The sequence below is a fragment of the Chenopodium quinoa genome, unplaced genomic scaffold, assembly GCF_001683475.1.
Source record: "Chenopodium quinoa cultivar QQ74 unplaced genomic scaffold, ASM168347v1, whole genome shotgun sequence".
Taxonomy (NCBI): domain Eukaryota; kingdom Viridiplantae; phylum Streptophyta; class Magnoliopsida; order Caryophyllales; family Amaranthaceae; genus Chenopodium; species Chenopodium quinoa.
This window is the reverse complement of record NW_018745684.1, coordinates 10,950,968-11,023,056: the sequence shown is the minus strand read 5'-3', so window position 1 is coordinate 11,023,056 and position 72,089 is coordinate 10,950,968. Positions and strand designations below refer to the sequence as shown.

Genomic DNA, 72,089 nt, shown 5'->3' with positions numbered 1-72,089 from the left:
AGAGGGAGAATGCAGACGGTACCTTGCTAAATCCGTACTCAGCCGGAAGGCAGATGTCAAGTACTTGAGAAAACCGGATGCTCGAAAGTCTTGAAAGAAGCAGCCGGTATCAGAGCTTCTCAGGAAATTTTTGAAAATAAAAAGTGCGGAGGAAAGAGGTAGCCACCCTACTTATAGAAAGAGGCAGAAGGCGAACAGTCACCTTCTGCACGAAAATTTGAAATTCAAAAAAAAAAAAAAAAAAAAAAAAAAAGAAGAAGAGGGGGGAAGCAGACGAACCGTCACTTACCCCATGCACCCTACGTCTGTCACAGATGACACGTGAGCTTGCCATATCTCACCTGTGAGGGGCAGATGTTTAGGGTGAAAATACCCTAAGACACGTGGCCCAATAAAGGCTTGACACGTGTCAATCTTCAAACGGTCTGCAAAGGCCCAATTCCTTTGCAGACACGTGTCCCTTATTACCTAATCGAGGTACAGTTCTCCCTTACTATAAATAGTAAGGGTAGACCTCATTTATGACACACATACATTAATTGCAACCACAAAAAAACCAAACAAAGCCCAAACCTACTGAAACGCTCTCGAACCGAGAAGCTTTTACTGTTCTTATTCCACTTCGAAAAGATACTAACTTAATCTTCGGAGGCGGAACTCCCACCCCCCATCCGGAGTCTCCGTTACTTGTGCAGGTACAGGCGTAAGAAGGAAGTCTGCTAGGTGCAGGTACAGGCGTAAGAAGGAAGTCTGCTAGGAAATTGTAACTCTCCCGAAGGACACATAGAAAACCCCCAAACAGAAAGTACAGCGTCCTATACTCCCAATAGAAATTATAGCCAAATATAAAGTCACATAACTCCCCCCATATGTTCATACTCAAGGTATATACGTTCCAAGAGTTTTTGGTGTGTAATCTCTTTCACTTTACGTTATTTTACATATTATTATTCTTGGTGATGACTCTCAAACCATTACACAATAAAAAATTACACTTCCTTCAAACAATCAAACATACTAATTTAAGTCTTGAATAATTAGTGACCACATAAATTTAATAGTTGAACCCTTTTTAATCTACCACAGTGTCAAAGACACCTTAAACGCATAATGCGCCGCAAATCCTATCCCTCGGTGTTAGAAACACCTTAAGTGCAAATAAGCATCGCAATATAATTTATTCCTATGTACTGAGACACTTAATAGCTCAATCCCCATGCTCAAAGCATCAATAAAAATTACATGAACCATCATAAAATTCCTTTTCAATATTTCAAACCAAATTAAACATTTAGTTTAATTAAACATGCTCTCTAACATGCCAATAATAAAAGTGTGGTTCATAACCAACATGCCAACATAATTAATTCCAATCACCAATTCACCATAAATAATTCACACATCATAAATCATTCACCAACATCAATCCAATCAACAAATTCCAACCAACATCTATCATGATACTACTTGGAATTAAATAAACAAGCCTAGCATGCCTCTACATATCCACATAATTACTAAGTACGCGAACGTGCCTTGAATATGATCTCAAAATCGCCACGACTAAATAAAAACACTCACTTGAAAGTCTCCTACAAACCAAAATTACAAAAAAGTATTAATACCTCTTCCACACAAATTTCCAGCAATATATATACTCTTTAAATCACTCATAAACCCTCTAAAATAATTTGAAATTTTATTTAAAACCCTTACTTTTATTCTCATTTATTGGGTAACTAAAAATCCTTTCAAGAAACATAATTATAGCTTATATATAAAAATTCCAGCATTATTAAAACTTATAAAATTGTTGTAATTTAATTTAAAAACATTAATTTTAATAGTTTTGATCAACCACAATCAAATTCCATCAATAAACATTAATTTAAAAACCTAGGGTTTTCCATTTGGGGCTTTTTAATTCAAAACCAAATCTGAAAATTTATATACAAGATACTTATTATTAAACATCATAAAATCACCACAAAACCCAAAAACAATAATTAGATTAAGGCTAGATTGAATTAAAAACAAAAACAACAATAATATATATATATATATATATATATATTTTTCTTTTGAACACCGCCGGCGCACACAACCACCATGGCTGGCTGCTGCCGCGCCGCCTGGTGGCTACTGCTGCCGGCGCGGGCTGGTGGTGGTAGTCACTGGCCAGTGGTGGCGTGTGGTGGTGGTCGGCCGGTGTGTGGTGTGTATGGGTGGTAGTGATTAAAAACATTGAAATTAAAATAAAGGAGAAGGGGAAAAATTAAAGGGAAAAGAAAATAAGAGGAGAGACAGAGTTTACCTTTGGGTGTACTCCACCTTAGGCATATGATGACTATTTATACCCCCTCTCAATATCCCTCCTACTTAGAATTCCTTTACTACCCTTAATGATCCCTTTCCTAATCAAACTAGTATTTGACTTTCCTTAAATACCATTGACTTTAAAAATTATCTTTTTATAGAATAATATGCCTCAATATTTCCAAATCATAAAATAAAATATTTCCAAGATTATTAAATAATTAAAACTAAACTTTTTAATTAAAAAAACTTTTTAAATTAACAAAAACCATAAATAATTCATTTCGAATTATTTAAATACTTTAAGAAATACTTATTTAAATTAAAATACGTATAAAAATACGGGATATTACAGTCTACCCCCCTTAAAAGAAGTTTCGTCCCAAAACTTGGGTAACGAAATTCAAACTTTTTCCTCACTTTGTATAATATTGTTGTACTCTTTTGTCATATTTTTGTCTTTAACATCTCTTTGAGATCAAAATTACTCGAAATAACCGTAAAAAATGTGCAAAAAGCACAAAAATAACTGAAAATATAGGGAAAAAGCGCGAAATTCTACCGCATTCTACCCCCTTAGAGGAAACGAGTTACGTCCCCGTAACTCAACATACCTCAAACAACTCGGGATACTTCTTTTTCATCTCATCCTCGGCTTCCCAAGTTTCTTCTTCATACTCTTGGTTAGACCATAACACTTTAACAATCTTAACTTCCTTATTGCGTGTACTACGCACTTTACTGTCAAGAATCTTGACTGGTCTTTCCTAATAAGTTAAGCTTTGATCTAACTCAATAGTTTCAGGTTGTAGCACATGTAACTTATCAGGGATATACCTTCTTAACTGAGATTTTACTTAGCTCCATAGGTAAGGCCAACCTATAAGCCACTTTGCCTATCCTTCGCAATACTTCATATGGACCAATATACTTTGGGCTAAGCTTCCCTTTCTTTCCAAATCTCATTACCCTTTCATTGATGACACCTTTAACAATACTTTGTCACCAACCTCAAATTCCTCCTATCTACGCTTCAAATTCGCGTAGCTCTTTTGGCGATCTTGCACCGCTTGAATCTTAGCTTGAATCTCCCTCACCTTTTTAACTGTATTTTCGATCATTTGAGGCACTAATATCATTGTTTCACTTATGTCGTTCCAACAGATTGGACTGCGACACTTCCTTCCATATAATGCCTCAAATGGAGCCATACCAATGCTTGCATGGTAGCTATTATTATAGGAAAATTCAATTAAATCCAAGCTATCTTCCCATCCTCCTTGGAAATCTATAACACAAGCCCTCAACATGTCTTCCAAGGTTTGAATGGTTCTCTCAGTTTGCTCATCTGTGGCAGGGTGAAAAGCTGTACTCATCTGAAGTGTTGTACCAAAGTTTTCCTGCACACTTTTCAAAAACCTTGAAAGAAACCTAGAATCTCTATCAGACACAATATCTTTTGGAACTCCATATAACCTCACCACATTTTTTATGTAAGCTTTTGCAAGTTGTTCCATCTTCCAGGTCTCCTTCATTGGTATAAACACCGCAGATTTTGTAAGTCTATCCACCACTACCCAAATGGTGTCGTTTCTACTCTTTGACTTTGGGAGGCAAGTCACAGAGTCCATTGAAATACAATCCCATTTCCATCCAGGAATTTCCAATGATTGTACAGTTCCTTACGGTCTTTTGTGTTCTATCTTCACTTTTTGACAAGTTAGACACTTTGCAACAAATTCTGCAACTTCATTCTTCATTATGGGCCACCAATATATCTTTTTCAAATCTTTATATAGCTTGTTCCCTCCTGGGTGTACTGAATATGGTGTATTGTGACCCTCTTCCATCAACTTTCTCTTTACCTCCTCACATTTTTGTGGTACACACGAACGACCTTTGTACCTTAAACTCCCATCCTCATGAATCTTGAAATCCGTAGCTTTTCCTTGCTTTATTTTCTCACGAATCCTGTTCAACTTTACATCTCCTACTTGATTTTCCCTTATCTCATCAAATATTGTTGGTTGAATACTTAGATTTGCAAGTATGCCTGCTGGCACTCCCCATTCTACCACTTCTAGATTCATTTTCCTCATTTCTCTGCATAACTCATCAACCACTATCAAAGTATTCAGCCCATGACTGGTCTTACGACTTAGAGCGTCTGCAACTACATTTGCTTTCCCCTCATGATATTGTATGTCTAAATCATAATCCGTCGTATATTCTAACCATCTCCTTTGGCGTGAGTTTAAATCCCTTTGAGTGAAGATGTATTTCAAACTCTTATGGTCTGTGTAAATCCTACATTTCACTCCATACAAGTAGTGCCTCCAAATCTTTAGCGCAAAAATGATTGCATCTAGTTTTAGGTCATGAGTAGGGTAATTTACTTCATGAGTCTTTAACTTTCTTGATGCATACGCAATCACCTTCCCATTTTGCATAAATACACATCCTAAACCATTCTTGGATGCGTCACTATATACATCATAAACTCTACTATAGTCTGGCAGTGTAAGCACTGGAGCTGTGATTAGCTTTTGTTTCAAGAGTTGGAATGCCTCCTCACACTTTTCATCCCACACAAACTTCTTGTCCTTCTTCATTAGAGAGGTCATAGGTTTTAGCAATCTTCGAAAAATCTTTCACAAAACGCCTATAATACCCTGCTAAACCTAAGAAACTCCTAACGTCATACACTGTTTTCGGCGTAGGCTAACCTTTCACTGCCTCGATCTTTTCGGGATCTACTTCTACTCCATCTTTGGACACAAAATGGCCCAGAAATGCTACTTTCTCTAACCAAAGCTCACACTTAGAGAACTTTGCGTAAAGCTTGTTTTCCCTTAGTGTTTGCAGAATTGCCCTTACATGTTCTACGTGTTCTTCTTTATCTTCGAATACACCAGTAAATCATCTATGAACACTACCACAAACTTGTCCATTATCGGATGAAACACCCTATTCATCAAGTCCATAAAAATTGCTGGAGCATTCATCAATCCAAATGGCGTTACTGTAAACTCATAATGTCCATATCTTGTTCTAAATGTAGTCTTGGGAATATCTTCATCTGCAATCCTAAGTTGATGGTATCCAGACCTTAAATCAATCTTACAAAACATAGTTGTGCCTCTCAACTGGTCAAATAGGTCATCAATCCTTGGTAATGGGTAATTGTTCTTTATGGTGACCTTATTTAACTCCCTATAATCAATACACAACCTCATACTTCCATCCTTCTCCTTCACAAATAACACTGGCGCTCACCAAGGTGATACACTTGGTCTTATAACCCTTTTCTAATAAATCCTGCAGTTGCTCCTTTAACTCACTCATCTCTGCAGGTGCCATTCGATATTGGAAATTAGTACTGTTCCTAGAACTAGCTCTATTGTGAAATCAATTGCCCATTTAGGTGGCATTTCAGGAATTTCTTCTGGAAACACATCCAGAAACTCATTCACAACTTCTATATCCTCAGGCTTAGTTGTCTCCTCATGCTCCATATTCCTCACACTACAAAAATACACTGGATGCCCCTTCTTAATATACTTTACCAATTTTAACACAGATTTGATCCTTGGGCACTTATTTTCACCATGCATCCAATATGTCACCAACTCATTATCAGTTGTAGTCATTTTACTTTCTGCGATCTACAACTAATCTCCGCACTGTACTTGCTAAACCAATCCATTCCCAAAATGACATCGAAGTCACTCAATCCAAACTCAATGAGATCCAACAAAAACACTTTTCCTTCGATTTCTAAAGGTACATCACTAAAGGTCTTGTTACACTTTACTACCCCACCCGTAGGAATAACTATAGGCAAATCTACCTCATTTACGGTTTTCAAACGGTTTGGTAATTTTGAAACAATGACCTTTGAAATGAAAGAAAAATTTGCACCATAATCAAACAAGACTTTAACAAGAATAGAGTTAATAGAAAAAGTACCAGTGATGACATCTTTCGTGGAATCAGCCTCATGTCTACTCATAACATTAAACTTTCCTGCAGCTCCACCTTTCTGTTGGTTGTTCCCATTATTATTGTTGGTTTTCGCCGCATTATGTTGTGCCCCCTTGTTCTTAGAATAATTGTTACTTCCCTGAAAGTTCCTTTGAGCCCCACCTTGATTATTTCCCTGCCTGTTTCTATTAGGGTCCTTGGAGAAACATTCATACTCCCTGTGTCCTAGCTTGTTGCACGCACGACAGGTAACCAAATTCCCATCACAATCCTTTCATGGGTGGTCGTTCTTACACCTCTTGCAATAGAAATGCCTTGCTCCCCTGTTATTTTCCTGGGTATAGTTCCTAGCTCCACCATTAAAGTTTCGTCCACCTTGGCGATTGTTGCTTTGGAAATTATTGTTGTTGTGGAAGTTGTTATTATTATGATGGTACTTTTGCTTCTTAAAGTTGTTCTGGTTACCTTGCGGGTTTCCAGAATTCTGTCCCACCTCTTTTCTCTTTTCTCTCCTTTCTATCTCAGCTATCTCTTTCTTTTTCTTTAATTCTAAGGCATATAGGTGTGCAGCTCTCCCATACACTTCATCCAAGGTTTCAAATACTTGACCACACAGCTTTAACTGCAAATCAGTAGTCAGACCACTATCAAACTTTCTAGCCTTAGACTTTTCTGTAGAAACAGACTCCTTAGCAAATGTGACAGCTCAATAAACTTGGTGTAGTATTCAGTAACTGACATATTTCCCATAGCAAGATTTGAAAATTCCTTAGATTTTTATTTATGTAAGAAGCTAAGGTAAAACTTGTCCCTAATCTTCTCCTGAAACATATTCCAATTAAATCCAGGTAATCCTTAATGGTAACTTCATTTTGCTGCCACCAAAGGTCAGCTTCACCCCTAAGGTAATAGGTAGCACAACCTACTTTTGAGTTCTTTGGACACCCTACTACCCCAAACAATTTCTCAAACTCCCTCAACTAGTTTTCCAGTATAGTTGGATCAGGCTCTCCTCAATAGGTTGGTGGCTTACTCTGCGCCACCTTCTTAAACAGTTCTCCCTGAGCATCTCCATTATTGGTTGAGTTCCTTGCCAACTGTTGAGCAACAGCTTCCAATTGCCTTACAACTTCACTCAACTCTCCACCATCATTGTTGTTACCACTCCCTCTTGCCATTCTTCTTCGCCTGAATTAATACACAGGGGTCTTTATTAAATACGGTCTTGACTAGCTCTCAAGTTAGACACTCATCTAACTAATTAACACCCTTGAAACTTACACTTTAAATTTTAAGCTAACAAATTGGAATTTAAATCTCCCAAAATTTGTAGCTTTTCAACCAAATATTGATTGCTAACCAACCACACATTTAATAAAGCATCATATTAATAAATGAAAATGATCCCTATGGATTCTCAGAGTATTGAAATAAATCATTGAAATATTTTTGAGTAAGAAATGGCTTTTTGGAGTAGTGTTACGAAATAAATTATTTGGGCGCTAAATAAATGGTTTGAGTACGAAATGAATGATATGTCAATAAAATGAATTAATTGACAAGGAATTAAATGGAATTTTATTGCTGAGTAAGAAAATGAATGGAATACTAAAATAAAATGGGCTTAAGTAACTTATGCAACTACATAAGTTTACTGGCTCACTGTGGACATGCCACTTATTACTTTACTGAAACTGGAATAAATAAAATGCGGAAATGAATCTAAGAATCCTAAAAGAAATGAAACTACAAAAATCTAGTCCTTTCGAACTTTATCCCTCCTGTAGGGAGATTGTTTGTAGCTTCCAGGATCGAATTCAGAGTCATCCTCTTCTTCCACTGGTTCAGGTGATTCTGGTTCTTGCTCTACTTGGACAAACTCTTCATCTTCCTCATCATCAGATGAAATGTCAATTATAATTAGAGTTGGAGGTGGATTTGGATTTGGAATTTCCATAATGGAACTATCAACAATCTGGTTACTCTCATCTATCATCTCTCCATCTTCCTGGCCTCCACCTGTCCCTGTTTGATTACCTTTACTAGGAGAAGAACTTCCTGACTGATGATTAGTGGAAGGGGAATTATTCCCTGCCGGAATATTATAGTAGTAGTTGGGATATGGAATGTTTAAGTGTTGACAATAATTTTTCTCAACTTTAACAAGGTAAGAAATCAAGTATCTGTAATCAAGGTACCATTGTCCATAGAAGTTTTTATATTTAGAGTAGTTTGAATGTCTCCTGGTAAATAAAAATAAGAGAACTTTGATTTAACAGCAAGATATGGAGGTTCATGTGAAAGGCAATGTATAATCATAGCAGAAACACGATCAGGAAGATCATAATGCTCGTCTCCTAGGACACTGCTCATGTGGGAACAATATAATTGAATTTTATTGACATAGTCAAACGGATGTTCATAGTTTTTCTTGATTAGAGTACCAATTTGGGAAAGTTTGCTAGGAAGAATTGGCATCCTGAAAAGGAAAAGGTTTAGAAAAGAATTCCCTTCCTAAAAAAAATAAAAACAAAATACAGTTCTTGCATGAATTAGGTTCAATGTTCAATCAAACAATTTCACTCATTCTAATCATATAATCACATGCTTTCAATCAATTCACATGATCAAACATCACAACCTAAAATTTAATGCATACAAGAACATGATTAATTCTAACTTATATGCCCAAATTCTTTCCTACCCAAGCTCACCAACATGCTTTTAAAAGCTTTTAACACATAATACTTACCTCAATCCTTGCTTTCCTGCAAAATGAACAAACTAAAAATATTTTTGACTCCTCTTTCAAAATAAATTTTCAAAAATAAACCCGAAAAAGATCAAAATATTCGGCCACTAAGAAAAATTCACACACCCTAAATAAAAAAAATTTCGAATGTCCTAATAAAAAAAAATTCGGATTTTCCAAAAATATTAAAATAAGTTAAAACAACCCTCTTTTAAAAATACTTAATTAAATAAACACTTGGCCAAGTTTAAAACAAAATACTTTAAAACACGTTTTTAGCTTTAGTGGTATTAAAAATCTCAACCTAAGCTCCCTGGTGGCTGCTGCTGCCGGCGAGGGCTGGTGGTGGTAGCCGCCGGCCGGTGGTGGCGTGTGGTGGTGGCCGGCCGGTGTGTGGTGTGTGTGGGTGGTGGTGATTAAAAACATTAAAATTAAAATAAAGGGGAAGAGGAAAAATTAAGGGGAAAAGAGAATAAGAGGACAGATAGAGTTTACCTTTGGGTGCACTCCACCTTAGGCATATGATGGGTATTTATACCCCCTCTCAATATCCCTCCTACTTAAAATTCCTTTACTACCCTTAATGATCCCTTTCCTAATCAAACTAGTATTTTGACTTTCCTTAAATACCATTGACTTTAAAAATTATCTTTTTATAAAATAATATGCCCCAATATTTCCAAATCATAAAATAAAATATTTCCAAGATTATTAAATAATTAAAAATAAATTTTTTAATTAAAATAACTTTTTAAATTAATAAAACCATAAATAATTCATTTTGAATTATTTAAATACTTTAAGAAATACTTATTTAAATTAAATACGTTTAAAAATACTGGATATTACATACTAGGCGAAGATCGCTCAACTGGGCGCTCGACCAAGGTTGTAAAAGCACTCAGATTTCGCCCGACCGGGCGCGAGAGTAGGGCTGGAGAAAGAAAATCAAATCGCTTGACCGGGCGCGAGAGGTGGCTAAACCACGGAGGACAGGATCGCCCGACCGGGCGCGTCAATTTTCTCATCGTGCTCCTCCTTCTTTTTTCTTTCTTTCTTCCTTATTTTCTCTTTCCTCTATTCTTTCTCTCTCTAAAACCTTTATTTTCTCTAACTTCTCTCTAAGATCTCTCCTTCATTTCTCACCCAAACTCAAAACTTTTTACATATTCTTCTTCCTCTCTTCACCCTCTTTACATCTACACTAATTTTGTTTGATTTTGAAACAAAAAAATTTTTTGTAGACCTAATATCATGGCAAGCAAGAGGGCACGAACACAAAGAGGTGGGCGTGGTTCAAGCTCAAGGACGCCAATCGACGAAGCTCTACAATTAGATGTGTGGCCGACAATCGAGATCGTGTCCCAACAACAGCGGAGCCGTCTCATAAATCTCTACGACCGGGAGGTAAATTCTTCTCGGTGGTTACACCGAGACACTCTAATTGCTTTAGGTGTCTATGATCATATTAGGAGGTTTATGAATAATATTGGAATGAGAAAATTTGTTGACATGTATTATCCTACGTATAGAGAATCAACTTGTGAATTCTTATCTTCTTTACATGTCGATCCGTCTAGGAATGGTCCTAACTTGGATTTTCGTTTGTATGATAGAAATGTTGAATTAACATATGTCGAATTTTCAAGATTGTTTGAGCTTTATCCCCATCCCCCCACCCAAATGCATGCGGACTATAAAGTTGACGATGTGTATTTAGCTTTGACAGGATAACCTTGCCCTAATATTCAGCATTGTAGTTCGCTCCCTTTTCACCACCCCGTCCTAAAAATCTTTCAAAGATTTTCCGGGACTTGCTTTTTAGCCCGCCACGAGCTTCATAACCCCAATCCTTGGAGCTAACTATCTTAGGGCACTACATGTTTGGTTATGGTAGATTGAACATTGCTAAATTTATTATTAACCATTTAAGTAGGCATGTCAACATCTGCAATACCAATGTCAAAACCCATATTCATTTTGGTGGCCTAATCACTAGGATAGCAATTAAAAAGGCGGGGTTTAGTGAGACTAGCCACCAGGGGTTGACTAACTGTGGGGGGGCCACTTTTCAAAACTTGCCTTACTACCAACACTTGAACTGGGTTAAGCCTAACCACCGCCAGGTTCTATAGTGGCAAGTAAAGGTAGGGAGGGATTATGTGCCTGTTTTTCCTCTCCCTAACTCAGACTTGACCGTCTTCCCTGCTGTGCAGGGGTCCTACACCTATGACCTTCTACTTGCCCAGGCCCAACCACAGGCCGAGCCATATCCTCAGGTGCATGAGCCATAGCTACATGTGCCTCAGCCACCCCCTCGCCAGCCTAAACCCGGCCCCGAGACTGTTTGGGACCTCCAGAGTTTAGGTCAGGCCTTAGGCAGGATAGAGGAGAACCAGGGGGAGCTTAGGACCGAGGTTGGGGATATTAGGAGGCTAGTTGGTCCCCTTGACCAGAGGGTGGGTTATGTAGAGAGGAACACGGGTAGTGGTCTTTTCCCGATTTACGACAACTATGCTCGTCGTGGTGCTATCCCAGTAGACACCCTTTACTCTGACTGGTTTCAGCCACCACCCCAGGGATATGTGGATCCCGCCTCCCGTGGTATTTACACAGACTACTCCTCTTTCTCTGGCTACGGCCAAGACTTTCCTTTTGGGGGGATGGGGGGTAATGTTAACCCTAAATACTTTGGTGGGAGTTCTTCTGGTGCAGGTTATAGTGGTGGAGGATTTGGAACGATGGATGAGGATGAAGATGGTGGTGATTAGCCATGCTGTGGCAGCTTCCCGAGCCAATGAGGACATCGTCTGATTTTGGCTTAGGGGAGATTTTTGATTGAGGTATCTCTTTTTTTTTCTCTCTCTTTTTGATTTTTGGTGTGTTTTTCTTACTTACTAGTATAGATTTTATTGCTTTAAAAAAATGAAAAAATACAAAAATTTAAAAAATTAAAAAAAAAATACAAAAATACGATCGAATGAACGATAAATCATGCTTCCCTATGCCCCATACATGAAAATTGTTTTGATTCTTGGTATATGATGATGAGAATTGTGGATAGGTTAGCCATGATTTGATGTTTGATTGCTTTGATGCCTTGACATGAGTCAACTTTGTCCAACTATTTGTGGATTTGGTGCTTGACTAGTTGATTTAGTTAGGATTGTGTGATAGTTCCTGGTATGTCAATGAAGTTGAGTATTGGTTTTTAACTTTGAGTAATGTTTGTATGGCTCATATTATGCACATTGAGGAGGACAAAGGCATATGTTCTTTTAGGTAGCCTTCAGATGATTTTAGATACGTTTGTTCCCTTCTTGCTACACATGTTGTTGCTTGTGCTCTTTTCATTGTTTATTTAGCCACATTACTAGCCTATTTTTGCCCCATTAGTTACTAGTCTCAAGCTTGGATAGGGGGGGGGGGGCTATTAGTGAGTGAGGTGAGAAAGTTTGTAGTGTGCTTAATTATTGCACAATGTGGGTGGGTTTTGAGAGGTTGTTTTGTTCTTGATTGTGGTTTATGTTTGATGAGTTTGAAAGTTGAAATTCCTAAAAAAAAAAAGAAGGGAAATTATCAATGATACCCCCCTTAGGGCTTTTCTCAATGATACACTTCATTAAACTTTCATTATCACCGGTACACCTTAACTTTTCCCTAAATACCAACCGTACCCTTTCCGTTAAAAAAACGTTAGTTTTGCCTTTTTTCAACTTTTTTTAACTTAAAAAAAATTAATTCACTATTTTTAACTTATTTCTAAAAAAAAAAAAAAAAAAAAAAAAAAAACCCTTCTTTCTCCCTCATCTCCCTTCCAAGGCCTTCCTCCAACCCCTTCCACCACCTAGGCCAACAACACTGTGGCGCCACCCCCACCACCACCACCACCATCACCACCACCACAAACCACAAAACCCCCACAACTTGACAACCAACATATAACTCGACCCCCCAACCACGACCCTACCTCGAATCCACTTCAGCCACCGCCGCTGAAAAACCACCACCGCCACACCAATTCAGCCACCACCATCCCACCACCACCCAAACCCAAACCCTAGAACCACCATCCCGCCAGACCCGAAACCACCAGCCAACCCAACCCCAAAACCCCATTAACCCAAACCCAGCCAACCTCAAAACCATTCGAAAACCCACCAAACAAAACCCGACATTGGGTTCGACATGAAATCGGGGCAGGGAGTTCGACGCGACTTGAATCAGAGGATGGGGGAGGTCAGCGATGCCGGAATTGGGGGATGGGGTTAGTCAGCAAGGTCGAAATTTTTGAGGGGGGGTGGGTTTGGCTTAATGGGGGAGTTTAGTGATTATTTCTCTCCGGAATAATCATCCAAATCTTCCATGATTTTTCTCACTTTCTCTCTCTAATTGATGTTGACTGTGGTTGGAGATGGTGGTAGTGGTTGTAGGTGGGAATTGCGAAGCTAGAGGCGCTGCTTTGGGTAGTGACGGTACTGTAATTAATTGAGGTTGATGCAGGGGATGCATGGTTGTTGCTGTTGTAGTTGTTGCGGTGGTGATTGGAGGTGGTCTGGGTGTGGGAATGCGTGGGAGTTGGAGTTGGTGATGCGGTGAGGTGGCGAGCTGCTTGTTGTGTTTGGTGGATGGTGGTTGAAATGGTGGTGGCGTTGTGGGGGCGTGAAGTGGTGCTGCATGGGTAATTGAGAGGAGCAGGGGAGGTATATTGGTGTGAATGGTGGAACAGGGTATTAGCAGGGAAGGTGAGTTTCGTTGGTTTCGACCATAATTAACGTTTTTTTAACGGAAAGGGTACGATAGGTATTTAGGGAAAAGTTTAGGTGTACCGGTGAAAATGAAAGTTTAATGAAGTGTATCATTGAGAAAAGCCCGAAAAAAGGAGAAGTTCAAGAAAAGAAAAAGAAAAAAAAGAGCAAAAAGACAAATAAAATGTTTAATGTTCAAATGCTCTAAGTGAGGGTTGATCAAAAGAAGAAAAAAATGAGTTCCAAAGGGGGAAAAAAAATTCAAGTTGAAAAAATTTTCAAGGTTTGTTGATTCACTCAAATTCTACATTATTATATTTTTATGAGTGAAATTGTAAGTGTTGGGAAATTTTAATATGATTGAAATTGTTGTCTCATGAAATTTTGGTGGAGTTGAGTTGTGTTGGGGATGATTGGTCATTATTTATTTTTGACCTTGGTTTTATTCGTTAAGTTTTAGCTCCCTAAAGCATAGCTTTACCCTCACATTTTCCCAAATTTATCCTACCTTTACCTTAGCCTTACATTACAAGCTTTAAAGACCTTCCAACCTTTGTGCATAGAGTTGTATGAATGTGAAATTAGTTGTTTATCAATGCGAAGAATGATTTGACATATTTCGAGTCGACTACTAGGTTGAGTGCTTGTCTTTTTAAACGCACGAGTGTTATGAGTTTGGGAAGGCATTGTTCACAATAAAGGGGTTGCATGGATGGAGAGCGATCAGATACATTTTATATCCGCCACATAAAAGAGTGAAGAGTGTGTGAGCACTAGTCATGAATTCCATATATACTTGTGGTTCGCTTTGTTTGACAATTGTTAGGGAGGATTAGTAGTTGGATGGAATTGTTGGTTGACTTTGATGCATATTTGTTGGAGTTGCCTTGAATTGATTATGCTTAGTTTTAGTTAATTTTCGGGTGAAGTATGTTTTATTTGTTCATTGATGAGATCCTTGCTTTGGAACAAGCAAAGGTTTGGCTTGGGGAAGTTTGATGTGTCCATTTTATATAGTGATTTCCCCCTGTCCCGTGGTCATATTTAGGAGTATTTTTGGCTTTATAGAGCTATTTTTATTATTAATATGAGTTTCCTAGTGTTTTCACAGCTTTGGTATTGTTTTATAGGAAATTGCTGATTTTGAACATTTTCCTAGGCTTATTTGAGACACTACGAGCATTGGATTAGGATCGCGTACATATAACCACATTCCATAGCCCAAGACCGCGTTGGAGTAATCAAACCAATGATTAAGGGCTCGGCGAAGAAGAAGAGACCGAGGCAATGGATCAAGTGTTAAAGACCCAAAGAGGAAACCCAGATTCGGCGAAGAAGAAGCCCAATCGAAGACTCCATATTGCCCGGATACTCGCCCGACCGGGGATGCCCTCGCCCGAATGTGTGCCTGACCGGGTGCGAGGAGAGGAGTTCCCCACTGAAGGCGGGCCCGACTGGGCGAGATGGTGCCCGACCGAGCACGTGTCATTGAGGAGCGATTAGCGACGATTTTTACTTTGTTTTTTTTTTTTTTTTTTTTTTAGAAGAATTTAGGATTTCTTAGCTTAGTATAAATACGCTTTTGTTAAGCGAGACAATTACGTCATTCATTAGTTAATTTCCAAATTTTAATTTTAATCTTTTGATTAATACTCTTGTTCTCTCAATTCTTTTGGTTTATGTAATTCAATATTTCTGTTTATTTTAGTAACGATTTCTTTCCCTTTTATTTTTCAGTAATTTAGTTGCTTGTTTAATCATGTCTAGTTTTATTGCTTTGGTTAGTTTAAATTTCAATATGTGTGAGTAGTTTATTTCTAAGGGTTTGTGGGGATCCATAAATAATATGAAGGGGTAATTTATTATTGTTGATTGTCAATGCTTTGATTGATTTCCTATTGATTGATTTACTGCTATGCAATTAGATTAGGCCTGATTTAATTGTATAAGTTATGCAATATTGATTCGAGATTCGACAGATGAGAATTGATGTTTAGGCTTAGTTTTAATAGGCAGGTTAATTTATAAATGGTTAAGTCAAGATTCGAGAGATGCGATTTAATACCGTTAAATTAATTTTGTTATTGTAATACGTAGAGAAGGCCCTTTATGATCTGCTTGATTGATGCATTGATGATTGATTATTGTGTTTTACCCTAGAATATTATTTATTAGTGAACCTATACCCTAGGCTTTGATTTATTGATTTCTCCTTAGTTTAATTTGCTTTAGTTTATTTTTTGTCTTTAGTTTAATTCTCACAATAATAACTTGGTTACTTGATAGTTTAGATTATATTAATTATTTAGGAATAGAAAGACATTGTTTCTATGTGGATTCGACCCTACTTCCCTATCTGCTTTAGTTAGTGGACTTAGGTAATTCTTTTGATTAGGCGATACGACTAGAACCTGTCAGACCACCGCTTGTGGCAACCGCCATGGCTGCGCCACCCAGCCGCGGTTGTCACAAAAACATTTTTTTTTTGTTTTTATTTTAATTATATAAATTTGTAAAATTAAAATAAATGTGGTCCATGATAAAATAAAACATAAATTTTTATGCTAATTTATCACATTAAAACCAAATTCATAATCCAATTTTAATTCTAGGGTTCTTCATGAAAACTAATCCCCAATTTAACTCTTAATTAAATCATTGATCATGCAAAATTCACAATTTATACATGAAATCAACTAGATTAAATACATGAAGCATAAAACAATCGAAATTATTCAAAAACCAAAACACAAAATCATAATTTTAGTGTTTAGGGTTTCGAATTTTTTTTTCTCGGATCTAAGGTTAGGGTTTTCAAAAATTTCAAAAACTCTACGGTATTTTCGGTCCAAATCTACATAATTCATATCTTTGACGTGTGATTTCCACGTTGCGATTGACTGTCAATTAGGGAGATAATAGAGCCCCAAGCGTTGCTCCTCTACTTAATCCACGGGATAGGATTGAACCTCCACTACTGCTAGATAGTCAAGTACGAACACTTCGAACCACCTTCTACGGAGAGGGAAGGAGAAAACCGAGCCACGAACAACCACGACCACCACCGTGCATTACACGCGCCACTAGCGTGTGCGAACGTGAGGGGAGAGGAGAGAGTGAGTGCGTGAGGCTTTAGTGTTTGGTTGCTAGCTTGTCTATTCTCAATTGACTGCTAATTATGTTCTATATCAAACCCTAGGCAAGGTCTCTATTTATACATCACATGTATAATTAGAGTCCAAACCAAGCCCACACAATTCCCTCTTTAATCTCATATGGCTGGCCACTCCATAAGGCCCAATAATGGGCTTTTTTCTTTTTGTTCAATGCATCACCCTTTTGTGTGACCTTATAGGATCCATTCTATTGGGTTTTGGATATTTGATTAGCCCAAAGATCATTGATCACGTCTACCAACAGATAATGACGACCCAAAGGAACGAACTTAATTATTTCCATAATTTGATCCATTATATATCTAGTAATTGCACTTGACAAAGACATAAATCATTCAGGGGTTACTTGGTTAGGAGTTATTCGGTTAATCAGGAGTTATTCACTCGGTCAAGGGTTCCTTGGTCGAGGGTTACTCGATCGGTCAAAGATTACCCGATTGCTCAAAGGTTACTCGATCACTCAAGGATTATTTGGTCACTCAGGATTTACTCGGTCGGTTAGGGGTTTAGTTAGGGGTTACTCGATTGATCTGGGATTACCTGGTTAGGGATTACTCGTGTGTCAGCCGACCACACGGTGTGGCCAGCCACACAGAAAACGAGCCGATGAAATTAAGATGGATCAATTGAATAGCATTAGATAATATGTGTGGAGCATAAAGAAAAAATTACAGAGTACTTTGTAAAATCAATGGAGTAAAAGTATGCAAATAAATACTCCATACTTCGCAATAGATATACACAATATAGTCAACATTAGATTATGACGTGATAGAGTTTAACCTACATGTAACATGGATAAAAGAAGTAAGTACAAGACCACATGTTTTGTAATCCTCGAATAATTCTATTAATCCTCGAATAATTCTATCAATCTTCGGCTGTACAAGTCAAAATTCAAACTCCGTAAAACAGAACTCGTCAGTGTTTCCAGATACTTCTTCCTTCATCCCATCAATAAACTCATCTCATCATAAAACAGCACACAAAACAGCTAAACACAAACAAAACCCAGAAATCAGAAGAGAGAGAAAGATGTCGTGCTTGTTTTCCTGCTGCGCATCTCTTGCGTGCGGGTGTTGCACATCAGTAGCATCTGGGATCACAAAGAAGTCTGCTCGTATTGCTTATTGTGGTCTCTTTGGTGCTTCTCTTGTTATTTCCTGGGTTCTTCGAGAAGTCGCTTCTCCTTTGCTGCAAAAAATTCCCTTGTATGTGTTTTTCCCATTTTTACTCTTCAATTTCATCTGGGCATCTCTCATTTTCCTTCAATTATTCTTAAATTACAATTTTTTATTAATTCGTTGGTTTTTTTGGGTTTAATTTGTTGTTAATTTTATGGGTTTTATGCTGAAATTTGGTGTTGATTGCTCAATTGGTTGAATTGTCTTTTTTTCGCTGTTGATTTTGCAATTTGTTGTTGAAATTTGTAATCTTTTTAATGGTCATTGATTGGGTAAAAGTGGGTAAGAAGTAGTTTATGGGTATGGAAGATTTAGTCTTGTGAGATGGAAACTTTTGTAGAAGAATTAGCACAATTTTGGTGGGATTTTAGTTGATGATAATAGTCTTCTTATGTTGCAAATGGTATAAATATAGCTGCTAACTTAGGCATAAAGAAAGCAACATGCTAAAAAAGCGGGGTTATACCCTTAGGTAGGCTATCACTATCGGAAGAATTTGAGTTATGCTTGAGCTAATGCAGTTTGGAACAATAGTTTCTGCATTGTGACAGAAGAATGGTTTCGCGGCATGGATTTGCATATTTGATCAAATGATCCGTTATATTGTAGGCGATAATTCTAACTAAAGCCATCTTATAAGATCAGGTTACTTTCTGTAGGAAGTTCAAAATTTGAAATTTTCATATTATACCTGATAATACAATTCCCCACTTATGGGATTAAGGCTTTGATTGATTGATATTCAGAACTTGAAGCAAAGATTAATCTTTGGCATGATTGGGAAGTTAACTTCAAATAGGGAAGGTTAGTTATGATAATCTATTCAATATCTTATAAATGAATTTTTATCAAATACGAAGTATTTATTAGGAATATATGGATGATCTTTTATATATCTTGGCTGTGGCCGGTGGGTTGCAGATATAGAGCTGTTTTCAGAAGTGCAGGCATAGTGAAGCAGGAATTGTAAAACTTAAGAGGTGAACCCGTAATTTAAACTTAATTATGATCTTCTCCAATAGTTGACCAACTGGTGGTGGGTTTTGTTTGGCATTAGTAGTTTTTTTGTTTCCTGGCCACCAATAATTGGGTTGAGTAAACCCTTTCCCCCTTTTGCACCCTTGAGTGGGGCACTTTTCTCAAAATGCAGGCTTTGCAAACAAGACTTTTCAGAATTCAGCACACGGGTTGGTGGATTTATGGTGAACCCAAGAACGGGGTTGGTTGAAGTAGAACATTTTTAGGGTAAAGAATATGCCAACAGTTTTTTTGGTTGCACCTATACAAATGCACACTCTATTATGACTGTCTTTGGTGATGGGATCTTGTTAGATGCACCTCAACATATACTTTCTGTTTATCAACTCTGTAAAAATTTTACTTTTTAACAACTATATATATTAATGGTTGAATTATGCATTAACAAGTGTGAAAATAAAATGTTGCAACTATCAAAAACGGGGAAAGTATATGGTGACACTGGAAGTCTGGAAGAAAGTAGGAACAACAAGATATACGTGACAGGTGTAAGCAACCACAAAATTTTTCATATTATACTTGATGAATTTACTGACTGAGAACTTGAAGCAAAGGATTAATCTTTGGCATGATTAAGAAGTGAAACTTCAAATTGTGAAGGTTAGTTATGATATTTCTATTGAATATCTTTTAAGCAAATCTTTATCAAATAAAGCAGGAGTATTTAAGGATGTATGAAGTATCAAGAGCTCATATCAGGGTTGTAGGCATAATGATGCGGGAATTAAAAATCGTAAGAGTTGAACCTGTAATTCTAACTCTATTAGGATCCTTTCTCATAATTAAGCAGCTGGCGGCGGGGTTCCTTTGGCACTAGTAGTCTTTTGTTTCCTGGCCACCAGTAGTTGGGATGAGGAAACCCCCTCCCCTACTATGACTATGTTTGATGACTTAAAGAAAAACATAGTCATATGAGATCTTGTTAGATTCATCTCAACATATACTTTCAAACTTTCAAACTGTCAACTTTGTTAAGTTTTTTTAATTTTTTTAATTTTTTTATTTATCAATAACTAAAGATTAATGGTTGAAGTTGTGCATTGACAAGTGTGAGAATAAATATGTTGCAACTATATAAAAAAAATTAAAAATAAACGGAGGAAATATTTGATGATACTGTAATACTGGAAAAAAATAGGAACAACAAGAAACATGTGGAAGGTGAAAACAACCACAAAATTTCATGTAGGTCTAGGAAATGTGAAGAGTTATATCTGTATCCAGCAAATTGTTGGCATGTATGATGTGCATGTTGAGGACTTAATTTTTTGCTTGAGATAGCAGATGTGAGCTAGATATAATGTCTGGATGCCTGCTGAATGAACTTTGTGTGTTAGATCTGTATCTGACATATCAAATTGATTTGGCCTTGAAGGGATTAACAATGCTGATCACACAAAAGAGTGGTACCAGACTAGTACAGTTCTTCGGGTCAGCTTGGGAAATTTCCTGTTTTTCGTGGTGCTTGCCATAATAATGATTGGTGTGAAGGACCAGAACGATCGACGTGATTCTTGGCATCATGGAGGATGGATTGGGAAGATGATTATTTGGTTTCTACTTATCGTGCTCATGTTTTTTATGCCAAACGTCATCGTAGATATATATGGTAAGCTCTTTATGTTGCACAAAATTTTATAATATCTTTTGTCTTCTGATATATACTTGGCTGGATTTTCATATCATTTTACTTTCATTATTTCAGCAAACTTATTGTTGCCTTTCAAGTCTTTTCATAACTCTTCTAAAATATCAAGTCATTTAATTCCCTAATCTTAATTAAAATTATAGTAACGGAAGATCTGTCAGAAAAAGTTTTAAAACCCTGTCAACTATAAACCGGAAAAAGGATGAATTTACACATGAAAGTAGTACATTTTAGCCTAATTTACAAAACTGGGGAGTAAAATTTTTATACTCAATCTTGTATTTGCAAATTACTCCCTCCGTATTTTATTACTTGCTCCATTTCTCCGGACACGGAGTTTTAGGAGAATTAGTAGAAAGTATTATTTTATGATGTGGTTGAATGAAGAATAACAAAATCTGAACAAGCAAAAGTGAGTATAAGTGGGGAGAAGAAAGAATATAAAACATATTAAAATATGATATGAGGGGACCACTAGTGGAGAGTAAAATAGTATAATATTGTTAAAAGTTTCCAAAAAAAGGAAATGGAGCAAGTAATAAAATACGGCTGCAAAAGGAAAGCGGAGCAAGTAATAAAATACGAAGGGAGTAAGAAATAGTGGAATCTGGAATGTCTACTGTGAGACTTGATCAAGTTTTTACGTTTTAAATTTGTGTAACTTCTCGAATGCTGATTAAAAGGGTATTTAAGTAAATTGTGTATTCTTTTGTGGAGAAATGCGCATGTTTGTCAGGATAAGCCAAAACAAAATGGTCTGTCTAGGGGCACATCCAGTGATAACAGGGTGTAGAGTTGGCATGCATTGTGCTGTCTGTTTCACAATTTTATCTTAGCATTCCTCTGTACTTTGTAGGTATTCTGTCAAAATTTGGCGCAGGACTATTTTTATTGGTTCAGGTTATTTTACTATTGGATTTCACTTACACATGGAATGATGCTTGGGTTGAGAAAGATGAGCATAAATGGTATACTATTCTGAATTAGCAGTAAAGCTGTTACTTTTCTGTGATATTCTTGTCTGAAGAAAATTTTATTGATTTTTCAGGTACATGGCTTTGCTTGCAGTATCAGTAGGTTGCTATATTGCTGCTTTTACTTTATCCGGAATTTTGTTCATTTGGTTCAACCCTTCTGGCCAAGACTGTGGCCTCAATGTGTTCTTCATTGTGATGACCATGATACTTGCTTTTGCATTTGCTGTCATTGCTTTGCATCCAAAGGTGAGGGTCATGCTATCTCTTTCTGTTTAATCATAAGGCAGTTAATTTTGGCCTCTTTGGCCCTTCCTTACATTGTACATTTAATTCACTTTGTTATATGTTGTTTGGTTAATTCTGGCATCAAAGCTTCATGTGCTAACTCAAAGGACACAATGCTGACAATTATAGGATTGAGACTGGCTAACTGGAGATGGCAGAGATAATATGTCAAACTAATTTTCTTTTCTGTAAGCTTAGTAAATATTAAGGCAACTATGATCTTATTTTGGGTGTCATATGCACATTGTTAGCAACAATAAGTTCTTCTAAGCGATTCCATAGTTAGGAAAGTTTTATGGAAGAAAAACCTAGCACAATATGGACTTATGAGAGTGTAATTACAATAAATCGATTTTGGATAACTTGTTATGCGGTGGAAAGGAGGAAGCTCTGCCTTAGTCAGAATTGGCCTTGCTATGGAGGCGACTAACTTTAAGGGTGAAGTAGAAGCTCTCTCCCAAATGTATCACTTTCACAAATATTGCACCACGGCGGAGCTGGACAAGAAATTTGGTAGGAGGGGAGAGAGGCAAATTGACAAAAGTGTTCTCGTTCTTGTAAGGAATTACTTTTATTAATAAGTATAAGCAAGTGGGGTGGGGGACACTTCACATGGTTTTTTGTAAGGGTAGATTGGTAAATACACAAGGTAAAAGTTTCCTATAAGGGAATTGATGAAATAAATATGAAACTTCCTAATAAGGTAAACAATGCAATATTTACGGGATGGAGGAAGTATAAGAATTTTGAGACTTTAAGAGACGGTGAATATGAATATGATTACAAGTATTTGCGTCATTTGATGTCAAAATTACATTCCTATCATGGGAAATGCCTCTTGTTGCGGGAACCTATTAACCTAATTTTGTGGGGAGGTGGGGGGGCATTGGATATCATCTGTGTCATAACATGTCTGAATCCATTGAGTCAAGATGCAAATAATTTAATGACTCATTTCAATGTAATCCTTTTAAAACTAAAGGCTAAATCCAAAATAATAAGTAAAATTTTGTTAACACTTTAGTTTTAAGTGTTTTTTAAAGTTTGGATTAAGTGAAGATTGTTACCCCGTGAACTTATTTTAGTGAACTGATTTATGCTGATTTAGGAAGATTCTTATACGAATTGATATTTGTTGAACTGGTACTGACTTATCAAGTTTTATTACTTAGATTTGTCTTTTGCTAGTTTTCATTTTTGTAATCATAATATTTGTTTGGAATCTTTATACATTTATATGTAAATGAAATCTAGAATTTGCTCGACAGATATTATATACTTCCTCCGTTTTTCTAATTTCAATGTTTGAAATTTTACTCTATTCATACACACTACTTTAATTGTCTTTTGTTATTTATATGTTTTAAGAAAATATAGTCTTGGGATCTTGTTAGATTCGTCCCGAAATATACTTTCATAATATCTACGTTTTATTATTTTTTTTTCTACAACACAACTTAAGGTATTTAAGTTATAAATGTGCATTAGCAAGCGTGAAATCCTCAACGTTGTGATTTAAAAACTGAAGGAATTATAAAAAAAATAAAATACCAATATTAATGTGGAATTTGGTCTAATTCTTATTGAGGTGTAAATTCAAATAATCAATAATTTTAAGGAAATTTTGTGAGAAAGCATTTTATATAACACACTTTTATAAGAAATACTTCCTCCGTTTTTTTTTTTGTCAGCTAGAGATGAGATTGCGTGGAGTTTTAGAATGTTTAATAAAATAAGATGTTAGTGAGATAGATAAGATTATTATTTTATTGAAAAGTAAAGTGGTGTGAGAGGGAGTGGGGACCATTGGAGGAGTGAGAATTGATAAAATAAGAAAGAGTGGGGATATTAGTGGGTAAAGATATAATTAAATTGTAAGAGATTTCCAAAAATAGAACTCTAGGTTATAAAAAAAAAAAGGACAAAAATAGTAACTCTAGCTTATAAAAAAAAACGGAGGGAGTAACAGTCTTATAAAATGCGCACCTTGATGGGATTTTGACTGCTAAATACCCCCCTCTTCTTCCTAATCATGTAGGTAAATCCATCAAGTCCGTACAACTCACATCACCTAAACCTAGGATATCGACTTAAAGGATAGTGACCCAAGTCAAGGGGAAATTTTTTTTCCAAATGACTTATTACAAACAATCTTAATTTGAAGGATTATGTAAACACAATGCTAATTCTTACACGGTTTTTACATGTATGGGCTTAAGACATTGTTTTAGTAGATTTGAAACTTCTGTTTGTTCTTTGGTAACATGCACTAATTTGTCAACGGATTCAATGTATTTAAAAAAAAAAAAAAAAAAAAGGCATTTTTGCTATTACAATGCCTCTTAACTTCAACATTATGATTTATAAATGCTTTGGAAGGTCTATCTAGAAGCTCCAATAGGAGGCAATGAGGCCAATGAACGCCCCCCAAACCCCCCCCCCCCCCACCTCCCTTTCTCCCAGCCTCCATTTATATACTTCTCTATATGTCCATTGCCTCATTATAAGGCTATGGAACCATGTATAGTCACAATCCTAAGTTGTTAACTATTGAGTGAAAAGGGTCGTAGAACATCTCATAGTTAATTTGAAATTTCTTTGACCTATTGATAATTGGGTTTATGCTTTATGAAAATCCAACCCATTTCACTTTACAACAGGACTGGGTGTCTTGTTTTGCACTAATTCCAGCTCCACATTTGTTCGAAGCCCTTTGGATTGAAGACCTGTAGGACTTGTATCAAAATTTGAATCTAAGATCTGTAGGACTTGTATCCAAATTCTCAGTCTAAATTTCTGATTAGATTTATTTTATCTTCATGCTCAGGCTATATGTTCACGTGCATCCTATGTCTCACCATTGAAACTAACCCATCTGCAAATCAGAATGAAAAGGATATAGAATCTTTGTCTTGCTCATGAAAACTGAAAAGCTGACTGCTTACATTATACCTCTTAGTAACTCCTAATCCTTGTAGATTTATTTTTCCAGATTTCAAAGCTTACTTGTACCCTTGTGGAACCAATTTCTATTTTAAACATCCTTGTGAATCAGTTTGAATTGTGATTTTATTCCCATAGGAGATTCCCATGGTAAGATGTGCAAAAGTATTGCAAAATTTGAGTTCATCTAAGAATAATTGGCCTTTAGTTAGGTTTTTATGCTCTCTGTATCTCTTTCTCTCCGAACAGTGGATGTCAATTTGGCTATGATCTCTGCACAATTGCCCTTAATAGCTTGATGCCAAGATCAGCATTTATGCATAATGAGTGAAAGTTGCTTTATCTATATAGAATAATTTTTGAGTGGAAAGACATTGCTGATCTAGTTATTGATGTGCTGTTAAATTGTGAACAGGTGAATGGAAGCCTCCTTCCAGCCTCAGTAATTTCTGTCTACTGTGCTTATGTGTGTTATACTGGTCTTTCTAGTGAACCTCGTGATTACATTTGCAATGGTCTACATAACAAATCCAAAGCTGTTTCCACAAGCACCCTTATCCTGGGATTGATCACAACCGTGCTCTCGGTCTTGTACTCAGCTGTTCGCGCTGGCTCATCAAAGGCATTTCTATCACCCCCCTCATCTCCAAGAGCAGGTATAAATACCCAAATGTATTCACAGAAATTCAATGCTTATGTACGCATGATTAGTTCTTGCGGGCTTATAAGTGTTTCTCAATCCTACAGTCACCTGGTCTTCTATGTTCTCTCATTGCTGTCTTACCTTCTGCTGACTAGAGTAAAATTTAACTGAATTCTGACACGTTCCTTGACTTTTCACCAATTCTTGAATTTGGTGCCATTGCAGGTGCTACTAGCCCTCTTCTGAGCCCAGACGACCCAGAAGCTGGTGAAAAAAAAGATTCGGAATTCCGTCCTGTCAGTTATTCATACACTTTCTTTCATCTGATATTTGCCCTTGCTAGCATGTACTCAGCCATGCTTCTCTCGGGATGGACCAGCTCATCGGACAGCGCAGATCTAATTGATGTTGGTTGGGCTTCTGTCTGGGTGAAAATCTGCACAGAATGGGTGACTGCAGGACTTTACATTTGGTCTCTTTTGGCACCTATACTGATGCCAGATCGTGAATTTTTTAGTTAATTTGTGAGAATTATGTTCTCAATTCTTATATAGCTCACCATGCCTATCAATAGCTCGATTCTCAAACTTTCATACCAATGACTTTGGCTTTCGGAACTTGAGATAGGTAAGAAAGCATGTACAGTGTTTAGGTCAAGCTTGTGTAATTATGCTCTCTCTTAGACCTCAAATGTTAAAACTATCCAGTAGAGCAAATCTTAGACCTCTAATAACGATATGTGTATAAATCTAGTGTGTAAGGAATGTGGTTTGGTTCTTAAAATTTTGAATGAAAATATTTAGACAATTTATATATTGACAATGACAAGTATGGGTTGCCAGGTGACAGACGTATGGAATGAATGAAATTTGGTTCAATTTGTATAAGAGTTGTATTCGTGTATCAGGAATCAAAATGTTCATACCATATGAACTAACTGTGGCTTATTTATTTTTCTATGGTTTTCCTTCTGTCTTAAAAGATTCCTAACACAATCCACTAACATGGTCAAGAATCACACCATAATTGTTATTTATTTATTGTTGGATAACGAGACACATAAAAAAACATTGTAAGATGGAGAAGTTCAACATCAATAGAATCGCTCTATTTATATATTTTTTTCCACGATAGTGACAAGATGAAGATTCATAGTCATAATGTACTACAAAGTATGATTTTGGTAAAAATTTGATTCCAAACCACCAACCTGGCAATCCAAACTTGTCATTGTCAATATGAACGGTTGACTCACATCATCAAGGAGATAGAAGGGTTTAACAACGCGAGAAACTCCCCGGTTATGTCCTTGATTAACATTCAGGTGAATATAATAATACGCAGCAATCGTTGTTATAGAGAGTGATAATGTCAGGGTTCTCTTGGATGACAAAGAAGTCAGCTAGGATCGTCTATTGTGGCCTCTTTACTGGCTTTATTGTTCTCTCCTTGATTCTTTCACAAGTTTCTGCTCCCTTGATGCAGATTTTACCTTGTATGTTTTTTACTGTCTTATTTACTTTTATCTTAATTGTTCATAAGTTTGTGAATATTTTTGTGATATATGGGATTCATTCATTAATTTTTTGGGTTTAAATCCTCAGCTCTTTTTGTTTGTTCAACTGTCTTTCTTTGCTTCTTTGGTTATTATGATGCTTGTGAGTTGGGTATAGGAGGAAGTAGTTTATGGAAGATCAATCGAATCTGTTCATAATGATTGCAACTGTGCCTGAGTAAATGCAGTTGGAATTTTTACAACTCCCTCTGTCCCTTGTCGCATTAATCCACTATAAGGATAGTTCTGCAATGTGTTAGCTCTCTTCTCATTATATTCTTTTTGGGAGCTATTGCTTTGATCATCTAGTGAGTCCAAATGGGCGGCGACTTGGAATGTTTGTTACTTTGATGTTCCTAGGACTTCAACCTTTTCCTGGAGTACAAGGATTTAATGTTATCATGTAGTATGCATTCTGATGTTTTAGTCCATTTCGGCCATCCAACAACGTTTATCATATGAGTGATGTGTTCTTTCATCACCCCTCTCTGAACTCACAGCATCGGACAGCAAAAGTGAATAAAACAGCTAGCGAGATACTTGAGTTTCTTCTATGAGGACAAACGTTGTGAGACATATCATTATCTAACATTGTTAACTTGATTTGACCTTGAATCATCACACAAAGGAGTGTTACCAGATAAGTGCAATTCCTCGGTTCAGTTTGGGGAATTTTCTTTTTTTCACAGTGCTTGCCTTGATAGTGAGTGTTATGAATGTTCAAAATGACCAACCTGATTCATGGCATCATGAACGATGGACAATGAAGATAATTATCTGGCTTTTACTGATCATTTTTATGTTTTTGTTCCCAAACATTATTATAGATGTGTACGGTAAGCTCTCTGTGTTGCTCGATTTCTCATAATAAACATACATTAGCTACAATTTCAATTCATTGTGCTTCTATTATTATCGCAGTAAGTTTACTGCTCCATTTCCATTGAAGTAAACTTTCAGTTTGGGGAATTTTCTTTTTGCCCTTCCTATAGAACATTTTGTAAGAAATACTTAAGAAATTTAATGCGGAAATAAACCTTAAGTCTAGAATCAATTGATACATTACATACCATTAGATGAGCTTGAAGCCATGATTGTACCTTTGGTTGGATAAACCTTGATAGGGAAGAAAAACAATACCAAACCCTTCTCCTCTCTCTCTAACTTAATTACTGGATGTTTTTTTATTTGTGTCCTTAGTGATGGAATGAAAACAAAATTAAAGTTAGTTTCTAAAAGAAGACATAACCCTTATATATATATATATATATATATATATATATATATATATATATATATATAGTCCAGTTGTCCTTAATAGAGGAGAGCAGAGAGCCAAATAAATAATTATTCGGCTAAGTAATCCAATCCATCAAAGGACACTTATCTTTTATACAGTATTGATTTAATATGAGCATTTCTATAATTGGATATATGTATAAACTTAAATAGTGGGATTTAATTAATTAAAACAATAGATTAGTGGGTCACCACTTGACACGTAATGTGGAAATTACATTCTCCCACTTGGACCGCTAAATCGATTATGAAAAACTTACATTATATATAAATATAAATATATGTAATATATAAACACATATTTCAAAAAATATCTTTAACACATGATCACGATTACAATAATACATATCCAACATACTCAAAAATAATATAATTACACTAATATTGAAGTTAGCACAAACGATTAGCATAAGTCATGGCGGTTACGCAGCAACAAAAAAAAAACGCCACGTTTCCTTCCATGTACTACATACTAATAATCCATACTAATTCAACCTTTTAATACTATAATGGCCCCTGTAATATGTCTTGTCATGACAATTCTTGTTTTTTACAGAACATAATGTATACATTAACAAGAATAAGCAAAAACAAAATTCAATTGCGCAAAATGTCAATTAGTACCACTATCAATATACATTTATGGATTTCCCAAAAGGCCCATCCTTATAACATGTTCTAAGTATGCCTTTGGTGATAATCCTTTAGTGAGTGGATTGGCTATCATAAATGTGGTACTTATATTTTGAATTGACACTTGTTGTTTTTGGACTCTTTCTCTAACGACCAAGTACTTTAAATCCATGGCCTTCGACCCACTCGAAAATTTACCATTCTTCGAGAAGAATACAGCTGCGGTGTTATCACAAAATATTTTCAGCGGCTTGGCAATAGAATCGACAACACCAAGCCCTGAAATAAAATTCCGCAACCATAATGCATGATTTGAGGCTTCAAAACAAGCAATAAATTCGGCTTCCATCGTAGAAGAAGCAATAATGGACTGCTTCTTACTTTGCCATGAGTTGCCCCATTTGCTAGCATAAAAACAAACCCAGATGTTGATTTCTTGCTATCGGAACAACCACGATAATCGGAATCCGAATAACCAACAACCTCTAATGTTTGTGACCTTTTATATGTGAGCATGTAATCCTTAGTTCCTTGAAGATACCTCATAATTTTCTTTGCAGCTTTCTAGTGTTCAAATCCTGGATCACTTTGGTATATTCCTAACATCCTAACAGCAAAACTAATGTCAGGTCTGGTGCATGTTTGAGCATACATCAAACTCCCAACTGCCGATGCGTAAGGAATTTTCCTCATTTGTTCCCTTTACATTTCATTCTTTGGGCACATCAATTTACTTAATTTGTCACCTTTAACAATAGGTGCAATACCTTTTGAACAAGACTGCATGTCATATCTTTCTAAAACTCGATCAATATATCCTTTTTGAGACAAACCTAGCAATCCTCGAGATCGATCCCTAAATATCTCGATGCCAATAACATACTTTGCCTCACCCATATCAACCATCGAAAAGTTTTTAGAAAGATATTCCTTGGTTTCACGTAACAAACCAAGATCACTACTAGCTAGCAAAATATCATCCACATATAGTATCAAAAATATAAACTTGCTCCCACTAATCTTAAGGTATATACATTGGTCAACAATGTTTTCCTTAAATCCAAAAGATGTAATGGTATCGTTAAACTTAATATACCATTGTCGGGAAGCTTGTTTAAGACCATAAATGGATTTCTTTAATTTGCAAACTAGATGTGCACTGTCCTTACTTGTGAACCCTTCAGGTTGTATCATATAGATATCCTCATCCAAATTCCCATTTAAAAAAGCAGTTTTCACATCCATTTGATGTAGCTCCAAATCAAAATGAGCAACAAGTGCCATGATGATTCTAAGTGAATCCTTCTTGGAAACAGGGGAAAAAGTATCGCTGTAATCGATACCTTCCTTTTGAGTGAAACCTTTGGCCACAAGTCTAGCCTTAAATAATTCGATATTTCCTTTAGCGTCGCGTTTGGTCTTGAAGACCCACTTACAACCGACGGGTTTACATTTACAAGGCAATTCAACGAGATCCCAAACATCATTATGGGCCATAGATTTCAACTCATCTTTCATAGCTTCCAACCATTTATCAGAATCAATACTTTCCATGGCTTGTGAAAACGAAACCGGATCCTTTCTTATCCCAATATCAAAGTCAGATTCTTGTAGATACACCACATAATCATCTGAAATGGCAGATTTTCTTTCCCTTTGAGATCTCCTCAAAGCTGCCGGTTGTGGTGGTTCTACATCATTTTCAATGGAAATATTTTCCGGTGGTAATGAACTATCTCCATCATGTTGCTCATGATCCTCAAAAAAAACATAAGGTTGAGGAGCAACAATTTCCATAGGTAGAAAGGGTGGTGGGGTATCCACTCTTATCTCCTCAATTTCAACTTTTCTTAGTTCATTACTCCCACTATTCTCGCCATTCTCTAAGAATCTAGCATTTTCGGTTTCAACAATTCTCGCACTATGGTTAGGACAATAAAATCTGTAACCTTTCGATTTATCTGGATAACCAATGAAATATCCAGATACCGTTCTCGAATCAAGTTTCTTTTCATGAGGGTTATATATTCTAGCCTCCGCTGGACAACCCCATATATGCATATGTCTTAAACTCGGTTTCCTACCAGTCCATAACTCAAAAGGAGTCTTTGGAACAGCTTTACTAGGAACTCGATTTAAAATATACATTGCGGTCTTTAAGGCTTCACCCCATAAAGAAACAGGTACAGTAGAGTAACTCATCATACTCCTAACCATTTCCATTAATGTACGATTACGCCTTTCAGCAACACCATTCTGCTGAGGCGTTCCTGGCATTGTATACTGTGCACAAATGCCATGCTTTTCAAGGAATTTGGCAAAAGGTCCAGGATTTTGTTCTGACTCATCATATCTACCATAGTATTCACCACCTCGATCTGATCTCACAATTTTAATCTTTTTATCTAATTGTCTTTCGACTTCCGTCATGAACATCTCAAAGATGTCAATGGCCTGAGACTTTTCATGTATTAGATAAACATAACCATAACGAGATAGATCATCTATAAAGGTGATAAAATACTTTTCTCCTGTAAAACATGATACAGAGAGCGGTCCACAAATATTAGTGTGAATTATCTCAAGAAGCTCAGTACTTCTTGTGGCACCCTTCTTTGTATGTTTAGTTTGCTTTCCTTTTATGCAATCTACACATACAAGAAAGTCGCTAAATTTGAGATTTTGTAAAATTCCATTCTTTACTAATCTCTCAATTCTTTCTCTAGAGATATGCCCTAGTCTTTTATGCCACAAAAAAGAAGAATTTTTATCAATCATACTACGCTTAGAACCAACAATAGAATGCAGGGAATTTAAAGCTTGTGCAAATTCTTGGTCCAAAATCATTTTATACAAACCATCATATAAAATTGCAGAACCAACCATAACAGAATTTAACAACAAGTCCATATATACGTCCAGAACCGATTACAATATTATAACCAGCATAATCTAATCTAGACAATGAAACTAAATTCCTGGAAATCGAAGGTACATAAAAAGTGTTTAAAAGATCCATCACATGACCAGTCTCTAGCAATAAACGACAAGTGCCAACAGCATGCACTTCAACTTTGAGACAGTTCGCCATAAAGAGGAACTTTTCACTTTCCTTCGGTTTCCGAGTGGAAAGGAATCCCTGCATCAAGTTAGTTACATGAGTAGTAGCTCCAGAATCAATCCACCAAGTATTTGAAGGTACATCAGCAAGATTTGATTCATGACATACAAAAGAAAGATTTATACCTTTCTTTTCGAACCAAGCCTTACGCTTGCTACATTCCTTCTTCACATGTCCCTTATTTCCACAAAAGTAGAATTTGACAATGAATTTTCTCTCATGACTCTGGTTACTTTCCCCAGGTCTATCTTTCTTTGGTGAGATTTTCTTATCATTCCGAAACTTTCTTTTCCTTTTTCATGCTTACTTGAGATACATTAAGCGAAGGCATTTTCCTTCTTGTCTTAACCTCACTTCCTCCTGAACATATTTACTTGACAACGCATTCAAATTCCACTTTTCACTGTTAGCATTATAGTGAATTTTGAATGGTTCAAATTGCGATGGAAGTAAGTTAAGAATAAACTGTACTAAGAAGGACTCATCCATGCCTATGCCCAATGCTTTAAGTTTTGCAGCCTTTTCAGACATGTTCAAAATATGTTGCTGAACACCTTTCTGACCATCATATTTCATGGTGGTCAATTCAGCCATTAATGTGCCTGCAAGGGACTTATCAACGCTTTTAAAACGCCCCTCGACATTCTTCAGAAATTATGAGGCAGACTCAGTAGCCGGAAGAGAGGTCTTAATATTGCTGGCAATAGTCATTCTCATAAACATCATACTGAGTTTATTACACCTTGTCCATGCTTTATAATTTTCAACCTGTGCCGGAGTACTTTCATCCGTTATTTCTGCAGGTTTTTCTGTAATTAAAGCCATGTCAAGATCTAATACTCCCAGTGAGAATTGAAGCCTTTCTTGCCATTTCGCAAAATTAGACCCGTCAAACACAATCATTCCAGATGCCATGTTATGCAATGAAGTGGGAACTGTTCAAATAAAACATAATGCTCACAATTAAACCTCATATCAAAATATTAGGATGAACCATTGATATCACAAAAAATTTCCTTTGGGCAAATTTAAGCATATATATTGTTCACTCCACGGAAGCTTAAATATTCAATTGCTTGTGCTATTTACGTGTAACCTTTGGGTTTCCATTATACCTACATAAATAACACAAATAATTAACTTTCATATTGTGGTTAGAAAATCAATACTCTCCTTTGGGCTAGTATTAATCCCTAATCACAAACACACTTTATCCTTAATAAGTCTTCCTTAAAATTTTATTTAAATTAATAAGTGCATACTTCACTTCTTTGGCCACTTTGGTGACAATCTAAATTAGTGATTCATACACCCATTAATTTTACATACGACATACTCTTAGAAGAGTTAGTTCATAATTTACCATAATATGAATTTTTAAGCTTAAATTCAAATTAGTGGACAATCCAACATTTAAGCATTCCATAATGTCCAAATAAAATTGTTATAAATTCATAATAATAATTTAATACACAAATATGATAAAAGCCCCAATTTTATTTCATTTTATTATGGTTATATATTTAATTAACCATTACCGAAAATAAGAACTAAATTAGCCCAGAAAATCTACTTCATGAAAAAATGATTTGAAGGTACATGTAGATACATAATCATGTAACAATCAAAAGCCCCAAAAAAATTTGTAAAAACCACACACAAAATTCACCCAATTTGAGAGATCTTCAACCGAAAAAAAAAATTAGGGTTCTTCGTTCTTCATGCAAAATCAATTCATAATTCATCAAGGAAGCATGTTAAAATGCTATAAAAATCATTTATATTAACTATAATATGAGTCTATCATTTCCCCTCAATCAATTTTGCAATATATCATTAATTTCATGTCCGGAAAAATCCAACTTGGGCTACATACGAAAATGGTATTTTCGAACCCTAAATTGCGAAAATCTCTTTGTGCATGAAACCAAAAAGCAATTAAATTTTACCATATATCAATAACAACATGACAAACATAATCCATGCATCAATTTTGCCAAAAAAGCGATTACAAGAATGACCCAATTCATTATTTTGGGCGAAAAATGCGAAAAAGATGCATGCAAAAATACATATTATATAGTTGATGAAAAAACAATTAATTCATACCATACATTTACATCAACATGGTGAACAAAAGCCCTAAGTTAATTAAGCATAATATTAACTTTAAAGAATCTAAAATAATGGCATGCATGAACGATTTTCGGCAAGCTCATGAACAAGCTCAAATCAACAAATTCGTTAATGCATGTATCAAAACAGGCTCTGATACCAAATGTAAGAAATACTTAAGAAATTTAATGCGGAAATAAACCTTAAATCTAGAATCAATTGATACATTACATACCATTAGATGAGCTTGAAGCCATGATTGTACCTTTGGTTGGATAAACCTTAATAGGGAAGAAAAACAATACCAAACCCTTCTCCTCTTTCTCTAACTTAATTACTGGATGTTTTTTTATTTGTGTCCTTAGTGATGGAATGAAAACAAAATTAAAGTTAGTTTCTAAAAGAAGACATAACCTTTATATATATATATATATTATATGTAGTCCAGTTGTCCTTAATAGAGGAGAGCAGAGAGCCCGGTTTTAGTCGGATAACACCAACTATCTTTTATATCAATAACTGTTATCTTTTATTAATTATTTATAAATAAATAATTAATCGGCTAAGTAATCCAATCCATATTTGTGTATTACATTTCAACTCTTGTGTGATGGGAAGTAAAAAATAACACTGGGCTACAGCTTCACTTGTTGCCATGTAATACACAAATATTCTATTTTAACCTATTTCACTTTTTTTTTTATTTTTTTTTTATTTTTTTTATTTTTTTAAAAAAACTTTTGAATTTTTTTCAAAAATTCAGTGGGTTCAATGAACCCACTTGAACCCACGCTAGATCCGCCCATGGTCCAATCCCACATCAACAATGATTATACTAATAATTCATCCAAAAATACAACTTTCTTAGCTTATAATGGTGTAGCAACCTTGATTGACTATATTCCTGATGATCACCTAATAAACGAGTTTCGTTTCTATGACTTAGATTTTAGAGAAATTGTGGCTTCTTGCAATGGTTTCGTACAGTTTTTGGTTCGTAATTCTAGTCGTCCTTATTCGTGGTTAGATACGTTGCGGCTGGTGAATCCGATCACGAGGCGTTGTTTGGTCCTTCATGAAGAAATGTATACATTTCCGTGGCCAGACCTTGACTGTGGGTTGGGTTATGGTTCTAAGACTGGACTATTAAAAGTGGTTAGGTTAGGTTACAGACATGGTCTTAGTGCTAAAATTACAGCTGAAGTCATGACAGTTAGAGATGAAGGTGATTGTGCTTGGAAGGTTATGGATACGGAATTGTTTGGATTTACGTCGATACGAAGCAAGCCTGTTGTATTGAATGGTGCGTTACATTGGCTAGTAGATTGTGATAATTTGATTCTTAGGTTTGATATCGACAAAGAGAAGTTTGATTTTATCTCTTCGCCTTGCACTAGTAATACTCCTAGTGAAATAAACCGAAGGCGGAGATGATGACCGCGTCGCATCTCAGTGTATTGGATGGATTGCTTTGTGTGGGTGCTGCCTGCGGTTCAAGGATCGGTAATAAAGGTGTGGTGATGTGGGTTATGGAGATGTACGACGTCGTAAATTCATGGACTTGTTTTGCATTCATTGATGGACACGATATCAATGAGGACTTCGTTCTAACTCCGGAGATTAAAGATGGCAAGATGATATTATTGACGACATTGTCGCGTAAACTAAGTGTTAAGGATTTCTTCGTTGATGTTTATGATCCTAAACTAAGAAAGAGGGACAAAAGGGTGCCTTTGTTAGAGGGGGTAGATGAAAAAATAAGAGCAAGGATGACGGTAGATTATTTTGTGCCTAGTTTCTTGTGAAATATCTTTAGATTGGAGTTTAAATTTTTTTTTTTTTTTTTTTTTGAGGAATTAAATTGGAGTTACTTAATTGCAATTTTAGTAGGTTAATTCTATGTTGTATGCACAAATAAGGGATTAATACATTATAATCCAATTTCTTTCGTGTTTCTAAATCAAGAAATTAATAGTATTGCGTATGTATAATGTGCCCTTGATTGATTTTAAAGAGACACGATTTCTACATTTTAAAAAAAAAACTTATTTGGGGTAATTTTAAAACATATAAATATTTTTCCCTATTGAAATTTGATTTTTTACTTAAGAGCAACTTTATATAAATTTTTTTGAAATAACTTTTATCATATTGAATAACTTTTATTTATCTTGGGATAACTTTTTGTCATTTTAATGCAGGTATCTACACAATTGATGTACAATATTTATTGTCACTCGATTTAACAGGTATATTATAGCCAAATAATTATTAATAAAATAATAGAAATAGAAATTTTAGAATAAATGCAATATTGGAATAGAGGGAGTACGAATTGGTATTAAGTTACAAGGTGCCCTACATGTTCTGGTTACAAAAAATTGAAAACCTGAACCGAAACCAATTACAACAGGTTACCTATTTTACTACCTAAAACTGAAACCTGTTGCACAAGTTTCAGTTTCGATTCGGCACTTCAGGGTACCTTATTTTTTTTCGTTCTCACCCCTATCACTATCCATAAGGCAACTATTCAAGCGAGAAAATTATGATGAGAGAAAATCTTCAATTATCATGAACAATGAATTGCAACTATTAACAAAAAAAAGTGAAAAATATACTCACTTCGTTTGTAACCGGCCTAAACAAAAACCAACCCAACATTACAATAAAAGAAAGCCCAATTTACAAAATCAGCTAACTCTATTGAAGCTTCGTCGTATCATCTTGTATCTTTTTGGTGAAGAAAGTGGCTCATCTCATTCCTTATCTTGACTTCCTGCAATCGCAAGGAGAGAGAAAGCTAAAAGGCAGGCATGGCAGGTGTTGCAGGAGGAGTAGGTATCACATGGCCATCAAAGCTTTCCGCCATTAAACCATCTTCTTCCAAATCTAAGCACCCTCTTTCACCACATTTTAATGGCCGATTTTCAACAAGACTCACCCCTCTTTCCTGCCAAAGTATTTCCATGGAACCCAACAATACCACCCACTACGAGGTACTTTCTTTTCCTATTTAAGACACCCTTTTTTATTTAGTTTCCGGGCGCATCGTGCTCTCAAGTGTATGGTATGATTTCGTAATGTATTGTGCAATTGTGCATTGCTTAAGCTTGTGGCAATAGTATAGTTTCTATTTCACTGTGATTTTTCTGAAGACAAAGAATTTAGACTCAATTTAGTTTTCTACCCTGATATTACCTTTATTGTAACCATTACCATTTCATTTGTTTGGTTCAACTATAGAAAGGATCGGAATCCTTTTGTGTTTAAGGAGGGTAAGGGTATTTGTTACCAAATGGGTGGAATCCCTTACCCTTAGGTAAAGATAATTGTTACCAAATCTCTTAACCAAACATTTTTGATAATGGTAATGGCTTAACCAAATCCGTTTCTAATCTAAAAAATACACTAACCAAACATGGTCTTAATGTTATTGGGCATAATTACATGAAATAGTGTGTTAATGAAGGGCATTACTACATCCTTTCTACATTTTCTCGTTTCGTTGTTTGGATCAATGGGTCACTTGTCTTGGTTTGGGTTGGTGAATTATTGTATATATCTGCCTTACCAATTCTCTATTTGGTCCTTCACACTACCTTGTTTTTGGTGATAGGCTCATCCCCAAAAGGAATGCATTTGGTACTCTATTTTTCTTAGAAAGAAGTTATATAATGAAACTGTTACCGTATATTTGTTTATTTTCGGATTTAATGCATCTTCTGGAATCGGTTTCACCCCATTGTACTACCACTTATAAACTTTATAATAATTAATTTTACTAGTGCACTTGGATCATTGCTCCATACCTCTACCCTAGAAGCTAAACTAGTAGAAAAAACGGTGAAATTAGACAAAAAAGGATTTTATTCTGGAGATTTTAGTAGTCATCTCTCTGCACCTGGTGCACCTGGGACACAACCATAAGTGTGTTAAGTGTTAACAGTGACAACTGTAGATTTATTAATTATAATTATTTTCCCCTTTCTTGGGTGTTAGATTTTGATAGTTTAACATGAGGCTTACTATCTTATATTTTAATAGCCATTTTTTTTTGCCCCCAACTAAATGCTAACATGAAAACCTTTGGAAGTGAAACATAATGCAGTTTTCTGATGGATCTTCCGATTTGGAGCTAAGAGTGTTGCTAAAAGATACAGGGGTGCAAAGTTCTAAAGAAATACAAGTGGACGTTGATGAAAGTTCCTTAGCTGTAAGAATTAAGCAACCTGGATCCATCACAACACTGATGGAAACTAAACAGCTCTATGACAGGATTAAACCTGGGGAAACTATATGGTAAAAATATAATTTTTGCACGCTTATGTTCTTTGAACACTCCACTTCTGGACAACCCTTAAGCTCTAATATGTGTGACAGGTATCTTGATGAGGACCAATTGGTTATCAACTTGAGGAAACAAGACCAGGAGCTCAAGTGGCCTGATATCATGGAATCCTGGGAATCCCTTAGTACTGGTGTCTTTCAACTTCTCAAAGGGACATCAATCTATATAGTTGGTGATTCCACAGAGATCAATCAGAAGGTTGCTGAAGAGCTTGCAGTTGGTCTTCGGTATGATCCTCACATTCCAGGAAAATACTTTTTAATAAATATGTAGGATTGACTGATTGAACTAGCTTTGTTGTTTGACTGGTGTATATGTCCTGATTTTATAGGATAAATTTATTGGAAACGAACTGATCGTATACTGAAAGTTTAACCCAATATCTTTTGAGGTGCTTTATAATTGAGAGTATTACTAGAGTTTTGGTTCCAGTCATATGTGATTAGCTTCTTTTCCTGCTTTCTTTATCAGTCGATAGTTAGGATATGAAATTCATAATTCCCCAAAAATTTTCATACTAGGAAATTGAAAGGTCGAATGACTTAATCTTCTCATGATAAGGAAGGGATGATGCACAAAGAGAGGGGGGGGGGGAGGGTTAGTGAAGAGGGGTGAGGATTAAGAATGTCCTAATTATGTCATAATAAGGTTAGTTTGACAGAGATCTTTCCGCTTCTCAGAAGTGAGGGTAATTTTAAGATGTACCTCAAGAATTCTTACAATAATCCTTTTATTTTTGGGGTGTTAAATGTTAATTACCCTCATTCTACAAATGTTTTTGACATCCTTTCATGTTATACACCTTTTTTATGATCTTTTTGGGTGCTGCGTAAACTTTGAAATTTGAATATACTTTCGAATTATTTTCTTGGTATTAACCTGGTGAAAGAGAGGAGGACCACATCTGTTTGGTATCCATGAAGACAGGGAGAGCAAAGGCTTGCCTTTGCTGCACAACACATTCGTCTTAGTGGGGAATTTGTAGGTAGATTCTGTTGCAAGCTTCATTCCTTATCAAGAACAAAATGTATTCAAAATAAGCTAGGATGTTTTTGTTGTGTGATGGACCCAAGTCAACCACCGTTGGTGTACACGAGGCGCGAGAAAAGGCGGCAGCAACAAGCATAGGGAAGGCATTTCTTTGCAACAGGACAAAGGCAATTAAGAAAAGATGAAGGAAGAAGGGCAACCAACTTTAACTATGTTTATTGATGGTTTTTCTAAATTTGTAAATTAGTCACATGTATTCTCCCTAAGGTCAGCATTGACCACTAGTATAAGAATGGTAGTTTGAGTATGAAGGAGATTATCCAGAAAATTGTAAGGCAAACACTAGAGAGTTGCAACTCAAGTTGCTTGGAGAATTGTAGCCTCAAGCTACTACCCCTTGTATCCTTCCGATTAATATATGAACAATCAGTCCTTCTTCTTCTAGTTTGTGTGAGTTTCGTTGAATCAGTCCCGGTTTATAACAACTTGGTATCAGAGCGGTGGTCCTGTGACTGCCGTTGCGAGAAACCTCCCTGATATATTTAAAAAAATAAAAATGGTGTTAACTCTATCCCGGCGCGTAGACGTTGTGGGTGGTAAGGTGGAAGAGATTGAGTCTAGGCTAGCGGTGATCGAGGGCAAGCTTGACTCCCAAGAAGCCTCTGTCGGTCGAACTGTGGCGGAGGTTGTGAATTCAGCCATGGCAGATGCCCAGAAAGCCATGACCGAACACTTTACTATTGTGTTTGAAGCAGAGAGGAAGAAGCAAGATGAAGGCTTGGTGAGGCTAGAAGGCCGAATTGACCTTTTCCGCCATGACTAGGAAATGCAGGCGACCTTGAAGGTGAAGGAAAATGAGAAGTTTCGAGAGGAAATTCGGCAGCCGTGAACGGCCAGCCCGTTACCAGGCCATCGCCTCTCATCAACCTAGAGGCAAAAGCTAGTCACGAGGAGAATGTAGTCCGTACACCAATCGGAGGGGAGTACGGAATGCCGGAGTGGAGGAGAAGGGACCCGCGAGGGTGGCCGGAGGATGGAGGCGGAGACGGTGGCCGTTGGAAACATAAAAAGCTTGAGATGCCCACTTTTGAAGGTAAAAACCTTGATTATTGGGTGATGAGGGCTAGGATGTATTTTGATTTCTATAGATTAACAGAGGAAGATAAGGTGTCGGCGGCTGTGGTGGCAATGGACGGGGCGACGCTGTAGTGGTTCCATTGGGAAAGAAAAAGGAGGCCGTTTGGGGGTTGGGAGGATCTGAAGGACCGTTTTGCTTCGCGAATTTCGGTCGTCGAATGCCGGCAGCCTCCACGAACAGTGGCTCGTCGTGACTCAGTCAGCGACCGTGGAAGAATATTGTCGGAAGTTCATAGAACTTGCTTTTCAATTGGAGGATATTCCCGAAAGTTTGATGCTAGGTCAGTTCATGAATGGATTGAAACATGAAATAAAAGCAGAATTGAGGCTATTTAACCCTGCAAGTTTGGAGAGAGCCATGGATTTGGCTGGGCGTATAGAAGAAAGAAACAGGGTGAATGGAAGAAGCAAGGGGAGTATAGGTTCGTGGAAGGCTGGACCAAGCCACGTGGGCCCAGCCAGACTAATTCCGCGGGTCGAAGTGGTGGGGGCCTAATACAATCATATGGCTTACCCACCGCCCCCTAGTCTCTTGGCCTCGAGCCCCTGAGTCACAAGGGTCCATTAATTTGTGCCGGCTCAATACAGCCCAGCAATCTCATAGAACAGCAGTGGGTCCAAACCAGGAAAAACGGGCCAAAGGACTCTGTTTTCGTTGTGATGAATGTTAGGGAGTCAGACACCATTGTAAGAGGAAAGAGTTGAGTGTTTTGCTTGCCGGAGTTGGGGGTGAAGAGGAGAGATGAAGATGAGTTACTTTGAGGATAGAGAAGAACAGGAGGAGCCCGAACCCAATCTTGAGGTTTCTCTTTGCTCGGTGGTCGGAATCTCCAACCCGAAGCCAATGAAGTTGAGGGGGGTTTTCAAAGGAAGGCAAGTAGTAGTCATGATAGATTCGGGAGCGACGCATAATTTTATCTCCATAACGCTTGTTGAGGAGGCAAGTATTCCCTCGACGGAAGGCAGGGAATTCGGGGTGTCGCTAGGTAATGGTGATATCGTGCGTGGTAAGGGTGTATGTCTAAGGAGTAAGGGTCAAATTGAATGGTGGAGTGACGGTGGTGGAAGATTTTCTTCCGCTTAGATTAGGCAATACCGATCTCATCCTTGGGGTACAATGGTTGGAAAAACTCGGAGTAGTCACCACAAATTGGAAAACTCACAAGATGCAATTTACGATGGCCAGAGACCCGGAGTATCGGTGATACTCACCGGAGACCCTTCATTGGAGGCGGCTTTGGTTTCACTCAAAGCCCTATTTCGTACAGTTAGTAAGTAAGGAAATGGGCTATGGGTGGAAATCAATCAGGTTGAGCAAGCCCAAGAAGCTGATCAAGAAGAAAATGGGCTTCTTGGAGGTGTTGGGGTGAATGGTAGAGCTGTTGGAGGTGTTGGAAATGGGTTGAAATGTGAAGCTAGGCCGCCAGTCTTACAAGCTCTTTTGGAGCAATTTCAGAATGTATTCTACTTACCTAGTGGACTACCACCTTTTAGAGGCAGAAAACATGCAATCACTTTGAAGAAAGGTCGAGACCCGGTTAGCATAAGGCCATATCGGTACCCCCAAATTCAAAAAGACGAGATTGAGAAGATGATACGGGAAATGCTAGAAACCGGTATTATCAAGCGATCGACGAGCCCTTTTTCAAGCCCGGTCCTTCTAATTAAAAAGAAGGATGGATCGTGGCGGTTTTGTATCGATTATCGAGCTCTCAATCGAGAAACCGTGCTGGATAAATATCCAATTTCGGTCATCGACGAGTTGTTAGATGAGCTTCATGGAGCGATAATATTTTCAAAGTTGGATTTAAAATCCAAGGAATCATCAAATCCGAGTCAAAGCCGAAGACACCCACAAGACGGCTTTCCGGACTCACGAGGGGCATTATGAAATCCTCGTAATGCCATTCGGATTGACTAATGCCCCGACGACGTTCCAATCTCTTATGAACGACATCTTTAGGCCGTTCTTAAGGAAATTTGTTTTGGTCATCTTTGATGATATCCTTGTGTATAGCAAGAGCGAAAGCGAGCATCGAGATCATTTGCAACAAGTGCTCACAAAGTTGACTGATCATGAGTTGTATGCCAATTATAAGAAGTGTGAATATGGTAGCCAAAAGGTGGCATATTTGGGACACATAATCTCACGACAGGGAGTTAGCAATGGATGAGGAAAAAATCAAGGCCATCCTTGATTGGGCCAACCCACGAAATCTTAAAGAGTTAAGGGGATTCCTTAGCTTAATGGGCTAATACCGCAAATTCATAGCCCATTATGCTCAAGTGGCTGGACCTTTAACCGCACAACTCAAGAAAGACGCTTTTGGTTGGTCCGAGGAGGCGGCACGGGTTTCGTGAAACTTAAGGAGGCCATGACTACCGCCCCGATTCTTGCAATGCCCGACTTTCGAAAAGAGTTCATTCTAGAAACCGACGCTTCTATGGGCTTGGAGCGATTTTGATGCAAGAGGGCCGCCCCATTGCTTACTATAGCAAACTCTTGGGGATGAGGGCTCAAGCTAAGTCCATTTATGAGAAGGAGCTCATGGCGATTTGTTTGGCCATTGTGAAATGGAGACACTATTTATTAGGCCGGCATTTCGTGGTTCGAACCGATCAACAAAGTCTCTGTTTCATTACACAACAACATGAGGTGGGCAACAAGTATCAAAAGTGGATGAGAAAGTTGGTGGGATTTGATTTCGAAGTTCAATGTTAGCCCGGAGCTTCCAATCGAGTAGTCGACGCACTTTCAAGGAAGCACTGAGTTGAGTGCTTTGATATGTTCTTAGAATATTGGGAAGAGTTGACTAGAGAATTGGAAGGAGATGAGTGGATCGCTGAAATTAAAAGGAGAATTGTATTACCTAAATCAGCTAGCATCATCCCAAAATTGTTGTGTGAGTATCATGACTCACCTACCGGCGACCACGACGGCTAGGTGAAAACCTACCTCCGGGTGGCAGCCGAATGGTATTGGCCGTGTATGAGGAAAGCGGTAGGGGAGTATGTGGGGTCGTGCGACGTGTGCCAGCGGAATAAGGTGTCTCAGAAAAGTCCGACCGGTCTCCTCCAAACCTTGCCGGTACCGGTGGCCGTATGGGAAGACGTGTTTATGGATTTTATCGAAGGGCTTCCCTTATCTAAAGGGATTGATGTAATCTTGGTGGTCGTCGACCAGTTCTCAAAGTACGCGCACTTCGTGGGGTTGAAACACCCATTTTTGCCCTAAAGTTGGCAGAGCTGTTTGTCAAGGAGATTGTGAAGTTTCACGGTTTTCCTTCGACCATTATCTCGGATCGAGATCGGGTGCTTTTGGCGGAGTATGCGTACAATACTTCACCGCATACTTCCACCAAGACCACGCCTTTCAAGGTGGTTTACGGCCGCGAGCCGTCGAGGCTGTTGCGATCGGTCAACTGTGGTTTCATTAGAAGAGCAACTCCAGGAGCGCGATTATATGTTGGATGAGTTACGATTGAATTTAATTCGGGCTCAACAGATCATGAAAGATAATGCCGATAAACATCGAAGAGATGAGCAATTTGCGGTGGGGGAGGAGGTGTTCCTCAAAATCCGCCCTTATCGGCAGCGTTCCCCGGCCAAACGGTCGTTTGAAAAGCTGGCAGCTCATTTTTTCGGGCCTTTCAAGATTCTCCAACGGATCGGTGAGGTGGCTTACAAGCTGGACTTGCCCAGCTCTTGCAAAATCCACCCCACTTTCCACGTTTCGCAACTTAAGAAAGCGGTCGGCGATAGGTCCATCAATCAGACAATTCCGGCGCAACTCACTGCCGATTTGGAACTGGTGGTCGAACCAAAAAAGGTGCTAGATGTCTGCAAATGCAGAGGGGGTAATACGGTGATCCTAGAGGTTCTCATTCATTGGCCAGGGTTACCTGAGTTCGAAGCCACTTGGGAAGATTAATAGTCCATGTTCGATCGTTTTCCGTCCTTCCACCTTGAGGACAAGGTGAAACTTTTGGGGGGAAGTATTGTGATGGACCCAAGTCAACCACCATTAGTGTACACGAAGCGCGAGAAAAGGCGGCAGCAACAAGCATAGGGAAGGCATTTCTTTGCAACAGGACAAAGGCAATTAAGAAAAGATGAAGGAATGGTAGTCACATGTATTCTCCCTAAGGTCGCATTGACCACTAGTATAAGAATGGTAGTTTGAGTATGAAGGAGATTATCCAGAAAATTGTAAGGCAAACACTAGAGAGTTGCAACCTCAAGTTGCTTGGAGAATTGTAGCCTCAAGCTACTACCCCTTGTATCCTTCCGATTAATATATGAACAATCTGTCCTTCTTCTAGTTTGTGTGAGTTTCGTTGAATCAGTCCCGGTCTATAACATGTTGACTTGCTACTCAAGCCTTTAACCAGACTCAAGAAAATTAACCTGCAAATTTTTTTAAAAAATTCCTCGTGTATGCTATATTTGTAATGGGAATAGAATTGGGTTTTGAAGATTATGTTGGACAGGTTACAATCTTTGCAATTCTTAATTTTTGCCTTTATCTTCCCTGGTAGCTAAGGATCAATGGTTCTGTTAAGCCCACGTAACTAAATAATGTTTGATAAAAATTTTAAATGTTAGTTGAATATCAAGTCTTCCTCTATTATCAAGTAAAAGACACTAAATAATGTTTGAGATACTATAATGCCGAATGAGTCAAGACCACAGTTGTTAGGGTCACATTATTGTATGCACTGAGGTTTGAGTTCCAAGATGCAGAACAATATTGGAAAAATTATGGTTTAGCATCAGTATTGTTCTACATCCTGCCTCACTATTTCTGTATTTTCTCCCTTTTGTCACAGATTTTGCTATCTTCCTTTTACTTATCTAATTTATAAAGTATTATAAGTTTATATACATGGGTTCTAATCAGGTATACACCACTTGATACGAAAGGCTTGCTGGAAACATTTGGAAAGCAAAGCATAGAGTCCTGTAAGTTTACAGAACTCTGGTGTTGCTATATATTGGATTGGATTGCAAAAAGAGTTTTCCATAATTTTTGCACACTGCTGTTCACTCTGTTGTTATTTATTTGGAGTTCATTTTAATACAGAATTTTACATACAAATGTGCTGAGTGGTCTGGTGTATTATTCTTGGTATTTTATTTGTTTCTCGGAAATCTAGCAATGCAATTAAACTTACTTCAATGGTAGAACAATAAATGTAGGTTATTAAGGTATGTGTTCAAGGGTGGAAAATTTTAAAAATGTTCTCTGAGTGACACGTGGCAGAGTATTGTTGGAGCAGAGGGAGGTAGAGCATGCTTATCAGAAGTGGGCGAGTAAGTTGTTAGGCTACACCTTTGACATACATTACAAGCCAGGCCCTGCTAACAAGGTGGCCGATGCCCTGTCGCGACAACAGCCCCCGGAAGTGGAATACGCTGCTATGGTTACGGCTTGTGGAGTTAGTTGGGAATTTGTCAAGTCCTTTATTGATCAGGATGTGGGGTTACAGAAACTGATTTCTCAATTGCACAGTGGGGACTTAGTTCCTAAATGGTTTTTCTCTGGAAAATGGTGTGTTAAAGTACAAAGGATGGGTGGTCATTCCTAACAAATCTGAGCTCACTGCTCGCTTGCTTAAAGAGTATCACGATTCTCCGGTAGGTGGACATGCTGGAGATTTAAAGACATATCAGCGTCTGGCAGCGGAATGGTATTGGTTGGGCATGAGAAAAGATGTGGCAAGTTATGTCAAGCAATGCCATGTGTGTCAGCAAAATAAAGCTTCAATGCTCTCTCCTTTGGGTTTGCTACAACTGCTGCCCATTCCGGATAAGGTGTGGGAGGACATATCCATGGATTTCATTGAAGGCCTACCTAAGTCTTCGGGATGGGATTCGATTTTGGTAGTTGTTGATCGACTCACGAAGTATGGGCATTTCATTCCCTTAAAACATCCCTATACAGCTCAGGGGGTTGCCCAATGCTTCATGAAGGAGATAGTACGGCTCCATGGAATACCTTCCTCCATTGTTCAGACCGAGACAAAGTTTTCCGTAATGTGTTCTGGTCCGAATTGTTTAAGCTCCAGGGCACTCACTTGAAGAGAAGCACGGTTTATCATCCCAAGACAGATGGTCAAATGGAGGTACTCAACAAAGGAGTGGAATCATATCTTCGTTGCTTTGTGAGTGGGAAGCCTAAGAGTTGGGCCTCATGGTTGCCATGGGCTAAGTATTGGTACAATACGGCATTCCACACTGCCACTAATTGTACACCCTTCAAAGCTCTGTATGGAAGGGAACCTCCCCATCTAGTGCGGTTCACATCTGGAAGCACGGCTGTGTCTGCTTTAGAAGATTAATTATTGGAAAGAGATGCTATCTTGGTAGAGCTTCAATTCCACTTGACTCGGGCACAGTGTTATATGAAGCAATATGAGGATAAGAGTAGGAGAGATGGGCAATTTCAGGAAGGGGACATGGTGTACCTGAAACTTCAGCCATACAGACAACAGTCCCTGGCAAAGAGAAAGAATGAGAGGCTCTCTCCATGATTCTATGGCCCCTACACAGTGGTGCAAAGGGTTGGTAAGGTAGCATACAGGCTACAGCTGCCAAATTTTGCCAAAATACATCAGGTATTTCACATTTCCCAGCTTAAGAAGGCTGTGGGAACAGGACACCATCCCACCCATCTCCCTGCTCAGCTCACTTCAGACATTGTGCTGGAAGTTGAATCAGAATCAGTGCTTGGGGTTAGGACTTCTCAGCAGGCGACAGAGGTTCTCATCAAGTGGAAAGGGGTGCAAGATTTCGAGTCCACTTGGGAGCACTTTGATGAGATTGATTGCAGGTTTCCCTCCTTCCACCTTGAAGACAAGGTGAAAGTTTGGGAAGGGGGTATTGCAAGGAATCAGCCCAGGCCCATAATTACTTATGCTCGCAGGAAGGCCAATAAGAATTCTCCAGCAACTTGATGCTGAGGTGGAATTCTGTTATGAGGTTGTTAGTGGGTTTTGGGTTAATGTAGTAATTTTGGGAATTAGTTTGTTATTCCTTCTTAGCTGTAGAAGTTTGTTAGGGAAGAGATTATAAAGAGGAGGATGGTAGGAGGTGAGGATTATCCAGAAAGTTGTAGTAACAAGTTTTGGAGAGCTTCCTTCCTCTCGAAAGAAGGAGAGTTGTATTGTTGATTACACTAATTAGCAATACATCATATCACCAGCTGGCTATCTTCCCTCTACTGTGCTTGTGTATTTTATCTGTTTGATCCTAGGTCCTAGCATTCTGTTTCATATCTAGATAACAATGATCAATATAAGGGGATACTAGCAGGGAATTTTGTCTGAGATACAAGAATAAACTTTTGGAAATGGTGTCAATTATATCCAAATATTTGAGGAAAAGTTTTGTTTCCTAGTAGGCTAGTATCAATATCTTCTTCAATCTTCTGTAACTTGATGACTTCTGTAACTTGACACATTACTATCCAAGTTTCCAACTCTTCTGTACCGTTCCATGAATTCCATCGTAAAGGAACATAGATGCTTAGAAATTTTCATGTCCCTCTCTTTCCTTTTTGGCTTTTTGAATTTGCTTTTGTAGTTGAGGTATTAGTCGTTGATGGGATCATGCCTACCACCCCTAGGAAACATTGCATCAATGAATCATACTCACTTTTGAGGTACCCTATCACCCTTTTTCTTGTTTTTCGTCCACTTTCATTGTTTTTTTTTTTTTTTTTTTTTTTTTTTTTTTTTTTTTACTTTTCTTTCTTTCTTTGTTAAATTTCTTTGCGGACAGTTCTTGATGATGATTCATGTTAGCCAACCCCAAATCATTTTGGGACTTAAGGCTTTCCACAACAACCGTTAGAACTTCCACTGCTTTCCACAACACCTCCTTAGAACTTCCAGCCACCAACACCCTTGCATCACCATTCTATGAAAGACCCGGGGGGGGGGGGGTGTGGGGTTGGGAGGGGGGGAAGAGGGCTCTATAGCAAGGGTTTTTGTATTTTATTATCCCTCAAACCAAACAATCCATTCTCAATTACTTTCTCCTTGTTTTCTTTTCCTTTTCTTAGTGTGAACCAAACAACCCTTTAAAAGAATTTACACCATGAGCCATGAGCTTTAATATATAATTATATGTAGATGAGTGATGACCTAACAAATAAGTTCTTGAGCTTTAATGTTTCCATACGCCATCACCCACTTTGCAAAGCTTACCTCTTATAGTAAGCCAGTCCTAATTCTTCTAAATGTTTAGCATACATAATTAAGCTATTAAAAGATCTAGAAATCACAGAATCCTCTGGGACCTGTCCTCGTTGAGATATCCTAGGCTTTTCCGAAACCCCAGCTGTTTCCATGTTAATGAAGCCCAAAAATTGGCTGGGAATTGAGGTTTTCCTGTTTCTTAAATGAATCCGATCTCTAGCCCCAAGTCATTATATGCTACATAGTTCAAGATTGAGCTCTAGCTTCACATTGGATGCTCAGTCTATTGCTTAGCCTAGAATACGCTACAAGAGGTTTGAACACTGAGGGCTTCCAAAGTGAAGTCGCTATTCATTAAATCATTAATTTTAGAAATACTACTGTTTCCATTTGTCTACTTGCTGTGCATTTTATCTAGAGTCTCTAGCTGCTTATGTTCACCTCCAGTTGCATTGTTTGTCAGTTCTCATGCCGCCTTTAGTGCTGTGGTATACTTCTATCATACTGCATTCAATTTTATAGTTCTTCACTGATACTTTTATTTTTAATTACTTACCTTTTGGTGGTATGGGAGTAGGTAAAGGTGTGGTAAAAAATACTAATTGTAATAGCTTATGTATGAATTGTTACATTATCCTGATCTAGCAGTGAATCAATATCTGCTTTCAAATCCAGGGGTGAATACAGACGGATCTGATGCTGTGGCAGAAGCAGAGGCAGCAGTTTTAGAGAGTCTAAGTAGGTAAACTTCAAGCATAAGCAAGACCTCTTTGTTATGTTTTATATTTGTGAGAAGCTCCCCTTTATGATTTCATGGTTGCACAGCCATGTTCGAGCCGTTGTTGCAACATTAGGTGGCAAGCATGGAGCTGCTGGAAGAGCAGACAAATGGCGGCATCTTTATGCAGGACTTACAGTCTGGTTGTCACAATCTGCAGCAACAGGTACTTCAATCTGAAATTTGAATTCAAAAACATCAGAGCATTATTCCAAAATGGATGGGTCAGCAGCGTGACCCAAGTATATATCTCCTGTGGTCATCTGCACAGATCCTCTGCATTTATTTCACTTTTATCTGCATTCCTACTTGCTTTTACAATGCCACTTAACTCACATCAAATTGACTCCTTCCATCCAAGTCATTACATGCTTTTGACATGGAGGCTAGGGATTCTCTCGGTTATGTTTTAAACTTATGGACTCAACCTTTGGTGTAGCTTTCTTTTTTCTTTTTTTTTTTTTTTTTTATTGTGGTGTGAATTGTCAAACTTTGAGACAACCTAGAGATTATCTTGGCATTCTGCAGAGTGCAGACAGTCTGATGAGTGAATCAGCTCTCCAATTGCTCCCAAATTTTATAGAAATGAATGTGCTTTATTCATATTATTTTAATATGTAAGGTCTATGAGGAGGGTTCTTTATTAAATACAAATTAATGCTCTCATATAAAAAGTCATTCACTCAATCTGATGATATAGATTCATGTGTTTTTATTTTTAATAAATAATTTACTGTATTTACTTATTTTGTTTTGCTGGCATTGTTTTTTTTACTTGGCTTCACAACCTTGCATGATTGAATTTCAAGATAGCTAAGTCTTTGCTCAAAGTTTCACGTACTATTTGCACTGCAATTACCTCATTCAGACCTGACAGCTGACACTCCTTTTCAATTCAAACTTCTATAATCAGGCTTAAATTAAGGGTATGCCAATTTTAGTTCTGGTGTCTACCTCAAATGAATCTACTCAGTATCATATGGAAGCAGAAAAAAAGTGTCCTTGTGTTTTTATTTATTTTTTGACAAGTCAGCTGTTGTGACCAGTATAATTGGAGAGCAGATGTCTGACCACCCTCTTCTCTTGGCCTGCAACCTTTTTACCCTTCGTTTCTTCAACCCACAAATACATAATAAAAATGCTCCTAATACCAACATAAATAGCTTATAACAAATCCAACTTTCGTTGTATTACTCTATGTGTGTATAGGAGGCTGAGAATCAAGATTAGAAATTCGAAGAATAGCTTGTTACTGGGATTATAAACCAAGGTGCATGGGTTGGTGTCTGACATTACACTCTATCAACTCTATATCTAATTTTGTCTGACCATAAATGCAGATGAATATTCAGCCAAAGAAGAGGCAAAAAAGCAAGTCTATGAAGGCTCTGAATCTTATTCAAAAGCAGATGTAGTTGTCAAGTTTGACAGTTGGGATGCTTGTTATGCCAAAGCTGTGGCCCAGGCTTCCTTGAGTGCTTTAAAACAGCTAATTTTATCTGATAAAAAGCTCCCAGGTATGTGTCATCTTAACTATTGCATTTTGTTTCAGTTGATTTACAAGTGTATACTGTCATCAAGAGAGGATTGACCTTGTTGAGTTTTTCTATCCGATCAAACAAGAATGCTTGCGTGAGTTATATTACTCTTTCTGCCTTCAACAATTTCTCAGCTTTGAGACTTAGTAATTAACTTCAATTTGTCATTAGTATCTTTGCTTGGAACAACACTCAGGTTTTTCTTACAAAAAGAAATAAACAAGTAGTGAGCGTTTGTTTTGGGGACATAAAGGGGTGTTCATTTATTGTAACTTCTACAGAGCTGGGTTTCGAAATACTCATGACACTGCTTTGGTTAACCTTCAGATTCAAGTTCACATTCACAATAGATGATACCCCTACTAAATGTGAGCTTTGATTTGGCGTTGCCTCTGCCTTTCTCCCCATAATAACAACTTGGTGTAGGATGAGCAGTTCACCTTATTGTGCTCCCTCTTACCATTAGAGAGAGAATTTATGTTTCATCCCACTTCAAAATTTCACCATTGGAACTTCTATGGCTTTGTGTGACTAACAGAGTGGTGGTGTTTGCTCACAAAGGATTGAGGAAGTCATATTAGTGTATTAGCCAATATTGTATGATGAGGTTATAAACCTAGTTTAGAGTGTTATGTTTTGTTTTGAAGATTTGCTCCCTTTTTTTTTTTTTTTTTTTTTTGGTAGAAAGGGAACGATTAAATTAAGGGAGGTTCAAATAAGTTACATACTTACATCATAGTTTCTAGCGTTTTGGGTAGGTGGTATATGACCATCATTACCATCATTAGAGACAACAGAACGAGTTTTGAGTATCTCTTCCAAAATAATACTTCTACAAACCAGGGGTGGGGAGTTAAAAAACATTCAGCTTGTACAAAAGATCATTCCCTTTCCTTGCTTCCCTTGCTAAAGCGTCTGCAGCCCTGTTACCGTTCCTTTTGCTCAAACTGAAGGCTTGTACCTGACTGCTGGTCCAGGAGTTGCCTGCATGTTTTCAGTAGAGTAGTTAATCGATTATTTTCCTGAAAGGCTTTGTTATTGATTAACTCCACTACATGTTTACAGTCTGTAGACACAATGCAATGCTCCCATTGGTTACTTTCAATAGTTTTGAACGCCATTGTGATGGCTTGTAATTCTCCTTCTGCTGCTGAGCAACCAATTTTTTTTTTCCATTCCACATATCCAGTTCCCTGCATGATCCCTGCATATACAAGCAAAGCCTATTTCCTGTGTTTTGCTTAAGAATGAAGCATCAGTGTTTATTTTGATGGTTTGAGGTGGTGGTGGTTTCCAAGTTTCAACTGGTGTTGTGGGCTTGGGCTTTAGGGAGTCTGCTGGTTTTCCGTGGAGAAGAACCATTCAGATGCAGCCCAAATACATTGGTTTTTTGCTGACAGAGAGGGGGTGTTTTCTTTTTTGAACACCCATTTGTTTCTTCTTTTCCAAAGAAACCATATGGCAAAGATGAAGATGGTTTTGTGAGTACTTAGGTGTGAAGCAATTAACACTTGTAGACTTTCTCTCAATCGTTGTTTGACTTAATCTACCTTTGGGTCTTTCCTCTGATGTATAGGCTATATGGCTTGTGGATAATCATAACATACTTATATAGAAGGCCTTAATCTTGACATGTTTCTCTTATCTAATTGACATAATCATATAAGTATTGGGATTATATGTTATCTTAAAATTTATGGTTTTATAGTTTGTGGGTAGGCTTGACAGTTTTTTTGTTTCTAGGTGTGTGTATTTTCCTATAATTTTCTTATTGTTAGCAATACTCAAACTAAATAGGGTAAGAAATATGTTTTTCCAAAGTTGTGAAAATGTTAACATCATATGGTTTGGGAATACTAGATTGGGATGAAATGAAAAGAAAATTTGGCAACTTAATTAGGAGATGATGAATTTTGTTAACATTGATCTAGAATGGATATTGAAAAACATTCAATGAATTCAATGTCGTTCAAAATTGCAATGTTCTTTCTCTTCTACCCTGACTTGGTTGTTAAAGATAATTTCACCTTGGTTAATGACAGGAACATATGCTCTTTTTAGTGACACTGATCACTTCTTGAACTTAAAACTAGGACAATTGTGCCAATGCTATATACATTTCTTCTTTATGCTATAATAATGGGCAAAATTAGGTTAGTTTCTTGAGGCTAATTTGAAGCTACAAATTTAACCATGTCTTGTTTTATTTGAATTATCTTTTTTCTTAGGTAAAAAGAGTCTATATATAAGACTAGGATGTCGTGGAGATTGGCCAAACATCAAGCCTCCAGGTTGGGATCCTTCCTCGCCAACTAGTATGTCTACTAATGCATAGTAGATTGAGTAGATGAATTGCTCCTCCGGAAATAGATCTTAAATTTGAAAATGTTGTCTCCTTCATGGGGTGCTTGTTAGGGCTTGTAACAATCATTGTATCCTCATAGTTTTATGTTCAGCATATGTACTTTGGAACATTTATGATATAATAAAGTGCTTTAAGTTTCCTCATTCGCCGTGTTGATTTACAATCACATGTTATTAAGAATATTCAAAGGTTTAAATTGATGCAAAAATTGCAAAAAAGCAAATGACACTCTATTTTTTAGGGTCTAGAGTGCCTGTAGTCCAAGGTATACCCTTGAGGGTGGTTAATCTCTTTATAAGATCTCACTCACTAGCAGTGTGTCAGTGTCAATTTTGGTTAGGGTTGCAATGAGTAGGTTTAAAATGCGTTCATTTGGCTTACGGGTTGGGTTGGTTTCATTCTTATTATTAACATGCTGGTTTGATTTTCGTATTTATGTTTATACAGTTTTAATTCAAGTCGGGTGGTGACAGGTCGTTTATAAACAATTTTAGTCTTTCAAAATTTCTACTTTTTTATTAAAAATAATCTAAGATGATGACATATCATGTGTATAGTCAATCATGAAATACCACACGTTGCAATTAATAGAGAACATAGAAGAAATAGTTTAATTTAATCAACGCTATTTAATTTAATCAACGCTATGAGTAATTAAACTTAACCTTGGCTTCCTAGCCTAGAAACTAGGATAAAGTTTAACCTTGAGAAGTTGAAAGAGAATTGTGTTTGTTTACTGTCCCTTCTTATCTTTCAAAACTAAAAATCAATGCATCTGTAGTTCAGTACTTGCACCATGCATCTGTACATGTCTGAAGCTTAAGCACACATCAATGCACGCATTCAAGGCCGCAGCGAACATCATGCTTGATAGGCCTGCCAAGCACATGCACGCACATGGCTGAACTTCAAGAGCAAGTTATGGGCATATGAATATCATGCTTGATGCACCATGCCAAGCACATGCACGCACATGGCTGAACTTCAAGCAGCAAGTTATGGGCATATGAATGCAGAATGCGCAATATACACAGCAGGAAAAAAATTTCATATACATTAAAGATGAACTGCAACTTTCCGAATGAATGCAAATTGCGACATATACACAGCAGGGAAAAAAATTCGTATACATTTAAGATGAACTGCAACTTTCCACGCAGATTTCCAGCATGATTTAAGCAGAAGTTGTAATTTGAAAGTAATTGGTGTATATGGAACACAAAAAAACACTTGGACTAATAATGACTTATTATAACAATTTACAATTGATGGACATAGGGTGTAGATGTGTCTGAAACATACATTATAGCCCATCATTTAAGAGTTCTGTCCCTCAGCAACAACCCTATATGGCATATGCAGTAATTGAAGCTCGAGCAATATACGAATCTGAGATGTCAACTACATCCAATTAAGTGTAACTACTACTTTGCGCGGGGTTGGATAATCACGGTGTTCACACAACCATATTCCCTGGGTCACAAGCAGCAAATAATGAGTACAAGATGGCAGATAACGTCAGCGCTCCAACGTCAGAGCACGGGCGCTCCTAGCTGCAACAGTGAGAAGCAGAATCATTCTAGAAAGTTTGGAGTGGGACTCCTCTTAGACTGCGCGCCCGCTCCTTCACGCTGGACAAAACTACTCAGCTTCAAACGAACATAACTCCCTTGTTTTACATCGGAATTGAGCAAATGACCTTTCGTTGGAAAGCTCTTGAGATAAGCTTTCATCTCCAATTAGAATCACTCCGAAATGTTTTGTAGATCAAAAGATATAGGCGTTTGAAGTTTGATCCTTGCAAATCAAGTGCACATTTCTTCATTACTTGTTCTTTTATGTTTTATATTTCTTCAATCTTGAACAATGAACTTATCCAAGTGTTCCTAAACATAATAATAAACCAATAAAGTTTAATCTAATGCAAGAAGCAACCAAAAATATGCAAGAAAAGCCAAATTTGATCAACAATGACATTTCACATGCAAACACGACAAATGAAATAAAACCTTATTAAAACCAAGTACAAAGATATCAAAACAATGAAAAACTAACTAGAAACTCCTAAAAAATAGTGACATAAATTACACTTATCAAATTCCCCCAATCTTAACTTTTGCTTGTCCTCGAGCAAAAAAACAAACAAACACAAGGGAAAATGATGTATTTTATTTAAACAAATAAAACTAGAAGAGAAAGAATATACACTAACTCACTTTCGTAGGAATCACGAATACATTTACCGTATGCATCAAGCACTTTAAATCCCTTAGATCGCTCTAGAGGACGAGTATGCTCTCGTAAGGGTATCCTAAGAGTTTAACCCATAACTCCAGACAAAAATCAAGGCAAATAAATAAATAAATAAATAAAATAAATCGAAGTAAAAGAGAGGTTACAAGCGTTCTTGAGTGGACTTTTATGATGGAACAAGCACTAAAGAATGTCAATCTTTCTAAAAAATAATAAAGGTATGCACGTTCTAAGATGTCCAAGGTTGATTGAAACATAACACATGCTAAGCATAGAGAACTAACGGAAACACTTTCCACCTTTTGTTCCAACCAATCAAACCACGTCCTCTCTACAAGTTTCAAATCCACTTTCAAGTTAGCTTCTCATGATTCCACGAAGGAACCGGAAAATAAGTAAGAAATTCAAATCATGAGAAGGTTACCCAACATCTTGGCTATGCAAACTCGCTCTATAGGCTTGAATCCTATTTCCCGCCACCATTAAATGACTTAACCCTCTAGGATTAAAAGGACTTTCAAGGTTGTAATATACAGGCTAGGAGAGTAAAGGTGTGGAAAACTTTTGAAATTGGTGGTAAACCTACATGTGAAGCCCGAGTGGAACTTTTTCCAAAAGATCCAAAGGAATCCAAAACAAAAGTACCAACTATACTCATAAAATAAATTTTCCCCAAGCTATAAAACAATAAACAATAAAACAAGCTCGAAAACTAAATTGCTACACAAAACTAAAGGTAGAAAGTGAAACCAAGGCTTCAAGGCTTGTATTGTGGCTAGAGAAAAGAAGGTATATGGCTCAAAAGGGCTAGCAAGAGGGGCAAATGCAAACCAAATCCAAAAATAGAAAATCTATCCTATATAAAGAAATATAAGAACCCCGAAGAAATGCCTTTGTCATCCCCTAAAGTGGTCCATTCGCGATCTTGGGAGCTAAAAGTCAAGTTCTAGATATGAGAATGCAATAGCCAAAGATCCAAATATGTCGCTCAACAAAGTATGATGAAGGCTTGAATAATTATACCTCACTAGGGATAGAAATAACTCACTCTTGGCTTCATATCCACTATAGAGAGTAACTCCATCTTACCACAAGCAAGTGAAGTAGGGCTTCATGGTCCCAAAGTTCTTAACCAACTACCTTAGCATATCATATCCTAGAGTCAACCTAACACATTCTCAAACCGTTCACACCTCTAAAATTTAGGAATAAAGACATTCAAGAATACAAGTCCAAGCGTATTATGTCCAAAGTAAGAAAAAAAAAAACACATTGCAAATTTGCCTTGATAGAAACAAAACCTTTTTGGAATTTTCAAAATATAGAAAATGCAAATGCATATACAAATGTGCATGGAATATATATGAATCAAAAACATGATAGAATACCCTCCCCCAAGCTTGAATGAGGCAACATGCTCAAACTTTAAACCAAAGAATCCATGGGAGGAGAAAAGAAAGAAAGTCATCCAACCAACCAACATATGTCCAACAACCCACAAATCATTAGAGGAAGAAAAAGGAAGGATATTACCGGATATTAGATAGGTGTAAATACCTGTAAATGACCCAATTAAACCTTCTTGAAGTTGACTACCTCTAAAATTGAATCTTGTTTTCCATGTGCTAGCAAAAGTGGAGTCAAATATCCTGATTCTTGATCTAAACCAATGCATAAGAATATATCAAGTTATGTACCCAGCACAAAGCACAAAAAAAATTTCCATGAGTCAAAACCTATTCTAAAAAGAAAAGAGAATGAAAGCAATAAAACACGAATTACTTCCCGAGAAAGGCTTGCTTAAGGTCCAAGATTGACCGCTCTAGTAAATAATATTGCAACGATCGCAAGAGCTTGTCAAATGCACTACTACACATTTCATAAGAAAGAAGGTAGGTAAATGACGGGAAGATGACGTGCAACAAGGATAGTGCACGCAAATAAGGAGAGAGATACCAAGAAAAAGAAGAAGAATCAAAAGAAAATTCAACAAAATTTGAAGAAGAAGAAGAAGAAGAAAAAGAAAAGTAAGGCAAACTCTCCTTAAAATGTTTTTTGGTGGCAAAATCGCCCTTTTCCTTAATAAACGATGAGTGGGAAGATTAAATATCACAAATAGAAGGAGGGTCCCCAATAGGCTCTTTGAGTAAAGAAGGGAGTGACATGGGATAGGAGGGAATATGATCACATTTTCTTGAAAATGGAATATGATGAGGTGGGGGGATAGGAGAAATGGTCTCACAAATGATCTCTTTTTCACCACCTTGCCTCACATCACTAATAAGGGAATGAAAATTATTCATTGAATTCTCAAAAGAAGAACACTCATGATCTACATCTCCCTCAAACAACCAATCTCCAAGAGAAACAACCTCATCTTCCTTATCACGATGATAAACAACATTTCCCTTAGAAATCTCAAAGCCCAAGATCTCAAAACCATGCATGAATGGATGCAAATTCATCTCAAACTCATCTATTTCCCATGAAGCATTCTCATTAAAATCACTAAAAAAGCTATGGTTTTTCATTTGAACCTCACAAAATATATGGGACATAACCTCAAATGAGTCCAAATACTCATGAATAGAAGAATCACAAACATGCCCTTCATCAAAATAAGAAAGGGGTTTGGATTCACAAAATCATCATTCAATTCATTCTCAACTCTCTTTTCTTCACTCAAAAGCTCACTATTGTCTTCCTCACACTCTTTTGATTGCACAAAAACATCATCATCATCATCTTCAATACACACATGGGATTTGAAAGATTCAAGATCATGCAACAAAGATGACAATTGGCTTTCTAGCTCTTCCTTTCTCCTTATTACCTTCTCAATACGCTCTTCACTCCTATTCGTCATCTCCAATTGACTTCTCATAGAATTTAAAAACAACTCCTTACTTGGCCCAAAAGTAGAATCAAGCTCAACTCACCTAATAAGGGATTCAAAATAATCAATCGGAGACTCATAAGATGAAGAAATTTGAGGGTTAACAAGGGGAGAAGGATCACAACCAACATTGTAAGCATCAACATTAGAAGGATGAGTATAATCATCATTATGGGGAGAGAGGGCACAATCAAGCATATAAGATTCATTATTAGGAGAAAAAGGTACATCAAAAGAAGGCATGCTAACTAATGAAGAATATTGAAACACACCATGTTCATCAACATTGGAATGCACCTCATCATCATGAACAACAAGGGAAATAGAGTTGAAATCATATGTTCTAAGTTTACTAATGAGATCATGTGACAAATCATGGGAATTCATGCTAACAGTAGAAGAATCGACACATTTCACATCAATATTAGAAACATGATTACCCCTATTATAAACATCCCTAGCAAACCATACATAAAATTCCCAAGCATCATCAATTGATAATGCTCTAAATTCACCATTATACATGCTTTCAACAATATCCCTAGTTTGCTCATTCAAACCAAAATAACAAATCTCACAAGCCTCTCAAAGACTACAACAATTATGATATAAAAATCCCTCAAATATATTGAAATAGTCACCACAAAAAGGCTCATTATCATATTGAGGAAATGAGAAACATGCCCTTGTTTTTAACAAAAACAATCAAACAAACAAAAAATAAATTAAAAAAATAAAATAAAACAAAAGTATACACAAAGACCTAGACTCAAGAAATCAAAAACAATCAAGCATTGACACCGTTCCCCAGCAACGACGCCATTTTGAACGCGGGGAAATTAGGTCGTTGACTAACCTCCTAACGGTCAAATGAATTTATAAATCCTAAAACTAACCCCTAAACAAGTCTAGAGGTAAGTTCGGAGTCGAACCACAAGGAACAGTAATGCTACATTGTTCTTGATCTAATGTATAAGCTATACCAAAGTCGGTTTATGGATAGAGGACACTACAACAATACTAAAACACATATAAAGAACAAGGTATGACAAAGTCTACTAGGGGAAAAGATCCACTTTGAACAATTAATAAACAAATGAGAATTGAATCCATTTGATAATCAATCATGTAAAGAAAGAATTAAAATGGAATTAACTACACTCAAAAGTAATTTCTCAAATTCCTAGCCTAGATCCCTCATTGACTAGGTGCATAGAAGATATTTACCCAAAATGCAATCAAATATATCAATTCTAATTCACAATCCCTTGTCAAACTAGAACCAATATGCAATTAAGTTTGTTGTCATGCATGAGAGATCAATCCAATCTAAAACAAACAACATGCCATCATCAATTCAATCAATTTAATCACACAATTATCATCAAATTTATCTCAAATAACTCAATTAATCATTACAAAGCTTCACTCAACACCTAGTAGAAGGGAAACTACTCAAACATGATGAAAGCAATTAAATAAAGCATAAAAAGAAGAGAGAGTAAGAAATGCTCATTGATATAAAATGGAGATCTTCAAATCATCAAATTCCTCCTTGGATTATCCAAAATCTATGAAAACCATTGTGTTTCTCACTTTCTCTCTCCAAAATTTGAGAAATTCTCTCTCTAAAAACCTAAAACCAACCTAAAAAAACTACTGAAAAAATTGATTTCCTGCTCTAAAATGAGCAAAAAATCTATTTATACCCCTTACTAAATTGCCTAGGAAGCTCTGCAAAGAGTCGAGCAACACATATAGGAGCGGGTGCTCCCACGTCAGTGCACGGGTGCTCCAACGTCAGCGCACGAGCGCTCCTAGCTGCAACAGTGAGAAGTAGAATCGTTCCAGAAAGTTTGGAACGGGCGCTCCTTTTAGACAGCGCACCCGCTCCTTCGCGCTGGACAAAACTGCTCAGCTTCAAACGAACATAACTCCCTTGTTTTAGTCGGAATTGAGCATATGACCTGTCGTTGGAAAGCTCTTGAGATAAAGCTTTCATCTCCAATTGGAATCCCTCAGAAATGTTTTGTAGATAAAAAAAATATAGGCGTTTGAAGTTCGATCTTTGCAAATCAAGTGCACATTTCTTCATTACTTGTCCTTTTATGTTTTATATTTCTTCAATCTTGAGCAATGAACTATCCAAGTGTTCCTAAACATAAGAATAAACCAATAAAGTTTAATCTAATGCAAGAAGCAACCAAAATATGCAAGAAAAACCAAAATTGATCAACAATGACATTTCACATGCAAACACGACAAATGAAATAAAACCTTATTAAAACAAAGTACAAAGATATCAAAACAATGAAAAACTAACTAGAAACTCCTAAAGATAGTGACATAAATGACACTTATCACACAACTGACCAAGGTTAAGAATGTCTTGGTTGGAGCTTATGACGGCACCACCAACCCTGAAGACCACCCAATGGCCTACACGAACCTCATGTAACTACAGGGTTTGGATGACGCCGCATGGTGTAGATGCTTCCCAGCTACACTGAAGGGCATTGCCCAACAGTGGTTTGGCAATCTGCCCCTTGGGTGCATAAACAATTTCAGGACGCTTGCGTTCCTGTTCACCTCAAACTTTTCCATGAACAAACTTCCAAGAAGACAAGCATCGACTTGGGCACGGTTGCTCAGGGAGACAGGGAGGGACTCCGTTCTTATGTCAGGCGGTTCAATCTGGTGAGAATCCAGATCTAAGGGCTATCTGAAAAAGTTGCTTTCACAGACTTTTTCAAGGGTCTAAGGGATGGGTCAACTTTTAAGTTTGACCTCGTGCGGAAGAGAATCTTCACTCTGCAGGAAGCGCTGAGGGAGGAGGAAGCCTATGTACTGGAGACTGAGCTTTGCCCCTCCAGCAAGCAATCGGACTCAAAGAATTCTAACAAACAAAAAGGGAGTCGGCAAGATCAGCCGGCTCAAAAAGCTGAAGAGAGAAAGAAGAGAAAAGAAGAAGAAGAAAAAAGAATTTAACTGTACGTTCCCAAGTACAAATTTAACAAAGACTGCTGCACCATCCTCACGGAAATCAAAGATCGGGTGGTGCTTAAGAAGCCCTCGACGATGAAAGGTCCGGCCAAAAACCAGAACAAGGACAAGTACTGTCACTTTCATGAGGACATTGGTCATGATACCAACGACTGCTATAGCCTCAAGCGGTTGCTGGATAGATTGGCTGATAAGGGTGTACTGAAGTTTTACACTCTCAAGTCCAAGGTGACCCTGAAGACGAACCTCAAGCAACCGTCAAAAAAGTCAACAAAGGCTGATAGTTGTTTGGACACTGATTCAGACATGATCTGCACCATTACAGGCGGTTTTGCCTGTGGGGGCCCAACTGTCGGAGGCACCAAGGACCGTGTTAGACAGTTTGATGTTAGCTCGGTCGATGAAGGCCAGACGTCTGCCGACACCTTTCCTAAGGTCGTCATCTCTTAAAAGGACTAGGGCGAAATTCGCCGGTCGCATGACGACCCCATTGTCATTGAATGTAAGGCGGCCAACCAAAGGGTTGGTCGAATCCTTATTAATATAGGCGGTTCGTCTAACATTATCAACTGGCATTGTCTATCCAAGCTTAAGTACAAGCTAGGCAGCATGCACAAGGTCACTCACCCCTTGGTTGGTTTTAGGGGTTGAGTTGTGCATCTACTCGGCCAGATTAATCTACCCATCCGGCTGGGGGAGAGAGGGCAAGGGTGCAATATGGTCGTCCGGTTCTTAGTCGTGAAAGAGCTGACCGCCTATAACCTCATAATAGGCCGTATGACTCTAAACGAATCCAAGGCCGTCATTATCCCATCCCTCATGCTGCTAAAATTCGAGAAAGATGATGGTTTTGTTGGCTCCTTGAATGGAGATCAGAAGACGGCTCAAGAGTGCTATCTCTCAGACGTTAATCCCACGACAATTGGACGGGAGGCAGAGCCAATAGACCTTGGCGATCTCAAGGAACCTGAGTCTGCCCCACCAGCAGATGGCAAGAAGACAAAGTTCGACCAGCTGGTGACTGTCAAGAAAGAGAAGAAATAGCAATCACTAACCGAGGAACAGTCAGATGACCTCCATCCCCAGCCGGCTGGTGAACACATTAACATCGCTTTGGATGACACTCGTCTAGAGCGAACTATAAAGGTTGGGACGGTTGCTTTTGCGAATTTGGGGGTAGACTTGCACAATCTGCTGAAGGAATTTAAGGACATTTTTGCCTTTGAAGTGGAAGAGATGCCACGCACCAGCCCGGATCTTGCTGTCATAAACTCACAGTTGATCCAAAGAAGAAGCCTATTAGGCAAAAGAAAAGAAATCACGGAGAGGAAAGATCTCAGGTGGAAGCCACCGAGGTCAAGCAGCTGTTAATTAGACGCTGGGTTCATTCGGCAATGTCACTTCCCAGATTGGGTTGCGAATGTTGTTCTTGTGAAGAAGCCGAATGGGACCTGGCGCATGTATGTTGATTACACTGATTTGAACAAGGCATGTCCGGAGGATAGTTATCTGCTTCAAAAGATCGATAGTCTGGTGGACTCTACAGCTGGACATGCTTTGATGAGTTTTATGGATGTCTATTCAGGCTTTCATCAGATACCCCTGTGGAAGAAATATCAAGAGAAGACGACATTCATCACTGATTAGGGGTTATTCTGTTATACTGTGATGCCATTTGGCTTAAAAAATGCGCATGCTACTGTCCAATGAATGATTAATACGGTCTTCATTAATCAAATCGGAAGCAATGTAGAGGCGTACATTGATGATATGATAGTCAAATTCAAGCTACAGACGGATCATCTTACTGACCTCCGTGAAACCTTCACCACACTCAGGCGGCATAAGGTCATGCTCTATTCCAATAAGTTTGTCTTTGGTGTTGAGTCTGGGAAGTTTCTCGGATTTTTGATTGATCAAAGAGGGATAGAGGCAAATCCAGAGAAGATACAAGCGGTCATTGACATGAAGTCTCCCCGCACTGTTAAGGAGGTTTAGAAATTAATCGGTAGTCTGGTGGCATTAGGGAGATTCCTCTGCCGGTCAGGGGACAAGTTCCTCTATTTTTTCCAAGCAATCAGAAAAAAGACCATGTTTGAATTGGGAGATGATGTTGAGGCGACCAGAACATCTGCACTCCTTGTTAAGGCTTGTTAGCCCTTTGCCAAGGAGACACTTTACATGTACCTAGCTGTCTCAGATCATGCTCTTAGTGTTGTTCTCCTTGCTGAGAGAGATGAAAATCAGCTCTCGGTCTATTTCGTTAGCTATATGCTTCGAAATGCTAAACTCTAGTACTCTTTGGTTAGTCTTCTATTTTCATGGAAGTCAAAAAGTTGAAGCCATACTTCTTCGCACATCCGGTGGTAGTCTATACAGACCAACCCCTCAAGCGGCTAATGACCACCTTAGAGTCATCCGGGAGAATGCTCAAGTGGGCTATTGAAATGCAAAGTCTTGAAATCACTTTCGAAACAAGGAAGGCAGTGAAGGGTCAGGCATTCGCCGACTTCATTGTTGTAATGACACGGCCGGTTGAACAAAAAACTATTGATCCGATTTGGAAAGTGTATGTAGACGGGAGCTCTACTATGAACGGATGTGGTGCAGGGATTATCTGTTAGGGCTTCTGAAGGGGACAAGTATGAATATGCACCGCGGTTCAAGTTTCAAGCTTCAAACAATGAAGCTGAGTATGACCGGAGTTCAACTTAGATGGACGACATCCGGGCTTACCTGCTAGACGACACTCTACCAGATACATACCAAGAAATGGTCGCAATGAAAAAATGTGCGGCTAACTTTGATATTAGCAATGGAGAATTCTTCAAAAAGGGCTTTATGTTGCCTCTCTTAAAGTGTATCACCCCAGAGAAAGGGCATGAGATTCTGGAAGATTTACATTCGAGCTTTTGTGTCTCTCACATAGGTGGCAGAGCTCTAGCAGAAAGGGCCAGGCGGCAAGGGTAATTCTGGCCCACTCTTGAGGCAAACGCATGAAATTGGTGAAGAATTATGACAAGTGTCAAAGGTTCGACAAGCTCATCCACCGTCCAACAACTGATCTGAGGGCCATTCATAGCCCAGTACCATTCGCCAAATGGGGCATGGATATCTTGGGTCCGTATACACCTGCGCTAGGCGGACGAAGGTACATTCTAGTTGCTATTGACTACTTCACTAAGTGGGTAGAGGCCGAGGCTGTTAAAGGCATCAAGACAAATGATGTCATTTCTTTACTCTGGAAGAACATCATCACCCGGTTTGGGGTACCCATGTCTATGGTCTTTGAAAATGGCACTAAATTTAAGACGCCTACCCTTAAGAATTGGCTAGGAGACCAAGGGATCTCTCACTGCTTTGCATCAGTAGCAAACGGCCAGGTTGTAGCCTTCAACAAGCTAATCTCAAACGGCATAAAGAAGAAAATTTAAAGGGCTGGCGGCCTATTGGCTGAAGAGCTAACTCATGTTCTATGGGCCATCTATGCAAGGTCAAAAAGGGCAATCGACGAAACCCCATTCCTCATGGTATACAGTGCTGAAGCCGTCTTACCTATTGAGCTTTAAGAGTCGACTCTTCGAGTCATGTTATATGATGAAGAGGCTAACTAGGAGGCCATGCGGCTGACATTTGACTCACTTCCAGAACGTCGGGGCAATGCCGCCTTACGTCATGAGATATACCGTTTGAGAATGACAAGAGCCTACAACAAGAGAGTACACAAACGACCTTTAAAATTTGGGGAATTTGTGTTACAGAAATTGGAGGCAACCGATAGAGCTAACGAACAAGGCAAGTTGACATCCAATTGGGAAGGTCCCTACCAGATCTATGAAGAAGTAAGAGGCAAAACCTACCGCCTGGAAACACCAGATGATAGGAAGCTAGCCAGAACTTAGAATGTAGATAACTTGAAAAAGTACTACTTCCGAGACTTGTAAAAAATTTTGTAAATGAAAAACTTATTAATGAAAGTTGCTTTTTGTTTTCAATTTAATTTTATTGTCTTTTACATTTTACTAGATGTGTCTCCCTATGGGAACAACGCCTCTGCAATGTACAGGCAGCGAAATCTAAACCAACCGTCTGCTCTAGCAAGAGTATGATATTCGGCGACCCTCATCCGGGTGAATTCGCTTACAGAGAGCATCTCCCATTTAGGTGGTACATTGCTCTATAAACTCATAATACAAACGGCCCTACTAACCGCCTTAAAAAGGATTAGCTCACAGTCGTTTGACTTGAATAATCTAACATGAAACCTAAACGGCACAATAATCCGCTTGCCCTATCACTATGAGAAAAATGTAAATCCGCACCGGTTCAAAACCCCCCTTTCGCACCGGTTTTTTGTTAAAGGAATGGTGTCCTTCCAACAAGTGTATTATTCCGATAGAGGGTTCTGAATTATTAGAAAGCTAATTCTTCAGTGAGGTCAAGTGATCAGAATGCATAGGTGGAGGCCGCTTCCAATCAGTAATACTCCCTCCGTTTATTTTTATTTGCAACTTTTGCCATTTTAGTCTGCTCACAATTATGTGCAAATTTCTATTTTATTTCCATTTTGGGTAAACAAAAACCCTGAAAATTACTATTTTACCCTTACTTAAAAATTCTGATTTTCTTAATGTTACCCTTATCTCATTTTAATCACTATAACTTTTTTGTCTAATCTAAAATCATTAACCTAATTTTACCCACCCATTTACTTATCTCCTAGTCTACCCACCACCCATTCACCCTCTTCATCTCTTTCACCCTCCTCCCTACCACCAACAGTAGCCGCCAACATCGCCAGCCGCATCTTCCACTACCACCAACTAAACCTGAAATCACCATCCCACAACACTGACCACAACAGCCCCATCTCACCCCTGTTCGGCCATAGCAGCCGGCAACAACCACCACCGGACTGCCGCACACCAACAGAAACAATCGGCCGGCAGCCCAACACCAATAATCGCACCAAATCATCCAGCCACCGTCGCACCACTCTGCACCGAGCAGCACCACACCGCCGCGCTACTGAGAAACGCCGCTATCCCATAATCCAGAGCCGCAAGCTCCAATTTTAGCCCAAATCGATAACCCTTTGCTCAATTATTTCAATTTGAGGCCACAATTTCTTCAATTAATCAAATTGCTGAGATTCTTACCTTATTAGTAATGATCAGTGTTGATGACTGCGTGGTGGGGGGTTGTCGTAGAGTGGGTGGTTTTGCCGAAGAATGAAGAAATCGGTTAATGAAATTATGCCGATTGTGAAAAAAAGAGCGGTTTTTAGATCTATTGATGGTAGTTGATTTGCTTCTTCTCTATTAACTTTTTGTTTTTTATTTCTTGATTTTAATTTAATTTAGTTGAAATTTCTTTGAATTGCAGAAAATGTGCTGGAAATGGCGTGGTCTGGGTTAGTGGTGGGTTTGGGTGGTGGGGTGGTCTGGGTTGGAGGTGGTTAGGGCTGGTGGTGGAGGAGAATGTAAGATTTCTGGGTTTTTTTGTTAGGGAGAGGGCTTCCAAAAAAAGGAGGGAATGACGTGAGGGTGGTAATGGTTTCGTGGGGTTGGTTGTGGTGGTGGTTTTGTGGGGGTGGTAGTGGTGGTGGTGAAGGCGGCGGTGGTGTTGGTGAAGGCGGCGGTGGTGGTGGCTGGTCTTGGTGGTGGCAGTGGATGGTTTGATTAATTATCCAAACATTCTTTCTCCACCTTAATTACATACTCCTATGATATATTAATCACCATTATACTTTCTTAATCTTTGCTCTTCAATCTTTTGCCTCGTGAACCGCAACTCACCGCAAATCACACCAAAGTTGCAATTAAAAAAAACCGGAGGGAGTATTAATGTACAATTAAGATTACAGCTAGATCTTGACTGAACCCTTTGGGTCGCACCTAATCAAACAACCGATCTAAGACGATGAATCAATCCGAAGGAATTGATGAGTCATCCTAGTATTACGAACAAAGACGTCGGATATCGAGCTTAGAGTGTCAAGACCAAGCGTCGCAAATCAAGAAAACGACAAGTTCGAGCCAAGCCGTAGCCTCACATTGGCCTAGCCATGCGAGTGCTAGGCTAGGCGAGGTCACCAACCCATGCGTGCCATGGGTTCCTAGCATCCTCAAGCACACGCACATCGCATGGCGCAAGCATCGCAAGATGCGTGCCATGCTTGTGTGTGGTATGGCTGTGCATGCATGGCTGGGCGTGCTAGCATAGCAGCCCTAGCTATCGCATCACGCTAGGCATGGCCTAGCACAGCCCGCAAGCATGGTGCCTTGCGTGCTTGCTAGCATGCTAGGCCAAGCACCCAGTGCATCCCTATCCCACAAGCATCGCAAGGCTGGGGCTTGTTATCGCAAGCATCACAGGTATGGTGCCTTGCGTGCTTGCTAGCGTGTTAGGGCCTAGCGCCCAGATCTTCGTAGCCTCGCACCAAGCAATGACTCGCACAGCACACGCATCGCAGCAGCGTGCTGTGTATGCGTGTGCAGCTTAGCGTGCTTGCTAGCGAGCAGCACCAAGCACCACGCCACTCGCATAGCAAGTAGCACCCAACAGCATCACGCAACAGCATCCCAGTGATGCATGCGTTGGCTGGCTGTGTGGCTGCGCGTGTGCATGGACAGGCTAGCCAGCAGCCCAACCTTGGTGCTAGGCGCTAGCTGGCAGCCTTGGCAGCCAAGGCAGGCTACCAGCCTGCCATGTGGCTTGGTCAGCCAGTCAAGGGGAGGAGACCAAGGGTTGGTGGTTGGCTTAGGGAGCTAGGTGATTTAGTCCCCCTCCCCCTTGGGTGGTCCTCATCTTCTCTCTTTCTCCTTGTGACACTTGGAGCTTGTTGATTTCTTGGCATTTGATGAGGGAAATGCAAATCTCCCACACTGATGGGAAAAGGGAGATCAAGTCTTCTTTCCTTATAAATACCCAAGCTTTGGGATTTTGGAAGAACACTTGAGTTGAACTAAAACGGCATCTCCTTAGAAAAGTGAGAAAACCTTAAGTTCGTAATACTCTAGTTTTATTTGGTCAAGTCCCGACTAACCTTCGGGATTAAGACCGCTCGGGTCGGGTTCGAGGGTACGAACCGTTGGAGACCTTCGCATTTGCGAGGTTAGGCTTTTGAAGTAAGAGCTCGGGATCTAGCGAAGCACGCGTCAAGGGTATGGATGTCTTTTCCCTTTCTCTCTTAATTGTTGTTTAATTATGTGATTGCATGCTTAGTTGCCTTAATTAGTGGGCGGGTCTTGGGAGGGTTTCTCTTCCGTGTAGAGTCGGACTCTACGAAACCCAACAGCGGAATCGGAGCCGCGCTCACTTTAATTTTTGTAACTAATAATTAATTAAGGTGATTTAAATTGGATTTAATTTTCTGGTTTTGCTTTCTAATTAGATTAGAAGCTCATTTTATTTAGATTTAATCTCGAATATATACTAATTTTGGCCTACGAACCTAGATTTCGACTGAAAAATAGTGATTTTTGGGTGGAATCGATGTTCTAAATCGTTTTTATTCTCTTTGAGGGATGTCTAAAGTATTCTAAACAATACAGCGTATGATGATATAATCCAACTAAAGTATTCTAAACAATACAGCGTATGATGAGATTTTCTAGAATTCGGTTTTACATAATATTATTCTTTTCATAAATTATATTTTTGATAAGTTTTCCAAAATGATTTTCTTTACAAAAGATTTACATAAAATGTGTTTTGTGAAATTGGCTGTTTTATAGTTTCTATCTTTTTGAAAACCCTACTTTACATACGAGTACTTCTTATATATAAAGAAGAATTCATAATTTACACAACTTGTGAGTTTATGCGTGAAGAATCTAAACAGAGCTCTTGAGTGTAAGTTTGCCAATTCTAAACTTTGTCATATTGGTTTTCGGATTCCATGTGTAGCTTTCCTATCACATATTAGAGTATAAGAGTTTGTATTGTTTTGGTTTGGGTGAGTGTTTAGTTTATTGCATACAGATTGTAGGTTTCTAGGTTGAAGCTGAGTTAGTAGACATTCAGGGAGTGTCAAGTAGAATCTAAGTCTGGGATTTAGATTGGGTAGGATAGGGTCTTATCGAGTAGCAAGTTCAGTCAGGAACTTGTGAGTAAAAGTTTGATTATAATAGGTTGTAACTAGCAGAGTTTGCCCTATTATAGTGAAGTGTTTTGGTGTTTGAAATCCCTTGGAGGGTCGAGGTTTTACTTCCAGTTGGGTCCTGGAAGGTTTCCTCGTACTGGAAGGTTTCCTCATAAAATCTTGTGTGCTTTGGTAAGCTCCTTTATATTATGTTTTAATTCCGCAAAAGTAGTGAATAGGAACTCACATACTATTCATCCCCCTCTTGTATTGTTTGTCTCAAGTAACAATACTACAATGGATACTACTCCTCCTTTGACTATCACGATCGAGGATATACTAAAACCTTAGGGTGTTACACAATATTAGTAGTACTTTTTTTTTTTAATAAAGTGTGATCACTACTCGAAGTTTTTTATTTATTTTTTCTACTACTATCTAAGTTCTATGATGTACTTTTTGAATGCTTCTGGAATAAAGAGAGCTCTTTTATTTAATTTGTTATTTTATATGACCAGATCAAAGATTGCCTACGTATTCGTATCACGAAATCAGGTCTCGCGTAGTTCTTATGCAAATTAAAATTTTTTTTTTCTTTAATCCTACTTGTAAGAATTAAATGAAAAATTAATCGAACTTTGTTTAATAATAAAAATCAAAGTTAATTTTGTTTTCCGAATATATATAAGAATTGAATATCCCTTTGTTTTATCGCTAGTAAAAATCGGAATCAATCTTCCTCAAGTGTAAAACATTAAGTTCGATGTTCGTCATCAGGTGGCGTGCACATCCTTAGGGGTTGTGCGTGCTTACTACGCGCAACTAATTTAGTTGCACCAGACAGCCTAGCGTAACCTTGTGAGTTGCGCGCGGCACCAGTGTTGCGAGTGTTATTTTTTCGACCAAGGTTTGAAACGAGTGAAATTTTTTTATATCTTATTTACCCTCCTAAGTGTGAGGAATTTTTCGTGGAGTTCGAAAAAATACGAACACTTGAATGGCTCATTTCGATTGACATTATTTTTTTTGGTCTACCCCCCTTCCCACCCCTAAGTGTTATGAATTTTACCGTGGAGTTCGGTAAAATTTAAAACACTTAAGCGAGAAATTATTATTATTATTATTATTTTGGTCTACCCCCCCCCCCCCCCCAAGTGTTATGAATTTTACCGTGGAGTTCGGTAAAATTTATAGCACTTAGAAATTTTTATTTGAATTCTATAAAGTTTGATTTAGAATATTTGTATGAACAAGTTTATCCGGAATTCATATGTAATATTTTTTAAGGCGATCGATGTTTATTAGTTGACGCAACCAATATCCATTAATCTAACTGCCCCTCTTAATTATCCATTAATCTTACTGCCCCTCTTGATAGAATTTCAATTACGCGATATGGTTATATCGAATTGGGCTTAAATTTCCCTCTTGGATCAGTTGGAGGACCTCTAACCTCTTTTAGCACAAAGTCACCTTCTTTAATTTTACAAAGCCGTACCCGTTTGTTAAGCTCGGTATGCGTTGTTGGTAGACTTGTACATGATGCAAAGCTTTTAATCGTCGTTCATCGACGAATAAAAGCTCTTCATACCTAGCTTGCACCCATTTAACTTCTGATAGCTTACTTTTGAGTACGATGCGTAGGGATGGTATTTTCAGTTCAATTGGTTGAACTGCGTCCATGCCAAAAACTAAGGAGTATGGGGTTACTCCTATTGATGTTCGTATGGACGTTCTATAACCCCAAAGAGAAAAGTGTAGTTTATTCGGCCAGACTTTATAATGTTATGCAATTTTCTTAATGATGAAAGTTATGTTTTTGTTTGCCGATCCTACTGCTCCATTCATTTGAGGTCTATATGGGGAAGAATGATGATGTTTTACTTAGTAACAAGCCAAGAGGGATTCAACTTCTGCTTTGAATTGAGATCCATGGTCACTAATTAGTTTGTGTGAAACTCCATATCTACAAAAAATGTTTCATTCGAGAAACTTTGCGATATGTTTAGAAGTGATATTAACGTAAGAGGCGGCCTCGATCCACCTAGTGACGTAGTCGATGGCTACTAATACG

At 38.0% G+C, this 72,089-nt stretch overlaps 2 protein-coding genes across 4 annotated transcripts; both read left to right on the top strand.

Moving 5' to 3' along the window:
• The first annotated feature begins 17,826 nt into the window (after nt 1–17,826).
• LOC110717396 (serine incorporator 3-like) lies at nt 17,827–26,540 on the top strand. Its single transcript, XM_021896080.1, has 7 exons — nt 17,827–18,187; nt 19,879–19,898; nt 20,574–20,807; nt 21,703–21,814; nt 21,895–22,069; nt 25,467–25,707; nt 25,920–26,540. The coding sequence occupies exons 1-7, from the start codon at nt 18,012–18,014 to the stop codon at nt 26,213–26,215; spliced, it is 1,254 nt and encodes a 417-aa protein (XP_021751772.1). The 5' UTR covers nt 17,827–18,011; the 3' UTR covers nt 26,216–26,540.
• A 10,554-nt stretch (nt 26,541–37,094) lies between these two features.
• Nucleotides 37,095–53,920, top strand: LOC110718294 (probable inactive shikimate kinase like 2, chloroplastic). Of its 3 annotated transcripts, none has more exons than XM_021897132.1 (8): nt 37,095–37,416; nt 38,529–38,719; nt 38,801–38,995; nt 45,796–45,857; nt 49,745–49,838; nt 49,922–50,040; nt 51,215–51,391; nt 53,641–53,920. In XM_021897132.1, the coding sequence occupies exons 1-8, from the start codon at nt 37,234–37,236 to the stop codon at nt 53,745–53,747; spliced, it is 1,128 nt and encodes a 375-aa protein (XP_021752824.1). In that variant the 5' UTR covers nt 37,095–37,233; the 3' UTR covers nt 53,748–53,920. The 3 variants fall into 3 exon arrangements, with proteins under 3 accessions (XP_021752824.1, XP_021752825.1, XP_021752826.1); XM_021897133.1 differs by having other exon boundaries at nt 37,098–37,416; nt 49,772–49,838; XM_021897134.1 differs by having other exon boundaries at nt 37,214–37,416; nt 38,514–38,719.
• Nucleotides 53,921–72,089: the final 18,169 nt, after the last annotated feature.

Excerpts from the sequence above, each read along its gene's own strand:
- LOC110717396 (XM_021896080.1), top strand. The coding sequence starts at position 18,012 with ATGTCGTGCTTGTTTTCCTGCTGCGCATCTCTTGCGTGCGGGTGTTGC. Across the intron at positions 20,808-21,702 it reads CGTCATCGTAGATATATATG|GTATTCTGTCAAAATTTGGC; the intron begins GTAAGCTCTTTA and ends TGTACTTTGTAG. Across the intron at positions 21,815-21,894 it reads GAGAAAGATGAGCATAAATG|GTACATGGCTTTGCTTGCAG; the intron begins GTATACTATTCT and ends TTGATTTTTCAG.
- LOC110718294 (XM_021897132.1), top strand. The coding sequence starts at position 37,234 with ATGGCAGGTGTTGCAGGAGGAGTAGGTATCACATGGCCATCAAAGCTT. Across the intron at positions 49,839-49,921 it reads GTTTTAGAGAGTCTAAGTAG|CCATGTTCGAGCCGTTGTTG; the intron begins GTAAACTTCAAG and ends ATGGTTGCACAG. Across the intron at positions 51,392-53,640 it reads ATCTGATAAAAAGCTCCCAG|GTAAAAAGAGTCTATATATA; the intron begins GTATGTGTCATC and ends CTTTTTTCTTAG.